General features: G+C 41.5%; 1 protein-coding gene across 4 annotated transcripts; it reads left to right on the top strand.

Moving 5' to 3' along the window:
• Positions 1–7,630: 7,630 nt before the first annotated feature.
• Positions 7,631–34,259, top strand: FBXW2 (F-box and WD repeat domain containing 2). Of its 4 annotated transcripts, none has more exons than XM_032251450.1 (8): positions 7,632–7,763; positions 7,865–7,973; positions 13,374–13,883; positions 22,877–23,071; positions 25,201–25,334; positions 28,776–28,862; positions 30,087–30,256; positions 33,565–34,259. In XM_032251450.1, the coding sequence occupies exons 3-8, from the start codon at positions 13,394–13,396 to the stop codon at positions 33,851–33,853; spliced, it is 1,365 nt and encodes a 454-aa protein (XP_032107341.1). In that variant the 5' UTR covers positions 7,632–7,763; positions 7,865–7,973; positions 13,374–13,393; the 3' UTR covers positions 33,854–34,259. The 4 variants fall into 4 exon arrangements, with proteins under 4 accessions (XP_032107342.1, XP_032107341.1, XP_032107343.1 ...); XM_032251452.1 differs by having other exon boundaries at positions 7,635–7,763; positions 13,466–13,883; XM_032251451.1 differs by lacking the exon at positions 22,877–23,071 and having other exon boundaries at positions 7,631–7,763.
• Positions 34,260–62,012: the final 27,753 nt, after the last annotated feature.

Below are 62,012 nucleotides of genomic sequence, written 5' to 3'. Positions count from 1 at the left end.
GATCTCTTGACCTCGTGATCCACCCGCCTCGGCCTCCCAAAGTGCTGGGATTACAGGCTTGAGCCACCGCGCCCGGCCGACCAACTTAAATTTCTTAAAATGAGATCTCAGTAATTGAGTACACCAGAGCACAGAAAAAATTTTGTACCTTTGCAAGTAAAATTAAAGATTCAGAGAACCTACATAAAACACGGAGAAGGAGGGATGCTTTCTAACAACAGGGTAGAAGGGAACTTTAAAATAATAGATTCACAAGGAAAATTAAATAAATCCTAATCACCAAAATACATGGCATTGTTTTTTATGGTCCCCACGTGAAAACGTTTAAAGCTGTCAAGGTATGTCAGAAGTTTACAGGAAATGAGCCCATAGTATGTCTCAAATAGTGTACATTCCTTTCCATCATTAATTTCCTTCCATGCTAGGGGCATTTCATCATTTGCAATTTCTGAGGATGTAAACATGAACTTATAGCAACATCTGTTGTATCTAACGTGTCTTTTCCCAGAAAACCTTGAGCTGTGGATGGGTATAAGGCCAATGGACTTAGCACAAATTCCTACAAACACATCAGCTGGCACCATCATGGGTACTTCTTTGAAAACCACATACATCATTCGAGCCACATCTTGGGACATTATAAAGGCCTCACCACTGCAGTAATCTGGGTAGTATTTTTCTGGGTACTCACTAAGAGAGACAAAGTCTCTGTTCTGAGGATCTCTATTGGGTGTAACCTGATGAATAACTCTTCCTACATAGATATCTTCTAAGTGTTCTTTCAGATTGAGAAGATAGTCTATCAAGCTTGGTAAATTGACAAACATCTCTTCATCCACCTTGAGAATGAACAGGGCATTAGGGCAAAAAGTCACAGCCCACTGTGTCATTACGATGATCTTCAGGGTTTGGTTCTCAGAACTGTCCAAGAAGATTCCTTCAATTATATCATTATTCTTATGGGACTCTTTGTCGATGTGTTTCTGGGTAGTTACCGAAACAGGCATTCCCAAAGCAAACAGTGTGAGAATAGGATGCCCTTGGACACTGGTCACATTGCCCCAAGTTTTCCTAATGAGGTCCCGTCTTGTTCCATTTCCTGGGCTACTGAAGATTAGAGACAGCAAAAAAATGTTCTTCCCTTTACACACTTCCGACTGGCTCAAGACATAATATTTGGAGAGATTACTTCTTAGGGGTTCTGTGTTCAATTTTCTTGCCTTATTCTTAATTTCAAGAGCTTTCATATCTATATAAGGCAAAGAATGCAGAAAGTATTCCTCCACAAAGTCAGCCCCAAAAAGCAAGGCATGAAACAGGATGACATTAAATAGAATGAAACACCACTGGTGAGTCCGAAGTCTGCAGAAAGTCACCTAAATAAGAAAAGGACATGTGTTCATTCAAGCTTCATCTCCATTCCTGTTTTTGCCCTCACTGAGCCCTATGTGGACCTCTCACAGCATTTAGCAGTACACTCTATTTTAAGTGTTCATTTTGGTATATTGTTATTATCTATTTCTTCCACTAGATTGTGGTCTCCTGGACAGCAGGCATATGTCTTCTCCAGTGCTGCTGACTCCAGTATTTGTCACAAAGTGAACACTGAGTAAAGTGTTAGTTAGCTGGTTGTTTTCTTGCTTGTTTGGATAAAAGTTTACTTACTATATACAAGGCACTGACTTGGACATTGGGATTACAAAGAAGAATTGGACACAGACAAATGGATATAACTTAACAAGTGGTATCACTGTGATAAAAACCTGTAGGAAAATACATGATGTTCTTTCTTGAATGGGAGCACTTGGATCCATTTCTTCTCCAATTACAAAAGTCAGGGGCTCTTTTTCCATGAAGTAGCTACTTTTGTTAGCCATGGCACCCTGGCTACCATCAAACATTTATATGCTTCTGGTATGACTTTCCAATTTAATCTAATACTGAATCATAGTTTGTTTTGACAATGTCTCCTAATCTATCTGACATTTCCAGCAACAGCTACAGATCACTGCTATCTACATAGCACCTCTTTAGGGATGTAAGATAGACCTAGATCAAGCTTAGTCTACCTCATCAATGCAGATGGAAACTTTCTGTCTGAAAGGGCATGTGCAGAATTGTAATATAACAGAGCCAGGGAACATTAAATGAGTTAAATCTCTATTTATTGGATCTTTGATCAATAAAGCCTCCCATAATAACCTATTACCTCCTTTTATGTGCTTGCCATGTGCCAGGCATTGTGATAAGCACTTTCTGTGTCTTAACTCATTTAGTCCTGGTAATATCCCTTTCAGATAGGTTATTCTCATAATTAAGCTGAACATCTGAGCAGCTTGGTAATTTGCCTAAGATCACACAGTGGGTAAGGGGTTGGATTAGGGCATGATTTAAACTCAAATCTGTCAGATTCCAAAGCTTGTCCAGGCTGCAGTACAGTAGCTCGATCTCAGCTCACTGCAACCTCCATGTCCCGGGTTCAAGCGATTCTCCTGCCTTAGCCTCCTGAGTAGCTGGGATTACAGGTGTCTGCCACTATGCAAAGCTAATTTTTGTATTTTTTTTTTTAATAGAGATGGAGTTTTGCAATGTTGGCCAGGCTGGTTTTGAACTCCTGACCTCAAGTGATCCTCCCACCTGGGCCTCCCAAAGTGCTGGGATTACGGACGTGAGCCACCACATCTGGCCCGAAAGCTGACTCTTATCCATTGGAGAATCACAACTCCTATCTTTACTTATCCATGTCCTTTATTTTATTTATTTATTTATTTTTGAGACAGAATCTCACTCTGTGGCCCAGGCTGGAGTGTAGTGGCACAATCTTGGCCCATGCAACCTCTGTCTCTTAGGTTCAAGTGATTCTCATGCCTCAACTTCCAAGTAGCTGGGATTACAGGCATGCCCAGCTAATTTTTGTATTTTTAGTAGAGATGGGGTTTCACCATGTTGGCCAGGCTGGTCCTGAACTCCTGACCTCAGGTGATCCACCCACCTCAGCCTCCCAAAGTGCTGGGATTACAGGTGTGAGCCACTGCACCCAGCCCCCATATCCTTTAAACAGTGAAAAAAACAATGAAACAGAAAACCCCAGCAATTATAATCTGAACTCCTTTCCATTTTCTCATTTACACATAGAAAAAATTTCAGCTTCCTCAAAGCCTATTTTACTAGGTATCAAATGCTTCAAAGATTATAAAAAACGTACCTGCATGTTGTCTGTGAGCCAATTTCAGGGTCTTAGAAATTATTGAGTCCAGATGCCAAGTTATGCCAAACACATCTCAGGATCACTCCAGTCTAACAGCAATTGCAGTAGAGTACTCTGTGACTCGACCTTTAAGGATAAGGTTTCTTTCCAGTCAACCTGAGCTTTTGTCCCAGAATACCTGCTGACTGCACAGGAGAGTGGATGCTGATCACGTTACAGCTAGAGTGAATCCAGAACAAAGAATAGAAAAAGCAAACCTCGGGCCGGGCGCGGTGGCTCAAGCCTGTAATCCCAGCACTTTGGGAGGCCGAGGCGGGTGGATCACGAGGTCAAGAGATCGAGACCATCCTGGTCAACATGGTGAAACCCCGTCTCTACTAAAAATACAAAAAATTAGCTGGGCATGGTGGTGCGTGCCTGTAATCCCAGCTACTCAGGAGGCTGAGGCAGGAGAATTGCCTGAACCCAGGAGGCGGAGGTTGCGGTGAGCCGAGATCGCGCCATGGCACTCCAGCCTGGGTAACAAGAGCGAAACTCCGTCTCAAAAAAAAAAAAGAAAAAGCAAACCTCTTCAAATGCTTCCAAACTGGTGTACTTCATAAAACTGACCCCAAGTCTTTATGCTGAGTTCCTGGTAAAGTATGTGTGCAAGTTCAAAGAACAGTTACCCATATCACCTCTCCACAGCATCACTGCTCAAGGAGATATATCCTATACTATTTTTTGGAGTGCATCTCAAGAAATGAAACAGTTGGAGTAATGCCTGCTAGTACAATTTTTGCATGTGTATGTACATGCATGTGTATGTACACCTACACATGCAAAAACTGTACTAGACATTAAGAAACATTTTCATCCCTAGCGGGTGCATTATTTTCTCCCAAAAAAACATCATATGGTGAGGTCTGGTGTCTGTCTCATTGGGAAGGATTCAGAGTCCTTAGTACCAGCTATGCAAGCACGTTACTAATCAATTTTATGTCATCTGAACTACCTCCCCCAGGCAAGTATAACTCAAAATGGAACACAAGGCCAGGTGTGGTGGCTTACCCCTGTAATCCCAGCACTTTGGGGGGCCGAGGTGGGCAGATCACCTGAGGTCAGGAGTTCAAGACCAGCCTGGCCAACATGGTGAAAAGCCTGTCTCTTCTAAAAATACAAAAAATTAGCTGGGAGTGGTCATGGGCACCTGTAATCCTAGCTACTCGGAAGGCTGAGGCAGGAGAATTGCTTGAACCCGGGAAGCGGAGGTTGCAGTGAGCTGAGATCACGCTATTGCACTCCAGCCCGGGCAACACAGCAAAACTCCATCACACAAGAAAAAAAAAAAAAAAAAAAGGAAGACAACATATAGTCCATTTTAGTTGAAATTGAAGAAACTAAAATTTGATGTTTTCTCTTTCCCTGGAGCATGCATGTGTGGGAATTATCCCAAACGTCATTTCTACCAGCAAGTTTATTTCAAGCAACGAAACAACATTCAGCATATTTTCATGTTCCTGTCACACAAGCAATTATACTGAGGATTCTGTTCTCATGCCAGGCTATATTTCATCCTTTACTTCAACATCCAACATGTTGATCTTCCTACCTGCCATTTACAACAGCTTTTGTTATTATTTGGCTAGGAATAACTTCTTATATTTAAAGTTGGCTATGTTTTCTCAACGATCATCACGCAATCTTGAAAACTTTACAAGTGGGAAAGATCTAACCTAAACATTTCAAATTATAACTGGATCTAATGTTGTACGGTTCACGGATGGCCCTGAGGAGGGCCTTTTCCATGCCCAGCTTGGGCTCCAGGCTCAGGTTCTTGGCTTCCCTTGCTCTAAGAATTGAGCAGAGCGCCTTACACCCATGGTGAGTGTTCCAGCTCCAAACAAGTGTTCACGGACTGGGAGAGTGAGCAGCAATGCAGTTTATTGAGCAAGTGAAAGTAAAAGGTTCCACAGCATGGAAAGGGGTAAGGGGACCTAAGAGGGTTGCCGTTGTTAGCCAAGGCTGCCTAGGCTTATATACCCAAGTAATTCTGAGTTGCTGAGTGTTTGCCCCCTAGTCCCGTATGGGGAGAGGGCTTGTGACCATGAGTCACCTAATTTCTCCTCTTGAGTTGCCGAGTGTTTGCCCCCTAGTCCTGTGTGGGAGGAGGGCTTGTGACCATGAATCACCTAATTTTCTCTTTCTGGTGGTTGTTTCCTAGTTTCTATTGATCTTACAAGCAGTATCGGAATGTGGCTGAACAGCTAACTGATACTTTGAACACAGCCTCCTGCTATAGCTGAAGTACCCGTGTTGATCTTTTCCCATGCTAGGTTTCTAGAAAGTTCCCCATTGACCCAAAAGGTTTTATTCCCTCAAAATGAAAGGGAATTTTTACATAGGCTGAATTTAACAATTGAATAGGTCTTGTATTTAATTAAATACTACTTCCATTTTGCAATTAAAAAAAATTTTTTGTAGTCATGAATTTTGCTCCTGGATCTCTTCTGGGCTTAAATTTGCAGTTTGGTTTCCTTGTCTATGAGAGATCCAAACAATATTATCTCTGGGGAAGCTCCATCTGGACTTTTCAATTTGATTCATCAAACTCTGTACTGGGGTTGAGAATGTTTGCTCCAAAGAGATATAGGTGCTTGATTTTCTTGATTACCCCGGTACTGCCTTCCCTGTCATAGGGAGTCTCCAATTTGTATATCCATGTCTTCCTAAAAGTCCTATAATGCTGTCTGTCATCAGTCACTCTCTGACTTAGTAGAGTGGCATCCTGTTGCTTGACAAATCAAATTTGCTCTCTTGAGACCTTACTTTTAGGACACCATAGTTGACTTCCACCCCACATAATCAATTTTTATTTCCCATGTTTCAGGTACCCTAGATGAAGTCAGGATGCTTGGAATCTTGGCCATGCACTACCGTCTACTGGATATGTGTCTCTATTATTGTCTATGTTATATCTATATTACTGGACTGCGCTATCAAGTATGGTAGCAATTAGCCACATGTGACTATTAAAATTAAAATTAAATAAAATTAAGAATGTAGTTCATTTACCTCAGGCACTTTTCAAGTGTTACTAGCCACAAGAGCGAGTGACTGCCTTATTGGACAACGCCAAGAGAACAATTCCATCATTGCTAAAAGGCTTACTGGACAGTGTTGGTATAAGATGCTTATGAATATGTGTGTATACATATATGGTTTAGGAACCCTTACAGAGAAACAAGGTAACTTGTGGACTGGACACCGTGGCTCACACCTGTTATCCCAGCACTTTTTTGGGAGATCCAGGCAGGTGGACTGTTTGAGCCTAGGACTTCAAGACCAGCCTGGGCAACATAGCGAAACCCTGCATCTACAAAAATACACACACACAGACAGCCGGGCATGGTGACACACGCCTGTGGTCCCATCTACTATGGACGCTGAAGTGGGAGGATCGCTGAAACCTGGAGAAGTCGAGGCTGCCGTGAGCCACGATCGTGCCACTGTACTTACTGTATATACTCCAGCCTGGGCGACAGAGTGATACCCTGCCTCAGGAAAAAAAAAAAAAAAAAAAAGGGGATAACTTGTGCTCTTCAGTCGGTTTGGGTTGAAATCCTATGACAGCCATTTACTACAACCTTAGCAAGATGCCTAAATCTCTTTTGATTTCAGTTTCCCCATCTCTAAAAATGGGCCTAATAATAGTAACTAGCTTGTGGGGTTGTTGTGGGAACTGAGATGGTACACAAAAAATGTTGAGAAAGTGCATGAGATTTAGCTCAGTTTTAGTTCCTGACGCTAAAAGGTTTGCATGCTTCATTTCCTTAAATCCTCAGAGCCTTCGGGTGGGTAGCTTACTATAATTGCTATGCAGATGAAGCAAAGTCTGAGCAGTTACAGCCAGAGTGTAAATGCTGTGACTCATTCAAATCTACGTCACCTGACTGTCTTTTTTCATTCACCAAGCTCCTTACCTTGCTTTATTTTTCTCCTTAGCACATCACAGATTCCTTACTTAATTTATCGGTCTTCCTCCTAATAGATGTAAGTCCCAGGCGGTCAGGAATGTTTGTGTTTTTTGTTCACTAACCTTACCCGTAAAACAGTGTTCCGGATAAAAGAGGTGCTCAACGGGTTGTAGGAATTTGGACACGTCTCTTAACTTCTCTGAGCCACAGCTCCCTCTCCGTAAAGTGAAGATAAGAAAAACTGCAGAGCTGGTGCAAGATTGGATTGGAGGAGGGACATAAAAGCGCTGTGCAAACCCGGATGTACGGTACGAAAGAAAGCTCTGCTCTAGGTTGCACCCGGTCTAAGCACTGTGGGGGCCGCGCAGCTCACCCCCAGCTTCCCGGGACGCTCTCCTCCTCACGCGGACTTTCAGCCTCCAGCCTCCCAAAACCCACCTCCGGGCGGGGGGGGGGGAAGGGGGGGGCGGGGAGGACCGGAAGTACAGCCGCTTTCGCCGGGCGCAGCGGAGCTGACGGACGCGCGGAGATGACGCAGGCAGCACCGGAAGCCGCTCCCCTGTGAGGCTGCGGACCGGGAGCGGCGGCTGCAGGTCCAGGTTTGTATCCGAGGCGGAGTCGGTCTGGGAGGGGAACTCTCAGGCGCCCGCGCCTCTGCTGACCTGCCGCGCCTTGGCTGTTTGTCTTTTTCTCCCTGCAGGCGCCATGGCTGCGGAGCGGACCCGGCCGCTGCGAGGCTCTGGCGGCCCGAGCGCGCCTAGTAGCTGTGAACCCGGCGCGAGGTCCCGGGCCCCGGGGCGCTCGCTCAGGTCAGTGCCGCGCGGAACACGATTCCGGGAGCAAGGGACCTGGGAGCGACGAATGTGTTGTTGGGATCTGGATTTTAGAGATGGGAGAATAGGGTTTCGGAGTTACTGCCTCCTAGTGCCTCCATTTCCTTAGCTGCGAAATGAGTTAGCTGTGATGTCCCAGGGCTACCAAGCGTTTGAAAGATGAAGTGTGGTGAGGTGGTTTATGAAGTACAAAGCACTGTACTGCGCGATAATTGTGGGTATGCCATGGAAACAGGTGTGTATGTGTGGTGCTGCTTGAAGTAAAGCAAAGATAATTATTAATGCTAAATAATATTGCTAACTGAGATTTACTGTAGACTTGCAGTGTGCCAGGTACTGTGCTAAACGCTCTACGTGTATTGTCCTGTTTAACCCTCATAAAAACCCTTGTAGGTAATGCTCTTCGTGGCTGTATTTTACAAGTGAGGAAACAGGGCGTGAAGCATGTGAAGTGATTTGCCCAAGGTCACCACCCAGCAACAAGTGGAGTTGCAGAACCCATATTTTATAAACATTACTTGTATTCTTTCAAAGCTTTAAAAAATTCACCTTAAAACTAAAGGCTGTTTTTTTATAGTATATTATACTTACGTGGTTTTCAGTTTTAAAAGATATACAATGAAAAGGGACCCCTCATTCCTGTTTTCCAGCTCCCCAGTTCTCTCTGGAGGCAACTAGAGTTATCAGTTTTTTGAATATTCAGATTACATTTTATGCAGATGTAAATTTATAGATGTGTATACATTTCTTTTTTTTTTTTTTTTTTTTTTTTTTTTTTGAGGTGGAGTTTCCATCTCGTTACCCAGGCTGGAGGGCAATGGCGCGATCTCGGCTCACCGCAACCTCCGCCTCCTGGGTTCAGGCAATTCTCCTGCCTCAGCCTCCTGAGTAGCTGAGATTACAGGCACGCGCCACCATGCCCAGCTGATATTTTGTATTTTTAGTAGAGACGGGGTTTCACCATGTTGACCAGGATGGTCTCGATCTCATGACCTCGTGATTCACCCGCCTCGGCCTCCCAAAGTGCTGGGAGTACAGGCGTGAGCCACCGCGCCTGGCCCCTGTGTATACATTTCTAAAGCCCCTGTACTCTTTGATAGGAAAAGAGGGGGAAAGGAAGCCTCCTTCCATATACCACTAACAATTATGTTGCTTGCACTCTTGACTAGGCCAGGTTTTGATGGAGTAGGAGGGGAAAACATATTTACACTTTTTTTTTTGAGATGGGGTTTAGGGTGGAGTTCAGTGGAGCAATCTCGGCTCACTGCAACCTCCGCCTCCGGGGTTCCGGCGATTCTCCTGTCTCAGCCTCCTGAGTAACTGGGATTACAGGTGTGTGCCACCACGCCCGGCTAATTTTTTTTTTTCTGTGTGTGTGTGTTTTTAGTAGAGACGGGGATTTTCCATGTTGGTCAGGCTGGTCTCGAATTCCTGACCTCGTGACTGCCAGCCTCGGCCTCCCAGAGTGTTGGAATTACAGGCGTGAGCCACCGTGCCCGGCCTACACTGTTTTATCCAGAAGGTTCTTTCTCTAATAACTCAGAGAGTAGGTTTTGTGGGGGCGGGTGCAAAATATTGAGCCTGCTACTTCTTATGCCATTCTGGGAAAGCCATTCCACTTCTTAAGCCATAAAGTTCCTCATTATGTTAGGTAAGGGTGGGATTATTGATACCTTCCATGAGGTTATGAAGATCAAATGAGATAATGTTTACCAGTGATACTTTTTCTTTAAATAAAAGCAATATAAATATGCGAGTTGCCTAAGGTAACATAATGGCAGAACCTGAGAGAGACTAACCCCAGGCTCTCATCTTCCAATTTAGGAGTCTTTTTGTTACATGACCCACTTCCTCAGAGGTGTGTGGTTATTGATACTGAAAGCAAGAGGGCAAGTTGAATGTGTTAACTCTCAGATAGGGGCGTGGGGCAAGGGAGCAAACAACAGAGAATGTGGATAGAATAAGGCACCTGCAGGGAAACTAGAGCCTCTAATAAACAAATGGGTGCTCTTCATTATAAAATTAAACCCCTAGTAAGTTTGAGCCCTTGAGTTTTTCTTCCAGGTGTTTTTAAGAGAAACTTTGTGATGATAGGGTTGAAGAAGAAGGTAGTGGTCATGTCTATTCCAGCCTCAGTGTCACAAAAATCTTGCCTGCCAGGTAATCAAAGTAATAAAACTAACAAAAAGTGTCATTTGAGTTTTAATCCTCTAGAGTGTACAGTGTGCTAAGCATGTCCCTGCTATGTTTCTGAGTTTCACCCTTCAAGTTAGGTGAAAGCTTCCATTTTACAGATGACAAAACTGAAGCTTAAAAGTTAGTTGGACATGCCCATAATCACATAGGAAGTGGCTGAATCAGTAAAGCATTTCTGACCTCCAAAGCATTTTTATTTATCACATTCTGCCTGTGTGTCCAGCTGTCCTTGACTGTTTGTGGTGATGGGAAACTCACTGCTCTGGAGGCAGCTGTTCTATTGTCGGAAAGCACTGAGATTTAAAAGCTGCTCATGTTGAATCGAAATCCCATTTCCTGACGTTTGTGCAACCAGTATATGGTATTTCTAGAGACTGTCTAAAAGGGTCCAGTTTAGACCTGTTACCTTAGAAAGTGCCCTCCAAAGTTAGTTGATCCTTTTAGAAAAGAAACAGTTGGTGTTTTTAAATAGTGCATTCTGCAGTTAGTGAGACCTTCTTTATTAAGAAAAAAAATGCTTTTTTCAGAATAATTAGAGGTGAACTGCTCAGTTTTACAAGAGATTGAATGTTTAAAAGGCAATCTAAGAGTTGGGAAAAATTTTTTTTATTAAGAGTTAGGAGAATATATAAATCTCAGACATGGCTGAGCTTTTTAAAGGTGCTCACTGAAAAAACTCTGTCCATAATCTTTAGTGGTGTCGTGGACACATTAATTTAGCATGTTGTAGTATGTCTCTTAGATATTTGTGAATGATGAGAACCTGATAATATTTTAATGGGTATTCTAAATTTGTCTTTTAGCTATTTATTTATTTGAGATAGAGTCTTGTTGCCCAGGCTGGAGTGCAGTGGCACGATCTCAAGTCAATGCAACTTCCACCTCCTGGGTTCGAGCGGTTTTCCTGCCTCAGCCTCCTGAGTAGCTGGGATTACAGGCACACTTCACCGCGCCTGGCTAATTTTTGTATTTTTAGTAGAGATGGGGTTTCACCATGTTGGTCAGGCTGGTCTCGAACTCCTGACCTCATAATCTGCCCTCCTTGGCCTCCCAAAGTGCTGGGATTACAGGTGTGAACCACTGCACCCGGCCACCTTGTAGCCACTTAAATAACAATTCAGTTCACATAAATACAACCATTTCTACAATAGATGTGTGTTAGTGTGTGTGTGTATGTGTGTATATATGTATGTACAGATGTGATGGAGGAAGCCTCCCACACCACACTTTTCACTGTTTAAAATGTTTCTGGAGCAGGTGTTTTTGTGTGTGGTTTTAATTGACCAGTATTTAACTAGCTATTGTGACATTGTGTAGATGCCCACAGAAGGTAATTGCTTTGTCTTGTTGTGAATTGTTATTTTTTAAAAGTAGATCTTTTCCAGAAATGTTATATAGATAAGAGGGTTGTTAGGATTTAGAGGAAGGAGGGGGCTTTTTATTGCATGATAAGTTGATAAAACTTTTAGTGATCTGATTTTTTGTCAGCTAAGTAAGTTTTTAATACAAATTAATAAATCCTCCCTAGTCCAAACTCTTTGGCTTCCAAAGTATTATCTTGAAGTATAGTCACAGTTCCAGAAATTAAAACAATTAGCAGATGATGTGATTGCAGAGTTTGGTTGCTTCTACTAATAAATCAGACTGCTTATTTGTCTAAGAATGTTTTTGCCAAATTTGATATTGGACACTTAGGATTTTATTCACTTTACATTAACAAAGTTGGAAGATGAGAACTTGCTTTTTGTGTAGACCTGATCCAGGTGATATGTCTGGAAAGCAATTAACTTTCCTTTTCCATGTTAATTTTGGACATACATTTTTAAAATTACTATGACAATCTTGTGAGAAACTGAGTATTCAGATTAGAAGGAAAGTTTTTATTAAATGATGGAACTATTTAAATATGTGGAAATAAAGAGAATAATAAATCCCTATGTGCCCATCATCCAGCATTAACTTCTATCAACACATAGTCTTGAGAAAGATAGTTTTTATTGGTTTATTTTTTATCTATCATTAACTTAATCATTATTGAGTGAGTTAACACCTGTTGACACTAATGCAGGATAACTTTTAAAAAATTACTTGTTAAAATTAGCCCTGGAGCAATTTGGCATTCTCCTAAGGGAGAAAATGGTCTATTGGGTAGACACATTACGCCCAGATCTTATCACTAGATCATGGCTCTCCTGGTTGTCACTCACTTTAGAGAGAGAGCTTGGTATCTTGATCTTGAGAGCACTGGCATCCAGTCTGTTCTGCAGCTATTTAATAGCTCTGTGAATGTAGACAAATCACATACCTTCTCTAACCTGTAGTTTCCTCATTTGCAAAGTGAAGATGATAATGCCTGTTTTCTGGTGTTTTATAAACATCAGGATTATTAATTTGCTTTATTTGTGTAGGCCTCCAGGACCCTCATGACTCTCTGGGGCCTGTGGTTAAGAGTTGTCACTAGCTTATACAAGGCTTTTAAAAACAGACTACAGCGAAATAAGGTCTTTGGTAATTCATTGTCTAAACAGGCAGTGCTATAAAGAAGTTGGAAGAGCCAGAATACCTGAGGCAGATAACTTACTACACCTGCTTACTTTTCTTCCCTAAACATTTTCAGCTGAACATCTGTTGCAAAAGCAGGTAGTCAGGTCTGTGATTTTGGTGACAGGTGGTGCCTGCCATGATAATCAGTGTCTCAGGTTACTGCTCAGGAGACTTGTTTCTGATTGTCACATCCTGGTGCTTGCTTTTGTGATTTTAGTACCCAAATAGAATGTATTAAGGAATTAATTAAAGAAATTGTTTTATAGTGGTTTGATGCAGGAGGGGTGTATTATAAAATATACTGTTTTATAATGAATTGTTGGTAAATCTATTACGATGAAGATGCATGTAGCATGTGCTAGACTTCAAAAATATTAAGTCACACATACCAGTCTGTTTCACTGACTTGTTTTGGAGATCATGATTTGATAAAGTATGTTTTCTCAAATGTGTTTTCTTTGGTGTGCATGGAAAGTGTTCAGATAAATATAGTGTATTAACTAATGTTGTAATGTAACTATGCATAAAGTTGTAATGGCAGATTTTTTACACTAATTTTTAATACCTCATTTGTTAGCAGTCTTGCTTGAACAGTCTTTTTGAGCAGAACTAATACAATATTTTGATGTGCCACAGGTAAATTTTTCCATAACCTTATGGAGAGAAAGGACTTTGAGACATGGCTTGATAACATTTCTGTTACATTTCTTTCTCTGACGGACTTGCAGAAAAATGAAACTCTGGATCACCTGATTAGTCTGAGTGGGGCAGTCCAGCTCAGGCATCTCTCCAATAACCTAGAGACTCTCCTCAAGCGGGACTTCCTCAAACTCCTTCCCCTGGAGCTCAGTTTTTATTTGTTAAAATGGCTCGATCCTCAGACTTTACTCACATGCTGCCTCGTCTCTAAACAGTGGAATAAGGTGATAAGTGCCTGTACAGAGGTGTGGCAGACTGCATGTAAAAATTTGGGCTGGCAGATAGATGATTCTGTTCAGGACGCTTTGCACTGGAAGAAGGTTTATTTGAAGGCTATTTTGAGAATGAAGCAACTGGAGGACCATGAAGCCTTTGAGACCTCATCATTAATTGGACACAGTGCCAGAGTGTATGCACTTTACTACAAAGATGGACTTCTCTGTACAGGTAAGAGATGCTGGAACTGTTTTTTGGCTTTGTTTTGTATTTCGTAAGGTATAATCTCAAACCAGTTCTCAGCTTTGAGAATGACAAGTGTCGATTATATGAGATATGTGCAGTGACATTTTTTTCTCTATCCCTGAGTGGATTTTCCACTCTTATCCTTTATCTTGTCTCTAGAGAACACAATCATTTTTATAAAATTTTATGAGAAAAACGCTTCAGACTGTCTTAAACATTATGTGAATTACAAAGCTGTTGATTACTTTTTCTCTCTGTTTCCTCCATGTATAGTCCTCCTTGTTGCTAAATTCTGTTTATTTTTCTGTTGGCACTGATATTTGAGGAAAAAAACAGTGGAAACATTGGTATCTAATCCTAGCAAGTAGTTAGATCATTTTGGCTGAATTGCTTATCCTCTCTGTAGCTTTAAAATATGGGAAAGGTGGCCAGGTGCTGTGGCTTATGCCTGTAATCTTAGCACTTTGGGAGGCCGAGGCTGGTGGATTGCCTGAGCTCAGGAGTTCGAGACCAGCCTGGACAACATGGTGAAATCCCGTCTCTAATAAAATATAAAAAAAATAGCCAGATGTGGCAGTGTGGAAAGGAGATATTTCTTCCTTGCTCTGAAATCCTGTGATTCTAAGTAGAAGAAGCAGAAGTTGGGAGTTTGGGCCGGGGAATAGAGAGTTGGATATTTTTAAACTAGGCAATTAAGTAACTTTATAAAACAATATAATTATTAAAAATCTAAAATTATACATTATTTTTCATTCATAATAGTCATGTGTTTCTGTATATAAGTAATGCCCCTGTGTTAGATAATACGTTTTGACAGGCAATGTAACTAATTCTTAGGCAGCATTTAGAATAGCTCCAGGCAGTTCTTACTAATAATCCCAATGCCTGTTTTCTTATATTGTATATAATATATAGAAATGCTTGGTGTTCTTTTTCATCCAAGAAAACTTGTAATAAACATTTGTCTATTACAGTATAAACTGTTCCTTTGTGTAAATACATCAATAGTCATCATTTAGCCATTTCCATATTAGTGCATGTATTAGTCCATTCTCAAAATGCTTAAAAAAAAAAAAAAGCTGCCTAAGACTAAGTAATTTGTGAAGAAAAGAGGTTTAACTGACTCATAGTTTCACATGGCTGTGGAGGCCTCAGGAAACTTACAATCATGGTGGAAGGTAAAGGGAAAGCAAACACCTTGTTCACAAGGCAGCAGGAGAGAGAGAGTGTGAGTGAAGTGGGAAGAGGCACTTATAAAACCATCAGATCTCAAGAGAACTCACTCACTATCATGGGAACAGCATGGGGGACCACCCGTATGATCCAGTCACCTCCCACCAGGTCTCTCCCTCAATACCTGGGGATTATAATGCAAGATGAGGTTTGGGTGGGAACACAAAGCTTAACCGAATTATCTCTTTTTTTCCGTTTGGGACAGAAGCCTAAAAGTAGAATCACCAGATACAGAAGTATGAATTAGTTTTTAGCTTTTTTTTTTTTTTTTTGAGACAGAGTCTCGCTTTGTCGCCCAGGCTGGAGTGCAGTGGCAGGTTCTCAGCTCACTGCAACCTCCACCTTCAGGGTTCAAGTGATTCTCCTGCCTCAGCCTCCAAAGTAGCTGGGATTACAGGTACATGACACCACACCTGACTAATTTTTGTGTGTGTGTGTGTGTTTTTAATAGAAGCAGGGTTTCACCGTGTTGGCCAGGCTGGTCTTGTACTCCTGACCTCAGGTGATCTGCCTGCCTCGGCCTCCCAAACTGCTGGGATTATAGGCCTGAGCCACCGCACCCGGCCTGATTTTGTAGCTCTTCTTAGTGTCTTTTTCAGAGAGATTGATTTGATACCATGCCAATATAGTCTTTTTTTTTTTTTTAATTTTTTTTTAATCGCCCATGAACCTGTAAAAGCCAATATAGTCTTAAGTAACTTGTGTCTCCCTCAAGAGTCTCACCAGACTCAATTTTAATATTTTTAATGTTGAGATGTATCATTTCTCAAGACTGTTTTACAATTGCATTTCTTTGTTCATTAAGGGTATACATTATGTGGTGATATGTTCTCTGAAATGCTAGACACTCTGCTAACTTTAGAAAATAAACATTTGATTTAAAGCATTTCATGGTTTGGTTTGTCATCCTGAAGGTATTTCACACTTTATTTTTCTTGTTGTTACAAGCCTGATTGCTAGAACAGCATCACCAGTTCTTCTAGGCTTTGATGTACTTCCTTTGTTGTGGTGATGGCTTTCCTATGTCTCTTTTGCCTCAGATTTTTAAGGATTAAGATTCAGTTGACCAGGTGAGGTGGCGCATGCCTGTAGTCCCAACACTTTGGGAGGCCAAAGCAGGCAGATTATGTGAGCACAGGAGTTTTAGACCAGCCTGAGCAACATAGCAAAACCCCGTCTCTACAAAAAATAGAAAACTTAGCTGGGTGTGCTGGCTCACTCCTGTAGTCCCTACTACTTGGAGGCTGAGGTGAGACAATCATTTGAGCCTAGGAGGTGGACGTTGCAGTGAGCTGAGATTGTGCCACTGCACTCTTGCCTGCTCAACAGAGTGAGACCCTGTTTCAAAAAAAAAAAAATTAAGATCCAGTATCACCTTGGAGCTTGGAGCTTCTACTGGCAGTTGACTCATTGTTTTCACAACCACTTCTAGCATTTTTTTCCTTTCTTCTTCTTTTTTCTTTTGAGACAGGGTCTCCTGCTGTCGCCCAGGCTAGAGTGTAGTGGCGCAGTTTTGGCTCACTGCAGCCTCTTCCACCTGGGTTCAAGCAATTCTCTTGCCTCAGCCTCCTGAGTAGCTGGCATTACAGGCACACACCACCACAGCCAGGCTAATTTTTGTATTTTTAGTAGATTCAGGGTTTCATCATATTGGTCAGGCTGGTCTCAAACTTCTGACCTGGTGATCTGCCTACCTCCTCCCAAAGTGCTGGGATTACAGGTGTGAGTCATCGCGCCTGGCCACTTTTTTTTTTTTTTTTTTTGGAGACAGTGTCTCACTGGGTAGCGTATGCTGGAGTGCAGTGGTGCCATCTTGGCTCACTGCAGCCTCTGCCTCCTGGGCTCAGGTGATCCTACCACCTCAGCCTCCTGAGTTTAGCTGGGACTACAAGTGAGCACCGCTACCGCCTGGCTGATTTTTGTATTTTTTATAGAGACAGGGTTTCAACATGTTTCCCAGGCTGGTCTCAGAGCTCCTGGACTCAAGCAGTTCACCCACCTCAGCCTCCCAGAATCCGGGGATTCCTGGTGTGAGCCACCACGCCTGGCTCCTCTTGCTTTAAAAAATTTTTTTTCTTCTCTCATCAAACTTTACTTTTGAAATGTAGTAAAAACTGCAGTTACTTGGAGTCAGAGTAAGTGGGAAATATTTACTGAATTCTCTAACTACCTGGAAAGTTAATACCTACGATTCTACATTTTAAGATTATTCTCTAGGTGGGTCTATATGTTAATATGATTTTTATTCTGATTAAATTAATCAGGTTTGCATATTGAAATTTATGCTGTGCTGTGGGTATTGAAAATGATCCAAAGCATTAGTCTAATTTTTCTAACAGTAGCAACCCTGAGGAAAGTATTTGTTACAGAATTACACGTGTTTGTGTCATCTAGTTACTTAAGAGGTTGAATTTTCACTGTGGTAGAACTAGGAAAACCCTGAATTTGGCAATAAACTTAGAGTGACTGTCACATTAGTGCCTTGAGTAGGCAATAGACAGTTTTATTAAAGCGACTGATGGCTAATGTTAAAAATTGACATAAAGTGAGGTACTTATCTTTCTCTTTTGCAATTTATTTCTGAAATGGTAAGAAAGGAACTTATTATGCTTGGTGCTGTTCAGTAGATACTTACGGGGTGCCTGCTGTTTGAAAAACAATGTGAGGGCATACATGGATAAATTAGAGCAGTTCTTTTCTTATAGAACATACACACCGCGGCCAGGAAGATCACCTGACTGAGGTAAAAGTCTCTGTGTGGACTATAGCAAATCAAGAACACTTGGCTTTCTAAAGAGTGCAGCTGCTGCTTCATTGTAATAAATTATTGGCATGTGGGTGGGATTCAGGGTCAGAGTTATTAGATCTGAATTTTCTTTTTTTTTTTTTTTTTTTTTTTTTGAGATGGAGTTTTGCTCTTTTTACCCAGGCTGGGGGGCAATGGCGTGATCTCGGCTCACCGCAACCTCCGCCTCCCGGGTTCAGGCAATTCTCCTGCCTCAGCCTCCTGAGTCGCTGGAATTACAGGCACGCGCCACCATGCCCAGCTAATTTTTTGTATTTTTAGTAGAGACGGGGTTTCACCATGTTGACCAGGATGGTCTCAATCTCTTGACCTCGTGATCCACCCGCCTCGGCCTCCCAAAGTGCTGGGATTACAGGCTTGAGCCACCGCGCCCGGCAGATCTGAATTTTCAAGAGAAGCTTGAAATCTAGAGTTTTGTGAAATAGTCTGTTTTTTCTTTTTTAAAAGTATTGTTCAGATTTTTAAGATACTGAATGGGAAGGCATTTTTTTTCTTTCATGTGATATAAGAGTCCACATTTATATAGTCCTCTTTCACCTCTATGCTGCATTACTGGTGACCTCTTTGAAAACATGTTGGGTTAGACAGTGCAGCAAATGGGAGTCCAGAGGGGAGGCTTGACATAAAGTCGGAAAGGAGCAGAGAACGGTGGCTCCTAAAGGATTCTCAGAAATAGACTTGCATCACTGTAAAATGGAAGTCGATTCAACCTGATTATTTTTTTATATTTCAGCACAATGTTTTCCTATATGAACTAGTTTAAATAATTAGTCTGGATAATCTGTTTTTTTCCCAAATTGTGCTAACATACGTAACATAAAATTTACCATTTTAACCGTTTTAAAGCATACAGTTGAGTGCCATCAAGTACATTCACATTGTTGTGCAATCACCACCACTATCCATTTCTAGAACTTTGCATCTTCCCAAACTAAAACGGTATCAGTTAAACACTGTTTACATAGTTAACAGTGTATATGATACACTATGTAGTTAAATCTGATCAATTTTTTTGGGTTTTTTTGCGGGGGGGTTATTTTGGGATGTAGTCTCACTCTGTAGCACAAGTTGGAGAGGTTGGGGTACAGTGGCAGTATCTTGGCTCACTTTCTACCTCCTGGGCTCAAGCGATTCTCCCACTTTGGCCTCCCAAGTAGCTGGGACTACAGGTGTGTGTCACCATGCCCAGCTAATTTTTGTATGCTTTGTAGAGATAGGGTCTCACCATGCTGCCTAGGATGGTCTTGAACTCCTGGGCTCAAGCGATCTTCTTGCTTCAGCCTCCCGAAGTGTTGGGATTGCAGGCATGAGCCACCATGCCCAGCCTAAACTCTTATCAGTTAAACATTTCCCATGCCCCTTCCCCCACAGCCTGTGGCAAAACCACCATTCTACTTTCTTTCTTTTTCTTTGAGACAGAGTCTGGCTCTGTCTCCCAGGCTGGAGTGCAATGGCACAATCTTGGCTCACTGCAACCTCTGCCTCCCAGGTTCAAGCAGTTCTCCTGCCTCAGCCTCCTGAGTAGCTGGGATGACAGGCACGTGACACTGCATCCAGCTAATTTTTGTATTTTTAGTAGAGTCGGTGTTTTACCATGTTGACCAGGCTGGTCTTAAACTCGATCTCAGGTGATCTGCCTGCCTCAGCCTCCCTAAGTGTTGGGATTATAGGCGTGAGCCACTGCTCCTGGCCTACCCTTCTACTTTCTATGAATTTGACTACTCCAGGAACCTAATATAAGTAGACCCATGCTTGTATGATTTGTTCTTTTGTGGCTGGCTTAGTTCATTTAGCATGATGTCTTCAAGCTTCCTCCATATCATAATGTGTCAGAATTTTATTCCTTTTTAAGGCTGAATAATATTCCATTACACGTATGTGTGTATATATGTATATTCCATGTATATATCACATTTTGTTTGTCCTCTCCCCTAATTTTCAGCTGCCTTCTTGCCTCTAGTTTTCCCCCTTTGAAACCATTTTGCATGATACAGCCACAGTAATCTTTCTGAAATGCAAATAACGTTATAGTTAAACATCTTCCTGACCCAGTTCTGCAGCCAAACTTTGCCACTATTTCCCAGTCAGACTGAGTTATTTTCATAATCAGTGTTGATGTTTTAGGCAGTGCTTTTTGGCAAGCATAAATAACTCCTAGACAGTTTTTTGAATGATTCCAAATAGTTCTTTATGAATTGATCCCAGTGCCATTTTACTTATTTTTGTGTTGTCTGTAGATATTTAATTGTTACTTTAATAGGTAAATACCAGGGATTGGCAAACTATGGACTGTGGGCCAAATCCAGCAGAAGAGAGTAATTGCAACTCAATAGGTCAAATTCTAAAATATTTACTCTCAGGTTTTTTACTGAAAAGGTTTTGGCATATACTCATCATTTAGTTTTGTTTTGGCTTGGCTAACATTCATCCTTTAGATTTCAATTAGTTAAAACTGAAAAGATTTTGGTTTTTTTTTTTTAAAGCCATGAAATTCTTGAAAAGTCCTATACCATAACCCAGCTTAAAAACAACAGAGGAGTGTAGTTGAAGAGCCAATCATGCCAGCTCCTCAGGCATGTCCACCTACATGTTGGAGCATGGTCATAAACTCAGTGGGGCCTCGTCTGAGATGTTTTCTCTTTTTGTCTGCTCCTTGTATTTGCTATGGGCTTTTTTAGTGCCTACCACCTACTATACTGAATTATTATTGCTTGTTTAGCCTTTTTGTCTTCCCAAGTAGACTGAGTGCCATGAGAGCAAGAGCCCTGCCTGACACAGAAGTTCTATAAATATGTGTTGAATGAATGAATGAGACCCTAGTTGAACACTGGTAATAAATCAGAACCACGCTCATAAAGGACCTAAGATGATTTGCTTCCTACTCTACTCCTTAGGAATACAGTCACAACATGCCTAAACTGAAGACCTTAAAGATTATCTAGACTTAATGCTCTCTAGTACAGTAGCCACTAGCCCCATGTGGCTTTTGAGTACTTGAGCTGCAGCTAGTTCAAATGGAGATGTGAAATACTGGGTTTCAAAGACTTGCAATCTAAAAGAACATAACATATCTCAGTATTTGTATTGATTATATGTTGAAATGATATTTTTAACATATTAAATTAAACCATTTAATTATTTTAACATGTTTCCTTTTTTTTTTTTCTCTCTGTCTCCCAGTTTGGAGTGCAATGTTGTGATCTTGGCTCACTACAACCTCTTCCCGGGTTCAAGTGATTCTCTTGCCTCAGCCTCCCAGGTAGCTGGGACTACAGGCATGCACCATCATGCACGGCTAATTTTTGTATTTTTTTAGTGGAGACATGTTGGCCAACATTTCTTTTCTTTTTTTTTTTTTTTTTTTGAAATGGAGATTCACTCTGTAGCCCAGGCTGGAGTACAGTGGTGTGATCTTGGCTCACTACAACCTCTGCCTCCCGAGCTCAAGTGATTCTCATGCCTCAGCCTTCCAAGTAGCTGGGACCACAGGTGTGTGTCACCACGCCCAGCTTATTTTTTGTATTTTAGTAGAGACGGGTTTCACCATGTTGCCCAGGGTGGTCTCTGCCCATCTGCCAAAGTGCTGGGATTACAGGTGTGAGCCACCACACCCAGCCCAACATTTCTTTTTTAATGTAACTATTAGGACATTTTAAATTACATACGCAATTTGCGTTATATTTTCTGTTGGATAGCACCATTCTAGACCATTGGCTCTCAAAATACTGCTGATGAGTTAGAATCACCTGGCAAATGTTTAAGATTATCGGACCCCACCTCAGATGTTTTCAAGTTAGACTCTCTGAAAATAGGGACCTGCCTCTGCGTTTTAATAAAGCTTCCCAGATGATTCTGTTGTCTCACATGGCCATTGAGAACCAACCAAGTGTCCTACCCCTCTTTTTATACAGAAGGAAACTGAGTTCTAAATAGCAAAGCAACGGTAAATATAGTCTTTTTTTCAGGATGCTGTCATAGTTTTCCCAGGTTAAAATTCAAACTCTAGCTCTTTCATAAGTGATGGCCATTTTTCCATTGTCTGAAACAGTGATTCTTGACTAAAGGTGGAATTGTGGCTGGCTTTATTTAGTCATTTCAGCTTTATAAAAACTGGTCATTTGGTGCTTTCCTAGGATATTGTGCCACTATAGTGGCTATATTTAGTGAGTTGTTGAAAATGTCTTTTTATTTGTTGAGGCTTATTAAAGGTGCATTGTGAGAATGAAATAATCATTATGATTTTAAACTTAATTACAGCAAAGTCCTGAATTGTCACCATGATTAGTATAGAATTTTCATCAGTGGCAGAAATAAAACTGACTTTTTCCTACATAATCTTAAGAGGCTTTACAAACTCTTCGTTGCGTTGTAAGTGTCTGGGGATAATTTATCCCAGGTTTTCCTTGAGGTTTCTTTCTTCACATATTTCAAGATGGCTAGAGCAATTAGCAGTTAGCTTTGGTAGACGTTAGCCCATGCTCCGAGGTTTATTTTTGATTCGCCTTAGAGTGGAATATGTTTCAGCAGGCACCTTTACTATTCAGCATTCCTTATTTGTTCAGAACTGTTGGGTAACGGACAAGCATGCAAATGTAAACATGTAGTCATGTGTAATACCCATCCATTTAATTCAAATCAGAGAGCTCATGATAGCCGAGGATTTATGAAATTTTTCAAGTGGAAGCATCAAGGGATGCTTTAGTCTAATGCCCTTCTATATCCTGGAAAGTGAAGGGAAAAGGTCTCACCCAAAAAAGTTGAATTCTGTCCTAGTGCTTTTGACTCCATTTTGGTGACTGAGGAAGTTGTGTTACTCTCTCCATGCTTTGGTTTCCTCAGCTGTAAAGTAGAGTGCTTGAAGAACACCGTGATTTTGGGATTGATTTTCCTTCTTTAGTGTGTCTGTTTTCTTATTAACCTCCCTCTTTTTCTCTTGAAGGGTCAGATGACTTGTCTGCAAAGCTGTGGGATGTGAGCACAGGGCAGTGCGTTTATGGCATCCAGACCCACACTTGTGCAGCGGTGAAGTTTGATGAACAGAAGCTTGTGACAGGCTCCTTTGACAACACTGTGGCTTGCTGGGAATGGAGTTCCGGAGCCAGGACCCAGCACTTTCGGGGGCACACGGGGGCGGGTGGGTTGCCCTTTTTCAAGGGTTTTTACAGTTACTAGCCTCATCCTTTTAAGCCACCAGCCAAGAATGTGAAATACTTTTTTATTTTTAATTTAACTTGCTTTTTTCAACCCTCTTTCTTAGTCACTGCAGTTATTTCCTTTAATCTAGTTACTCTTATTTAGAATATTTTACCCAGTTTTGCTTTTTCTTGCTTTCTCCTATGTACCCTTCTTGTGGGAGGGATAGTTCTCATTCTCTCTCTCTTTCTCTCTCTCTCATTCTCTCTCTCCCCACTCCTGTTTCATTTATATCCTATTGAACAGTCAGTTCCTTTGCCTTTATCAGATTCCATACCTCTAACTTAAGTAAATCCTACTTGTGTAAATTCCACTTTATTTGTAACATTAGGGCTGAAAATTATTTGGTGTGATGGTGGTTCCTAGATTGTGTGGTCTACACAGATTACATCCAGTTGGAGCTTGGTTGACAGTTGATTAAAACAAGCTACCACCCAGAGATAAGGTGAAAGGAACATACCTGAATGTTTCCTAATAAATGTATAGCAGCCTTATTTTTGCAAAAACTGGTCATTTGAATATAGCCTTGAGATTTGAGCTTCTCTCTGTGTTGCTTTTTTTTTTTTTTTTTTTTTTTTGGAGCTTTGTTTAGAAATTGAGCTATTTCCCAGCCTCTTATGCAGAAGCTCCCTTCTTCGTTTCCGCCGTTTACCCACTGTTTTAGCCTCTGAGATTCATAGTCTATAATATCAAACGTTACATTTATGAGCAGCCTTTCAGGACTCCCTTAACAGGTTGGGTCCCTCTGTTTCCCAGTAACTTGTATTGCTGTAGACAATATGAGTGCATGATATAAATATGATAAATAATCTTGCTTCCCCACCAGACTAAACTCCATAAGGACAGTGATCCTACCTGTCTTGTTCACCCATGTGACTTGAGTTCCTTGTACCATATCTGGTGCTTAGTGGTTCTTTGAAGTAAAACTAGCCATTATGCTAATAAAAACGCATATTTTTTGCTTCATTTTTTTTGTCCTATATACTCTTCTTCAGTCTTTGCTGCCTGCTACCACTTGTTTGTTGAGAAATTAATGTTTGAGAAATAATATTTGAAGGTGCATGTATGTATGGAAGTATATGTTAAACTTAATGTTATATTCCACAATGTTAATGACTTCCAGGTGATTTTATTCCTGATCAACTTTGAGAACCTCGCTCTAATACATTTTCTTAGTGTTGCCTAGACATTGCTGAGGTTTTTCTTAACTTTATGCCTTTACTATTCCTTCTGCCTGCAATATTCTTTTTTCTTTCCTTGATAAACTCTACTCATCCTTCAGGGCCCATCTCCAATATCGCCTCTTCCCTGAAGTCCTCCCTGATACCCCTGGGCAGAGTTAGTCATTCTCCTTGATGTTTCCCTAGCAAGAGGTAAACATTTATTTTTTCTGGGCTTCCTCCTCCACCCCCTACTTATACTGAGTTTCTTAAAGGAAGAATCAGTGTCTTCATCTCTGGGTCCCTAATGTTCCTTTAGAATTTGGCATACGTTTGAAAATAAATAATTGAGGACTCACTATACTGCACACACTGTTTTTGGCACTGGGGATATAGCTATGAAGAAATTCAGACACTGTTTTGAGTGAATGGCTTAATCTGACCTTTGAGATCCTTGTTTTTGTTTTATTTTTTCTGTCTTTACATTGGCTTTTCTTGAGTCTGGGTGCTGTTTTGCAGCTTCCATTCTTTACATTTGTCTTACTCTTATTGTGTATCAGAGTAGGACCATGTATGTTCTGTTTTTCTGCATAAATTAGATAAAGTATAGTGCAGCATCAGGCAGGCAGTCCTAAGAAGGAATGCCATTATCTCCAACACTTGTTTTGCGTCTCACTGTAGCTACCACATATAAAAGAGATTGTATTATTCCTGGGACTTTCCACCTTAGAATAATCTATAATAATAATTTTGAAATACTTCTATAAAATTGCTAGTTGAATAGCACCATTACAGTGTTTCTGGTTGGGAAATTATATAATTGGGCAGTGGGGAAAATAAACATTATTGAACTCTAAAAGAGCTCAGTGACAGAGACATGTTTTAACTTTGTGTATATTATATGCACTAGTGTTTAGTGTGGACTACAATGATGAACTGGATATCTTGGTGAGTGGCTCTGCAGACTTCACTGTGAAAGTATGGGCTTTATCTGCTGGGACGTGCCTGAACACACTCACCGGGCACACAGAATGGGTCACCAAGGTAGGAAGACTTAGAAGAAATCTCCTTCTCGTCGGGCTTTTTGAGGGAGAGGGTGAAGGATATTAGACGCTGCCTTTTAAGTGTTAGATGAGTCATAAGATGGAATTGATGTAACCACAAAGCATGATGGTATACGTCAGTGACCAGCAAGTAGAAGGCACTTCATAAATAGTTTAACAAATGCATGACTTATGGACATGGAAAGATGCCCACAATATAATTTAGGTGGATAAAGGGGGCAAATAAAACAGTTTACATAGGTTACATAATATGTAGAGTGTGATAATCGGTTTCTGGATGTGTTCATCAAAATGTTGAAGGTGGGTATTTCTCATGGGATTGTGGGTGCATTTTTACCTTTAGAATAAAAACATGTTTTTTAATCAGAAAAGCAATTTTCATTTTGAAAAAATAATGCTTACAAGAAGTAGGACAGAGAAAACTGCACAGGATCTTTAGCAAACTATTGTAACGTTTTCTAGTTTTTAAAACAAGATTGTTGTGAGGATCAAATGCAGTATTAATAATGGATATGCCATGCAGAAGCACTTTTCTTGAGTTTGCCATTCTATGAGGCGCTGAGGAAACAGGAGTAAGCAAAATAGACCCAAGCCCTACCCTGTGGATGATAGTCTAATAGGAGAAATAGTTTTATTAAACAATTTCACGGGCAAATATATCATTTCAAATTGTGTTAAATTTTATGAAGGAACAGTACAGTGTTCTATAAGAAAGTCTAAGGCCAGGCACAGCGGCTCATGTCTGTAATCCCAGCACTTTGGGAGGCTGAGGCAGGTGGATCACCTGAGGCCGGGAGTCCAAGACCAGCCTGGCCAACATGGTGAAACCCTGTCTCTACTATAAGTATAAAAATTAGTCAGGCATGATGGCAGGTAACTGTAATCCCAGCTACCCTGGAGGCTGAGGCAGGAAAATTACTTGAAACCTGGGAGGCAGAGGTTGCAGTGAGCCAAGATTGCACTACTGCACTCCACGTGAGATTCTGTTTCAAAAAAAAAAAAAAAAAAAAAAAAGCAGTCTAGGAAAGTAGTTCAGAGAAAGCTTTTTGAGAAGGGGGTTAAACATGAAGAATAAATAGGAGATAGCTGTGGAAAGAAAGATTGTTTCAGAGGGTACAGTATATGCACAAGCCCAGGAGTGGGAAAGAACTTGGAACATTTGATGACCTGGACTTAAGCCAGTGGAGCCATGCTGGGGAGATGGGCAGAGAGGTGGTCATCCTGTATCATCTGTAAGGCCACAGTAAGTGTGGTGGTTATCATCAGAAGTATTCTAGAAAGCAATCCACAAGTTCTGAGCAAGTGTCTGGTGCAATGTGTGTTTTAAGAAAATTAACTGCTGAATGAAGAATGGACTAGAGTTGGGCACAATCAGATACAGGGTGACCATTTGGCTTTGGCAGTAAATAGTCTAAGAAAGGATACCCACCCATAACTTAGATTTGGCTGGCAATAATGAAAAGAGCACCCATAAAGGATATATCTTTAAGGTAAAGCCACCTGGCCTTGCAGATTCATTGTGGGAAACTAACAAGAAGAAAGAATCAGAGGTGACTGGCGGGTTTTAGATTTGGTGGATGATTATATCTTTTTTTGAAATAGTTGGGGCTAAAGGGAGAGTAGTTTGTAAGACCATAATTATGTATTGGGCACATTATGTTTTTTTCTTTTTTTGTTGTTCATTTGTTGTTTTTATACAGACAGGGTCTCACTCTGTTGCCCAGGCTGGAGTGCAGTGGCATGATCATAGCTCTCTGCAACCTCGAATGCTGAGGTTTAAGTGATCCTCCCACCTCAGCCTCCTGAGTAGCTAGCACTACAGGCGTGTGCCACCACACCCAGCTAATTTTTTAAATTAAATTTTATTTTTTTGAGATGGTGTTTCATTCTTGTTCCCCAGGCTGGAGTATAATGGCACAATCTCGGCTCACTGCAATCTCCACCTCCCGGGTTCAAGTGATTCTCCTGCCTCAGCCTCCTGAGCAGCTGGGATTACAGGTGCCTGCCACCACTCCCAGTTAATTTTTTGCGTTTTTAGTAGAGACAGGGTTTACCGTGTTGGCCAGGCTGGTCTTGAATTTCTGACCTCAGGTGATCCACCTGCCTCAGCCCCCCAAAATGCTGGGATTAGAGGCGTGAGCCACCGCACCTGGCTGCTAATTGAAAAAAAAAAAAACTTAGGTTAACTTTTTACATAGAAAAGTTTTATAGTGTAAGGCAGTTTGGTGGTGTGGAAAACACAGTTGATTGGGGCTAGGACACAGATGGTGATGTCAGTCTATTCCAATTGAGTCTGCAATCCAGACTTCTGAACAAGTGAACCCTGCTTCCCTCTCACCTTATGCTGATTTATTACAAAAATAGTTAGAACCTAATGTTTACAGACTATCTCAAGTGCTAATGGAATGTTAGCTTTTACTATATATTACTACTCTAAATTTACATTGTTATAGTTTCTTTTCTGTAATTAAATGAGGGAAGGTAATAGGTGCTTGTCTCCTATTTTAAAAATCAGGAAACTGACAGAGTTTAATTGGTCTTGCCCAAGGTTGCAAAGTCAGCATATGGCAGATTCTGGTCCCAAGTCCAGTGCTTTCTCCTTTATGATGCACATGCTTCTGAAAGCATATCATCTGCATCTACTTCAGTGCCTGTGGGCTTTTTTATTTTCTGTTCCTTTTATTAAGTTACATTTTACAATTTTTTTTGAGACAGAGTCTTGCTGTGTCGCAGGCGCTAGGCTAGAGTGCAATGGCGCAATCTCAGCTCACTGCAATCTCTGCCTCCTGGGTTCAAGCAATTCTCCTGCCTCATCCTCCCGAGTAGCTGGGACTACAGGCGCGTGCCACCACGCCCAGCTAATTTTTGTATTTTTTAGTAGAGTTGGGGTTTCACCATGTTGGCCAGGATAGTCTCAATCTCTTGACCTCATGATCTGCCCGCCTCAGCCTCCCAAAATGCTGGGATTACAGGCGTGAGCCACCATGCCTGGCCGGTTTTTAAAAATCAGTCCTAATGTTTGCTTCTAGACGACTGCTAAAATTAAATGCTGCCAACATTTAGACACCTTTTTTTTTAATAGTCTTGCTCTGTTGCCCAGGCTGGAGTACAGTGGCTCAATCATAGCTCACTGCATCCTCCAACTCATGGGCTCAAGCAATCCTCCCACCTCAGCCTTATGAGTCACTAGGATTATTGGCATTGAGCCACCTTACTTGGCTAACATTAGACCCTTAGATACTACTACTAACAGAAAATATGGTAGTAAAACTTTTAGTAGAGGTTAATTTGGTAATGGAGTTACAGATTAGCTATTCTAGCATATATTAAGCTCATTTTCATGTTTTAATTTAAAGACTAAAATCATTATAGGAACAGCATTAAATGGATCTTTCTCTAATATGGATGTTTATATTTGCAGGTAGTTTTGCAGAAATGCAAAGTCAAATCTCTCTTGCACAGTCCTGGAGACTACATCCTCTTAAGTGCAGACAAATATGAGATTAAGGTGACGTTTTTTTCTCCATTAATTTGCTTCATCAAAGAAAAACTGGAAACATAAGAAAATTAAAGTGGTATGGTAAAGGGTGAACATTCTAGGAAGAAGAATGGGAATGTCTTAGTCCAAGCCATTTTAAACCCACTGGAAAAAGGATTCACTAGCTCTGTGTTCTATGCAGTTTCTTAACTTGGATTTGTAAATGAAAAAGAAGTTCACATAAATTTATGTTCAGCTCATTCTTAATATCTTTTTTTTTTTTTTTGAGATGGAGTCTTGCTCTGTCACCCAGGCTAGGGTGCAGTGGCGCGATCTTGACTCACTACAACCTCCGCCTCCCCGGTTCAAGCGATTCTCCTGCCTCAGCTTCCTGAGTAGCTGATGCTGCAAGTGTCTGCCACCACACCTGGTCAATTTTTGTATTTTAATAGAGACGGGGTTTCGCCATATTGGCCAGGTTGGTCTCGAACTCCTGACCTCATGATCCGTCTGCCTTGGCCTTGCAAAGTGCTGGAATTACAGGCATGAGCCACTGCACCTGGCCCAGTCTTAATACTTTCTTACATATCTCCTACCCTCCTTAATTCTTACATCTAAACTATGGAAACATAAATACTCATTTATTATAATGGTTTGCAAACTTTACAAAGCACTCTCACATTCTTGTTGCGTCTTTTTTTCTTTTTTTTTTTTTTTTTTTTGAGATTGTTGCTCTTGTCACCCAGGCTGGAGTAATGGCATGATACCAGCTCACTGCAACCTCTCTCTCCTCGGTTCAAGAGAGTCTCCTGCCTCAGCCTTTCAAGTAGCTGGGATTATAGGCATGTGCTACCACGCCTGGCTGATTTTTGTATTTTTGGTAGAGATGGGGTTTCACCATATGGTCAAGCTGGTCTCGAACTCCTGACCTCAGGTGACCCACCTGCCTCAGCCTCCCAAAAGTGCTGGGATTACAGGCGTGAGCCACCGCACCAGACCCATTATTGCATGTTTTAAACTGTCCCATGTGATAGGTATTATCTTTATTGCAAGAACTGGGGTTAAGAGAAATAATTTACCCAAGATTGCACAGGAGAATTAAGACTTGAACCTGTGATTCTTGGCTATAAAACCTGTGGTCTTCCCAATATACTTCGCTTTCTATCTGACTTCAGCATATGCAGACCATTGTAAGGACAAGCTTTTCTGTAGTAATGTGATCTCTCATCTTTCCTCATTTTCTTTTTTCTGTAGATTTGGCCAATTGGGAGAGAAATCAACTGCAAGTGCTTAAAGACATTGTCTGTCTCTGAGGATAGAAGTATTTGCTTGCAGCCAAGACTTCATTTTGATGGCAAATACATTGTCTGTAGTTCAGCACTCGGCCTCTACCAATGGGACTTTGCCAGTTACGATATTCTCAGGTAATGTGTCTTCGACCTCATTCTTTACCTTTGAAAGTCTGCTGCAGTTCAGTAGTAAAGACAAGACTAAATGTTTGGATGTACCAGCCTGTAGCTTGTTTTTAGCAAATGTTTACTACATCACTTGTAAACAGGGTTATATATACTGAACATCTCACACAGGAAAAATATTTTAGAGGAAGTAAGCAAATGAAAAAGAGTTACATACTGGAATGTCCCCTGCTTGGCTTGGATGAAAAGATCTTAAAGATCTCCTTCAGTTCTAATATTTTAAGTTCTACTTCATATTCAGTTGAAATTATGAATTGTTTTACAAACTTGATAAACTTCAGTGGTATCTAGGGATCAAATGACCTTATGTTGACTAGTAAAAAGAGATACTTAGAGAAAAATATAACTTGCAGGGTTTCTCTCCAAAGAAATAATAAGAAGCAGCAGTCCATAAAATTTTGGGATTCACTGTATACTATAGAATCCTCTTGGAGATTGACAGTATCTATTAGCATGTTTGAGGCTGATGGAAGCCAGTGTGCCATGTGGTAATTAAGAGAACTTTGGTGATAAACAAGCCTCGGTTTAAGACGTGGTGCCATCTCTTACGGGCTGTGTGATGTTGTGTAAGTTTTTAAACTAATCTATAGCTCAATGTCATCATCTATAAAGTGACTGTTAAATGCTGGAGTGCAGTGGCACAATCTGGCACCACCTGGCAGATCTTGATTAATAATAAGTCTGAGAGGCCCTGTATAAAGAAACCTGTTTGAATTTGTTTGACCCTGTCGTGCATACACCTATTATTAATAACAACTCACAAAGCTAGCATTCCATAGCATGGTTCAGGAAATGCTGACTTGGAGGAGTACAGAAAATTGAACATTCTCTTCATTGTTTTAATGCATGACTATTTGAGGTCAGCTTGTGTGGGGCCTGATTACAGTAACCACAAACTTTGGTGGGCCTCATCTGTCTGGTCACAAAGTTACAACCCCATTTTTGTCTTCCTGGAGTCAGACCAACATTTCTAACCATTTAGGTTTCAGAGCTGTCAGAATTAGTAATAGAAATGATTGATATTTATGCTTTGAGCAAAAAGACTGAAACCATTCCATTTCCCAAGCCTTTGCTCTTGTGGCTGGGGGAACTGAGCTGAGACAGGATAAGGGCCTTGCCCAGCATTCTACCTCTCACCCATCATATTCCAACATTTCTCCATCCATGCATGGCTGGATTATCCAATAGGCATATATACTTATGGTACTAGAAAGCTAGGGACACCGAAAACGGGAAAAGAAAGTTTTGAAAGAATGTGATATTTTGCAAAGCAAAATATTCAATTACTATGGGAAAATGACGTCTTTTATAGTTTAATATTGTTTTTATTTTGAATTAAAATTTTAGGAGGGAAGGTGCCAAGGCAAGGTGGGATGTCATAGTTATTTTAATGCTTAGTGTCTCTAAAGGTTTTAATTTGGTCCCACATCTGCTTTCTCGTGTATGCTTCTGACTCAGAGTAGCATATAGATATCCTAGAGTCCTAGATGAAAGTTCTGTTAGTTTTTAGTGTTTGAATAATAGCTTTAAGTAATAAACCTGTAAGATTGTTTGCTGGTGAGAATTGCCAGATTCAGATTTTTCTCTGAAAAGAGTCTGTCTTGTGTTTGCTCTTTTCCTTCCAAACACAAATAAACCAACCTCTTTTGAAACCAACTACAAATCCTCTGGCCTCAATTGCTAGGACCAGGCAGGGCTACTTAGCTTTGAAGCTAATTGAAAAGAAGCAAAGCAGATAACAGCATGTTACTCAATAAGTCCGAGATATGATGTGGCTCGCTTGAGTTAGGTTATTTCTACAACATGTAAGGTTACTTAGGTTCAAGGACCCAGACTCTGCACAGCAGGGATGTCTGTTTACAGTTCTAAAGTGATCAAAATGAAAGCCACAAACCTGTCAAGACTTTGTGCTCTATTCTGCAACATATTTGTGTTTCAGTCTTTGGAATCAGCTGATCTCCACAGATCTTAAGCCCTGTCCCTGTAGCCATCTTTTTTTTGTGTTTCTGTTTATACCCTGCTTTACATTGATGATGTGGGACCTACCAGACTTTCTAGCTGTTTTTCCTAGCCTCCTTTATTTTTATTTTTATTTTTATTTTTTTGAGATGGAGTTTCGCTCTTGTTACCCAGGCTGGAGTGCAATGGCGCGATCTCGGCTCACCGCAACCTCCGCCTCCTGGGTTCAGGCAATTCTCCTGCCTCAGCCTCCTGAGTAGCTGGGATTACAGGCACACGCCACCATGCCCAGCTAATTTTTTGTAATTTTAGTAGAGACGGGGTTTCACCATGTTGACCAGGATGGTCTCGATCTCTTGACCTCGTGATCCACCCACCTCGGCCTCCCAAAGTGCTGGGATTACAGGCTTGAGCCACCGCGCCCGGCCCACCTCCTTTATTTTAATTTAAATTAAATTTAATTTTTTTTGAGACAGAGTCTTACTCTGTCACCCAAGCTGGAGGGCAGTGGTGTGATATCAGTTCACTGTAACCTCCACCTCCTGGGTTCAAGCAATTCTGTCTCAGCCTCCCGAGCAGCTGGAATTACAGGTACCTGCCACAATGCCCAGCTAATTTTTTGTATTTTTAGTAGAGATGAGGTTTCATCCTGCTGGCCAGGCTGTTCTCAAACTCCTGACCTCAAGTGATCCGCCTGCCTTGGCCTCCCAAAATGCTGGGATTACTGGCATGAGCCACTGCGCTGGGCTTCCTAGCCTCCTTTAGATTTCCTTTCTAGGAATTTGCATTTGCCTCTGTTCATTTCACTACTACTTTATTCTTTAGATATTTATTGAGCACCTACCTTTGTGTCAGGCATTTTGGCATGCATTGGGAAGCAACAGAAGTACTTACCAAAGTACTGATTAGCAGGAGCTTCTGTAATCCCAATTACTTGGGAGGCTGAGGCAGGAGAATCATTTGAACCTGGGACCAGAGGTTGCAGTGAGCTGAGATCGCACCACTGCACTCTAGCTTGAGCGACAGAGTGAGACCCTGTCTCAAAACCAAAAAAAAAAGACTTTCATCAAATACCACCTTTCCCTTTTATGCCAATAATATATAATGACTGAAGCCCTCCACCCCAGCTTTTTTACAAGTGGGCTGACCTTTTTCTCATGTTTACTTTTTATCAAAAACATTTAACTAAAATTTGCTTAAATTTTATATTGGTTTTAAATGGGCCCAGGAAAGATTACAGTAGCATAAACAGAAGCACAGTTGCCTTCTTTCACAGTCCCTAACTCTCATCCTTGTAGGGTCATCAAGACTCCTGAGATAGCAAACTTGGCCTTGCTTGGCTTTGGAGATATCTTTGCCCTGCTGTTTGACAACCGCTACTTGTACATCATGGACTTGCGGACAGAGAGCCTGATTAGTCGCTGGCCTCTGCCAGAGTACAGGAAATCAAAGAGAGGCTCAAGCTTCCTGGCAGGCGAAGCATCCTGGCTGAATGGACTGGATGGGCACAATGACACGGGCTTGGTCTTTGCCACCAGCATGCCTGACCACAGTATTCACTTGGTGTTGTGGAAGGAGCACGGCTGACACCATGAGCCACCACCGCTGACTGACTTTGGGTGCCAGGGCTGCGGGTTTTGGGTGCAACCTCTGGGGCAGCCGACTGCATGAACCAAAGTTCTCACCTAATGGTATCATCACGCAGTGCACAATCATTTATCTCTGTTTGCCAGGGGCCAGGGCTGGGGTGGGGGAGGGCTTGTTTTATTGACATACAATGCAGCATGCTAATGGGGTACACCATTGACTTCATTTGTACTTAGTTATGTTGGTCAGTGTAAGAGGATGCATTTTGAGTTCATCTTTTTTGAGTGGAGTATTGGTTTTAAGGTTTTAAGTAAAGAAAGCTAAATGATTCATTAATCTGCTAATTGGTTGCCTGTGAAATCACATTGTCTGTTATTAAAGCTTTTTGCCTTTTTTTTCTTTTGAAGTTGAAGCAAAGGTGCTATGATGTTGTTACAGCAACTTTTCTCACATGGGGCTTAGCTTTTATAAGAGCCAGTGTTAAAACTTCCACCAAATACCAGTTCATAAACTTCCACCAAATACCAGTTCTAAAGTCTGTCTTCCAGTGCAAATCCAATTCTATAAATTGATTGTCAGCAACTCATTCTAAACCTTAGATCTTGGCAGAGTCAAGGTTGGCCATGTTTAAGATGTGAGAGAGTTCTGTAGTTTTTGTTTCCATGTCAGGGAAGCTAGTCCAACAGCCTGGATAACTGCACAATGGTGCCCTGGTATAGCAGAAAGAGCACTGAGCTGGAAGATTTAGAGACCCACCCTGTTACCCAGGAACTCTGTAACCTCTCTGGGTCCCAGCTTTCTTGTTTGTACAGCCAGATATTAAGCTCAGTGATTTGTAAGATTCTTTCTGGTCTTCCATCTACTGAAATGTGCAAAGGTTGATAATGCGTTTTTGTCTGATCTCTGATTCATGGTTTCCATTTAGGTTGGAGATAATATTTAAATGAAATTACTGATACCAAGTTTTCTATAAGAACATCAATGATATGAAAATGATGAGGAAGAGGGAAATGTACCTGATTCCACTTAGACAGTTAAGTAATTGGTTGAAGAAATGCTGATAGAAGTCATGGTTTAAGGAGAAACAGTGTGCTACATTAGAAGGATTCCTGAACCCAACTTAACTTCCTCCTTTACCTCTAACTTAATCTGCGGCCTTAGGCCGGTTAACTTTCTCTTCTAAGACCATCATTTTCTTCCTCTTTTAAATGAGGGAATTGTCCTAGATTAGGGTTCACAAATTCAGTTGTCTAAGGGAGCCACACAGGTAACATAAATGAGTAAAATGTTCTGGGAAGGATTGTGCTGTCCTCTGGAAAGTTTATCTAATAGGGCAGTTAGTTATTCAACTCTGTTTTATCGTTAAGAGAAACAAGCCAGGTATTGGCTGGTCTTCAGATTGTTTCAGGAGGAGCTAGAAAGCCAGATTTTTATTTGAAATCCTGGATATTTAAAATATAACAACTGATTAAAGATAATTTAACATAAGGTGGGCCAAATAAAACGTGTCCCTGGGCTGCCAGTGTGTGTCCTCCTCCCTCTCTACAGTTAGGTAATTTTGTGGTTCAGCAGTGGAAATGTTTGTTAGTGGTCACAATCAGGGAGAGAGTAGGGGAAGCAAGCAGTAGAAAAATCTCAGCCATTCTTTAGCTCTCCGCTTGTATTTCAGGGGTGCTGGGGAGGGACGTATTTCATTCACAGACCAACAGGAAGGTAGTTAGAAGATGAACATGCGAATTGGAACCTCAGTGAAAGCTTATGTCTGGGAACATGAGTTATTCCTTCTTGCTGACTCTAGTTTAAAGCATATCCATTTTACAGGTGGGAAAAAGGGTTGCCAGCAGAGCTGAGAATGATGTAAGCTCTAGAGTGGGGACCTATCTCTTCCAGAATCTGCATTAGCATAAAGCCAGACTGTGGACCTCTGGGTGCTGTGAAGTTAATAGAAATTAATGACGAATTTCAAGGAAAGGTATCATTAATATCCATGTTGACACTTTGTGGGGTTTAAGCAAAAGAAGAATATCTTTCTCTATCCCACGAAATCTGAGTTTAATCCATCTCGCATTGAGTTCTGTACATGAGCTCTGCTTAGTCCTTCTAGAAATAGAACTGGAATCACAACTGAATCTATTTTCAGAAGCCCCAGGACACTATGGGCAATAATGAGGGTAAATGACTTTTTACTTTGTAATCAAGCCTGAACAGGTAACTGAGATTACTGATACAATGCCTGTCTCCACCCCACCTCACTTTTTAAGATCTATCCAATAGCTTACTTGCGGGAAAAGTTTTATAAAACTAACTTGAAGCTTGTCTGATATGTTCTATTTCAGTTTTTAGTGGTGAATACAGAAGTCATCAAGGTGGTACTTGATGTCTCTGGAATTTTTTTTTCCCCCAGGCAGTCTTGCTCTGTCATCCAGGCTGGAGTGCAGTGGCATGATCATGCAGCTGGATTTTGACAGCAGTTCTTCAGGCAGTAATTGGAGTCCTAATGTCAAGTCTTCCCCACAGAGGCCTTTATTTGGCCTGAGATTTTATTTAAATGCTGTATACATGCTGGATTTATTCACACTATTGCCAGTTTTTATAAAAATGGTAAACTAACTCATCCTTTTTGCAAAAGAAAGCAAAATGGGAGGTCAGAGTAAGAAGTGGGTAGGGAATAACTAAAGCTATTCCTTACTCTCCTTTCATTGCGTTTGAGAGCTCTCTCATGCACACAGTGACCTTTGGCATCCTTAGTGCATAAGTGAGGGAATTGCCTTTCCCTCTTTTGTGAATATTCTCATTTCGGAAAAATTCTGTCATGAGAATGTAAGCCCCCTGGATACTTACAAGGATCGGATTTCTTGGGTGACACTGTGGTGTGGAAGCACAGGGCTTCTCTCAGGCTCATAAAGGCTACCATAACTTCAGGCCTCATGATGTGGACAGGGATCCAGGAGAGCTGAGTGGATGTGTGAAGTTTCTAGTAGATTTTGTCATCGTTCCAAAGGAATGGTTTCCTCCCGCTCCATTATTTGAAGTAATCCACATTGCCAAATCTGACTCTAACCTGACATTTTAGACCTGTTGGAGAAATAGGAAGAAAACCCTTCCAAGGACTGGACTTGGAAGAAGTTCTGCAGGAAGTGCATGCAGTTGGATAGCTGCTCATGAGTGAAACGTGGGGAACATTGCTATTAAATTGTAAGGTTTGCAATTTTTCATAGTTTAAAAATCACTCTGTTCTGGCTGCTGAAAGCACTTGGTGAAGTTTGAGGATTATATAATCATTCTAGTATTTGTTCATAGGAAAGTGATTACTGCCCTCCATTTGTAAAACAAAGGAAATACTTTTGGAAACTATTTATTTTAGACATGAAGAAATTGTTTCTATTAGGTTAGGCATTTTGATCTGACAGAATCAGCATAGGATAGTGGATCCTGGCTTTACACATTTCTTTGACCAAACACAGCTGGCAACTTGAGGTCGTTTCTGTGTGGCTTCCAGGTTGCCTGGAGGTCAATCCTACCAACATTGCTTTTCTTTTTTTGAGACGAGTCTTACTCTGTCGCCAGCCTGTAGTGCAGTGGCACAATCTCGGCTCACTGCAAACTCCGCCTCTAGAGTTCAAGCGATTCTCCTGCCTCAGGCTCCCAAGTAGTTGGGACTACAGGTGTGCGTCACCATGCCCAGCTAATTTTTGTATTTTTAGTAGAGACGGAGGTTCACCATGTTGGCCAGGATGGTCTTGATCTCTTGACCTCGTGATCTGCCTGCCTCGGCCTCCCAAAGTGCTGGGATTACAGGCGTGAGAAACCGCGCCTGGCCCCAACATCACTTTTATAGCTTCCTGTGCCTCCTCCTCTGTCTGGGCCTTGGTGTCTGAAGCCACTTGCCTTTCTCTGTAGGGAAGCAAGCAGAATCAGATTGCTACTCATGATGCAGTCTTGGCAGGGCATACTGTTACCTCTGCCTTTGGACACAGTTGTCAGGTTAGGGGAGAAGCCCTGTAGGTCTGTCTCCTTGACACAGCCTTCCTACCTGGTTATGCTGGTGCTTTTGCTTGGTTTAAGACAACTAAGGCACTCTTGAGAATTATGCAGTCTTCAGAGTGTCTGATGAAAAGAACACATTCGCTTTTTTTTGGCAAAATGCCCATTAGCCATCTTTGGCAGTGTCTCTTATCAAAGGTTCCCCCTGTGCCTCCTCTAGGAAAGTGAAAGTTTTTCAGAATAAATCCTCAAATGGATTCCTGAGTAGTGTTTGCACCATTCCCATCAGCCTAATCACACTGAATGGTCATGCTCAGTGCAGAAAGCTGTTTAGCTGTGAGGATGTGTCAGTGTTTCCAGTCTTTCCTAGAACAGTTCAGTTGTTTAAATTTAGTAATTCAATCCTGACCAGTGTAGACCCACTTAATGTAGCCTAAAGAATTCAGCTGCTTTTGCTCTTCATAAATATACCCAAGTAAATATGTGTTTTTAATATTCAGCCCTGGAAAATTACTAATTCAGATGATAAAAGCTCATAATGTTTTGGTGTCTTTGTACTCAGATTGTGAACAGGCATATTTTACTGATTTAGACTTAGTATACTTGATGAGAATGCTCAGGTTGAAAAGATAGTTCTGTCACCAATCCAACATCTGTAGCAATGTGGGAAAAGTAATCAACTCATGTTTCACTAATTTGATGTATGTTGTGATTTAGAGGAAGTGAGATAAAGTTTATATTTGAACTGTGTGGGGTAGGGGGAAGAAGGGATTGCTTAAGCAAATAGTAGAGTGATTGTGGAACAAGATGTCTCTAAGATGTGAAGTTATTTTCTTGCATCATAGAAGCACTCTTTTTACCAGTGAGTGATTGTGCTAACTATAAATCATTTACATCTGTACATTAAAGCAGATTCCCTCAATTAGGCGAATTTGGTTAGCCAAGCCCAAGTTGTTGTTTGTACTTGAAAGTAATAAAGCTGCATTTCCTTAAAAGTATATTCTGTAGTTAAGACTTTGTTTTGCTTTTCCCCCCGACCACTTCAGACATTTTACCCAACCAATTCAGGAACTTTTCAAAAGTCAGTGTGTTTTAGAAATGGAACAACCCTTGAGTGATCTAAGTGGCTCTGTTCTTTTACTGTTTCTGCATCTTCTAGAAAGTAAACTCAATATAACCATTTCTGAAGGTGATCCAAGAAGCAAATCAATAAACTTAAAATGCAAGGAAATAATTTTGTTGAATTTCATGAATACTTGCAAATGAGGGAGTGAGGTGGGTAAAAGTCCCATTTTGCAGATTCCAGACCTTGGAATTGTCTTCCTCTCTTTTGCCCAAAGATGTGTCTATTCAACACATCATTGCATGAGTTCCTTCTTCCTAACTTAAACTTACAGTGCTTCTTGTCATTTGTTTACCATGGCCCTGCACCTTTGATCCTCTGACAGCGTCACTAAGGGCAGATTGTCATTTCTGTTTTACAGATGAGAAAGCTGTGGCTTGGTAAAGTGATTCATTGCTTAGAGGAGTTATAGTAAGTGGTGAGGCTGAAGCCCTGATTTTCATCCCCCACAGACCTGGCTTTTTTCCGTTTTCCTGTTTCCTTGTCTATTCTTTGTGTATTTTGAGTCTCTTCTAACCCGGACTCTTGCCTTCTCCCTTCACCAGCTGTGTGCAGCATTTAACCTGTCTTATCCTCTGCTTCCAGGGAGTCTCCCAACCACTTCTTTGAGCACTTGCTCTTGTTCAACTTTGGTAACTCCCTGTTACCAACAGGGCACATCTAGATTCCTTAACTTAATGGAGCCCTAGATAATCTCTTCGAGCAAACAGTTCTTGCTTTTCTATTTATTCCCACCCTTGCACTTCGGGTGTTACTCTCCCATCCTCATGGAAACTTCTTCATGTTCCTTTCCACCAGTGCCAGGGCCAGGCTTTAGATCCCATTGACCTCCCACTATCTTTAAAGCCTCTGCTGACCACTATACCACACTCCAGCCTCACTGGGAATTTTGGCCTAAGGTTGGTGGTGCAGTTCATTTAGCAATAAATACCATTATACCTTTTGCAGTAGACAAACTATTAACTTTCATCCTTGATTCTCAATTTTCTTTCAGAATACAGTTGAATAACTTGTTTCCCCAGCAACATTGTAAGATTGAGAGTAGGAAGTCAGTGAGATTTTAATAAATTCCATGGATTGTCTTTACAGTGATCGAAACTTGGAAGAAAAATAACTTCCAGAGCATCTAAAATTGAAAATAAAAGAAGCAAAATGAAAGATCAATTCCACACAGCTCTTCCTCTCTTAGACTTCCTTCTTCTGCCGTATTCTATAAACATCCCAAGTGTTCTGAGTACATTTGGACAGAATATTTAATGATCACACTGTGATTAGACACGAGTATCCTTGCCAGTGGGATGTTCCTGTCCTTTGCATTTTAATCACATGTTCTGTGCTCTCTGTGGTAAAGATAATCTAAGAGTAATAAACATTTATGGAGAAAATTACCCAGAGCTCCTTTATGATTTTTAATACTACTCTCTTCTAATCCTTATGCATATATGTATAGGTTTATGTGCAAATCATTGTTTTGTAATATGCTATCAAAAATGTGCTCTAGGTCTTTACAACTACCATAATATTTTGTAATTTTCCTTTGTTACTGTAATTTGCTAAACCATTTCTGTTTTGTTAGATAATTTGGTAGTTTCCAGTTCTTCATTTTAGAAAATAATACAGAGAACTTCTTTGTGCATATTTCCTTAGAACAAGTTCCAGTTGAAGACTTAATTGCAAAAGCAATGGAAATGTTTCCCAATGTCTTCTGTTACAGGTACAGAAGTGTGCACAAAACACAGTTTTGTCAAATAGTTATGAAGTGAACACTTGTCTAACCCAAGTCAAGAAAGAACATTTCTAAATGTGTTTGCCAATTTAATAGCTATAAAGGAAGTATCTCAAGGTTGCTTTAACTGACATTTCTTTAACACATGACAACGTTTTTATGGGGGGGAACTAGAAAATGACATATTTTTATGTGTGCTTATTTGTATCTCTTGAATTCTGTCTGCACCTTTTCCCCATTTATTTTTCTTACACTTTCAAATACTTGTGAAAACATTGGTTGAGATGAATTATGGTTATAAATAAAATTTCACTAATCTAGTTATCACTGATTTAGAAATAATAGTTCAACCCAAGGCATGCGTTGAAGTGTTCTTTCATTACACAAAAAGAATTTGTGTCAAGTAAAATATACACAAAATATGTACATCTCTTTACATATTATTGGTTTATATGATACGTCACAAAAAGTAGGTCTAGCAAGACTCAGTACCAAAGATTAGAGCTAGTCAGCAATACTAGGACATGAGTCAAAAGGTTTTTCCCCCAAATTAACTATAATATGTATTGAAGTTTCAAATGAGGAATTCATTTTGGAAAGCAACTAAGCACCGATTCTAAGAACGTAATAATCCTGGTGTTTTCTTTTTACTCATTAATGCAGACGTGGGGGTGTCAGATGTGCTTTTATATCTCCAGCCTCTGTTAAGTTCAGAGAGGAAATTTTCCATCTGAAAGTTTTCATAGGATAGCAAACACATTCCTGAGATTGTTAGTTCAGCAGATTTAGCCATGTAAGGCAGCTCTTGTGCTAGTTGATCATTCAAGCTTTAAGGGCACAAGGCTTAAACTCTATTTGACAGAACAGAAACACAAATGAACACTTAGGAAGTCTGTGTGTTGGAAAAAATGGAGAAGTTGAAGTAATAGAGTTATTTTTTTCGTTTTCCTTTTTCTCCCTTACCCAACTCTGTCTTGAGAACAAGAATCATGTCTCATTCTTCTCTGTGCTCATATCACCTAGAACTACAAAGTAAACTGGAGGAAGGAAGGAAGGGAGAGATGGATGGATGGATGGGTGAATGGGCCTTGGGTTGGTCTACGTTGACTTTCTGTTTCAGAGTTCACAAAATGTACTTTCCTTCCAGCATAACAGCATCACCTGGGAACTTGTTAGAAATGCTAATTATCAGGCCACACCCAGACCTAATGAATCAAACTTTGGGGCTGGAGGCTCACAGGTGTTTGTGATGCCCATCAAGGTTGAGAACCCCGGCTTTTATCTAGCCTGTTCTGCCACCTAGTGAAAATTTTGGGAGTTGCATCTGGTAATGAGAGTCAGATTCTGTTGCATTGAAGACATTTAATTATACCAAGGACTTTCTTGTATTTAAGGTTACTGCACATTTTCAATGTGCTTTTTTTTTTTTTTTTTTTTTTTAATTTTCAGTCGGAATTTTGTTCTTGTCGCCCAGGTTGGAGTGCAGTGGCATGACCTCTGCCTCCCGGATTCAAGCAATTCTCCTGGCTTAGCCTCCCAGGTAGCTGGGATTATAGGCGTGCGCCACATGCCCAGCTAATTTTTGTTTTTAGTAGAGATGGGGTTTCACCATGTTGGCCAGGCTGGTCTCAAACTCCTGACCTCAGGTGATCCGCCCACCTCAGCCTCCCAAAGTGCTGGGATTATAGGAGTGAGCCACCACACCCAGCCTGAGTATGTTCTAATACTGTACTTGCCTTCTTCATTTCCAGTTATTCTAGGGCCTGCCATGTTAAGACATCAGCAGGCAGCAAAAGAAAATGTCCACAGAGTAGTAAATAATCCACAGAATGGGAGAAAATATTTGCAAACTATGTATTTGACAAAGGTCCAAAATCCAGCATCTATAAGGATCCTAAGCAAATTTACAAGTAAACACACACACACACACACACACACACACACACACACACACACACACATATTAAAAGGTGGGCAAAGGACATGAACAGACATTTTTCAAAAGATGACAAAACTGTGGCCAAAAAAAGCATATTTTTAAAAAGCTCAATATCACTAGAGAAATGCAAATCAAAACCACAGTAAGATACCATCTTATACCAGTCAGAATAGCTATTACTAAAAAGCCAAAAAATAACATGGCCATGTGCAGTGACTCAGGCCTGTAATCTCAGCACTTTAGGAGCCTGAAGCTGGTGAATTGTTTGAGCCCATGAGTTTGAGACCAGCCTGGGTAACATGGTGAGACCCTGTCTCAACAGAAAATACAAAAATTAGCCGGGTGTGGTGGCATGCATCCATAGTCCCAGCCATTTGGGAGGTTAAGATGGGAGAATTGCTTGAGCCAGGAAGGCAGAGCTGAGCTGCGATTATGCCACTGCACTGCAGCCTGGGTGACAGAGCAAGACTCTGTATAAAAAAAAAAAAAAAGTTGGAGAGGTGGAGAAAAGGGAATGCATATATACTGTTGGTGGGAGTGTAAATTAGTTCAATCATTGTGGAAAGCAGTGTTGTGATTCCTCAAAGAGCTTAAATACCAGAACCGCCATTCAACTCAGCAGTCCCACTACTGGGTGTATGCCCAAAGGAATATAAATCGTTCTACCATAAAGATACATCCATGTCTGCTGGGCATAGTGGCTCATGCTTGTATTGCCAGCATTTTGGGAGGCTGAGGCAGATGGATCACCTGAAGTCAGGAGTTCGAGACCAGCCTGGCCAATATGGGGAACCCCATCTCTACTAAAAATACAAAAATTAGCTGAGTATGGTAGCTCGCACCTGTAGCCCCAGCTACTCGGGAGGCTGAGACAGGAAAGTCGCTTGAACCTGGGAGGCAGAGGTTGCAGTAAGCCGAGATCAGGCCACTGCAGAGACAGAGCAAGACTCTTTTTTTTTTTTTTTTTTTTTTTTGAGACAGAGTCTCAACTGTTGCCTGGGCTGGTGTGCAATGGTGAGATCTCGGCTCACTGCAACCTCTGCCTCCTGGGTTCACACGATTCTCCTGCCTCAGCCTGCTGAGTAGCTAGGATTACAGGCACACACCATCACACCCAGCTAATTTTTTATATATTTAATTGAGACAGGGTTTCACTATATTGGCCAGACTGGTCTTGAACTCCTGACCTCATGATCCGCCCATCTCAGCCTCCCAAAGTGCTGGGATTACAGGCGTGAGCCACTGTGCCCAGCCAAGATAAATAAATATTAAATATTTTCTATTTGCTTTTTTGTGTGTGTGTTTTCTAAGTTTCCTACAATGAGCATGAGTCATTTTTAAGATAATTAAGTTTTTTAGTTACACAATACAGCTGCAGGCATCTTTTAGCTCAAACTCCCTCTTTTAGGAAACATTTAAGTGCCTACTCTGTATCAGGTGTTGTGCTGGGGGCTAACACAAATTGTGTATGGTCACTGTTTCTGGGAGCTCAGGTTCTCTGAGATAGCACACACACAAAACCCAAGAGGTGTAATGAAGAAAGCACAAACAAGAGAGAGAGTCTATTAGAAGTGATAACCAAGGTTCCATAGAGGAAGTAACTCTCCAGGAGTTTTGTAAGCTAGTAGTAGGATTCTAGATACAGATTTTCCGTAAAATGCTAGTCTTTGTCTGCTGGCTTTAGGTTGCTCACAAACCTAGATGTATGGTTAGTGGAACTGTATCACTTATTGGGTCTTTATCGGATATAGGAACATATGAGACACTGCTAGAACTTGAAGGCAACAATCATTAAACAACTGAAATTCAACACAAAATTTGAATTTTGAGCAGGTTGGTGGTGGTGCCAGCCTGGGTTTTTAATCTCTCCAAATTCCCCTAAAAAACAGTCACTAAATAGCAAAACCAAAGGCCCAGACAGTACTTTAACAAAGCTAGGTACAAGGTAACTTCATGAGCCCCAAAATAACAGTGGATGAGGCAAACTACTGCCACAAGAACGTTTTTGTAAGAGGGAAGGAAGAAAGAGAGATAGTACATGATGAGGCCTGAGAACAGAAGAATCCAAAATAGGCAACAGGTGATCACTGGAGAGTTGGGCTGCCCATCCGAAAATGTCAGCTGAAGCTGGGAGAGGCTCTGTCCTCTCCAACAGTGGATAAGAGCAGGGACCTAAGGTAAGAACACCTAAAAGGGCTGGAGCACTGTAGCCCTTATAAACAATTGAGGCTGATCGGCTCTCTCTTTTTTTTTCCCCCATTTATTTATTTTATTGCATTTTAGGTTTTGGGGTACATGTGAAGAACATGCAAGATTGTTGCATAGGTACACACATGGCAGTGTGATTTGCTGCCTTCCTCCCCATCACCTACATCTGGCATCTCTCCCCTTGCTATCTCTCCCCAGCTCCCTACCCCCCACCGTCCCTCCCCTATTTCCCCCCAACTGACCCCAGTGTGTAGTGCTCCCCATCCTGTGTCCATGTTTTCTCATTGTTCAACACCCACCTATGAATGAGAACATGCGGTGCTTGATCTTCTGCTCTTCTGTCAGTTTGCTGAGAATGATGGTTTCCAGGTTCATCCATGTCCCTACAAAGGACCCAAACTCATCGTTTTTGATGGCTGCATAATATTCCATGGTGTATATGTGCCACATTTTCCCTGTCCAGTCTATCGTCGATGGGCATCTGTGTTGGTTCCAGGTCTTTGCTATTGTAAACAGTGCTGCAATGAACATTCGTGTGCACGTGTCCTTATAGTAGAACGATTTATAATCCTTTGGATATATACCCAGTAATGGGATTGCTGGGTCAAATGTAATTTCTATTTCTAGGTCCTTGAGGAATCGCCACACTGTCTTTCACAATGGTTGAACTAATTTACACTCCCACCAACAGTGTAAAAGTGTTCCTATTTCTCCACATCCTCTCCAGCATCTGTTGTCTCCAGATTTTTTAATGATCGCTATTCTAACTGGCGTGAGATGGTATCTCAATGTTGTTTTGGTTTGCATTTCTCTGATGACCAGTGATGATGAGCATTTTTTCATATGTTTGTTGGCCTCATGTATGTCTTCTTTTGTAAAGTATCTGTTCATATCCTTTGCCCACTTTTGAATGGGCTTGTTAGTTTTTTTCTTGTAAATCTGTTTTAGTTCTTTGTAAATTCTGGATATCAGCCCTTTGTCAGATGGGTACACTGCAAAAATTTTTTCCCATTCTGTTGGTTGCCGATTCACTTGATCGGCTCTCTTTTAGGGCAAGGCCCAATACTAGGGAAAACTCCTGGGGCTAAAGTACTAAAAATACAAAACTTAGCCAGGCACAGTGGCACATGCCTGTAGTCCCAACTAGTCAGGTGGCTGAGGCAGGAAAGTCTTTTGAACCTGGGAGGTGAAGGTTGCAGTGAACCAAGTTCATGCCACTGCACTCCAGACTGGGTGACAGAGGGAGACTCTGTCGCAAAATAAATAAAAATGAAATGAAATAAAATTTATATGGATATGCAAATTAGGATAACCAAAACACTTTTTTAAAGAATGAATAAAGTTGGAAGACTTAACCTACCTGACTTTAAAACATACTATAAAGCCACTGTAAAAACAGTTTGGTACTAGCAAAAAGATGGTACAAAGATTGATAGTCTAAATAGTCCCGAAGTAGACCCACATATAAATGATCAATTGATTTTTTTTAATTGACGTGAAATTCATTTAACACAAGGTTAACCATTTTAAAGTGTATGATGTAGTGACATTTGGTACATTCTCAGTGTTGTGCAGCCACTGCCCCTATCTAGTTTCAAAACATCACCTCCAAAGGAGACCCTGAACCAATTAAGCAGTCATTGCCTAATCTCCCCTCTCTCATATCAATTGATTTTTGACAAAGTTACCAAATCATAGGGAAAGAAACGTCTTTTTTAACAAATGGTGCTGGAACCAGTGAGTATCCAGTTGGGAAAAAATGAACATCAATTCTTACCTCACACCATACACAAAAATTAACTGAAATGGATTATAGACCTAAATGTAAAATCTAAAACTAGAAAGCTACTAGAAGAAATATTGGAGCAAATTTTTGCAACCTCAGGGTAGGCAAATCATTTAAAACTAGAACACAAAAAGCACAAACCATAAAAGAAAATATGGTTGAATTAGACTGAATCAAAATTTTAAAACTTTGCCCTTCAAAAGACATGATTAAGAAAATAAAGAGGCAGTTCACAGACTGAGAGAAAATATTTACAGCACATATGACAGGTAAAAGAGTTATATTCAGAATATATCAAGAATTTTGTTTGTTTGTTTTTAAAGAAAGAGAGAAAGAAAAAAAGAATGAAGGAGAGGAAGAAAGAGGAAGAGGAAGAGGGAGAGAGAACAGAAGTGTTGCTTTATTTCCCAGGCTAGAATGCAGTCTAAAAATGGGTATTGAAAACCTCTTTTATGCTTAATAATGGAAACAGGAAAAAAAAATGAGGGAAGAAAATAACAAACAAGCAGCCAACCAATATTTCATTTAAACCTATGAGTAGGTGTGATGTGGTACTGATAAGAGTGTATATTTTGTGTATTTAAAGTGGAGAGTTCTATAAATGTTTATTAAGTTTACTTGTTTTGGATCTGAGTTCAAGTCCTGGTTATCCTTGTTAATTTTCTGTCTCATTGATTTGTCTAATATTGATGTTGAAGTCTCCCACTATTATTGTGCGGGAGTCTAAGTCTTTTTATAAGTCTTATGTATCTGGGTGTTCCTGAATTGGGTGTGTATATATTTAGGATCGTTAGCTCTTCTTGTTGCATTGATCCTTTTACCATTATGTAATGTCCTTCTTTGCCTCTTGATCTTTGTTGCTTTAAAGTCTATTTTATCAGAGGCGAGAATTACAACTCCTGCTTTTTATTTATTTATTTATTTTTGCTCTCCAATTGGTTGGTAAATCTTTCTCCATCCCTTTGTTTTGAGTCTTTGTGTATCCTTGCATGTGAGATGGGTCTGGATGCAGCATACCGATGGGTTTTGGCTGTGTCTTTTGATTGGGGGATTTAGTCGATTTAAATTTAGGATTAATAATAATATATGTGAGTTTAATACTGCCATTTGATGCTAGCTGGCTGTTTTGCCCATTAGTTGATGTAAATTCTTAATTATGTTGATGCTCTTTACTTTTTGGTATATTTTTGGAAAGGCTGATACTGGTTGTTCCTTTCTATGTGTAGTGCTTCTTTCAGAAGCTCTCGTAAAGCAGGCCTGGTGGTGATGAAATCTGAGTACTTGCTTGTTCACAAAAGATTTTATTTTTCCTTTGCTTGTGAAGCGTAGTTTGGCTGGATATGAAATTCTGGGTTGAAAGTTCTTTTCTTTAAGGATGTTGAATATTGGCCCCCACTCTCTTCTGCCTTGTAGGGTTTCTGCTGAGAGATCTGCTGTGAGTCTGATAGGCTTCCCTTTATGGGTAACCTGACCTTTCTCTCTGGCTGCCCTTAATATTTTCTCCTTAATTTCAACCCTGATGAATCTGACAATTATGTGCCTTGAGGTTGGTCTTCTTGAGGAATATCTTTGTGGTGTTCTCTGTATTACCTGGAGTTGAATATTATCCTGCCTTGCTAGGTTGGGAAAGTTTTCCTGAATAATATACTGAAGAGTATTTTCCAGTGTGGATTAATTCTCTTTGTCACATTCAGGTACACCTATCAAACATAGATTAGGTCTTTTCACATAGTCCCATATTTCTTGGAGACTTTGCTCATTCCTTTTTAATCTTTTTTCTCTAATCTTGTCTTCTTGTTTTATTTCATTAAGTTGGTCTTCAACCTCTGGTATTTCTTCTGCTTGATCAATTCGGCTGTTAAAACTTGTGCATACTTGTGGTGCTTCCATGCCCCAAGGGCCCTCTCCCAGTTCTGGGAGGATGACTCCAGTCCCTGCACGCCCTGGCACACCCTTCACAGTTGCCACCCAGGCAGCCAAGCTCCAGGCCATGCCAGGCCCACGTGCCCCAGTGCCTTTGTCTATATTCTGCTCCCAGCCTGCCAGGCCCAGGAGGAAATAAATGCACCCCAGTTGCTGCTCTCTAAAAAAAACTTGTGCATAGTTCGCGACGTTCTCGTATTGTGTTTTTCAGCTCCATTAATTCATTTATATTCCTCTCTAAATTGTCTTTTCTCGTTAGCATTTCATCAAACCTTTTTTCAAAGTTCTTAGTTTCTTTGCATTGGGTTAGAACAAATTCTTTTAACTCACAGAAGCTTCTTATCATCTGCTTTTTGAAGCCTACTTCTGTTAATGGAATGCACTCATTCTCCATCAGGCCTTGTTCCGTTGCTGATGAGGAACTGTGATCCCCTGTAGAGGGAGAGGCGTTCTGATTTTGGGTATTCTCAGCCTTTTTAGGCTGGTTTCTTCCCTTCGTTATAAATTTATCCATCTGTGGTCATTATAATTACCGACTTTCTAATTAGGTTTCTGAGTGGACATCCAACTTGTTGATTCCCAGCGCCGGAATCTGAGCAACCCGCTGTGCTGGCCAAAATAGTGGCGTTAAGATTCGTGGTGCTTTTCTGCCTGGGAATCTCCGGTCTGGCTTCCTTCTTGAGTCCGTCCTTCAATCAGCTGAATAGGCGACTCCGCCTTCCCAGAGCTCCAAACGTCAGCCAAAAGGGGACCCAGTCCCGTTTACTCTGCACCAAGAACCGCCACGCCGAGGTGCCGGCAAAACTGCCGCGCCAGCCACAAGAGTCGCACTGGCTCCCCGTGGGGCCCCTCCACTGGGAATCTCCTGCTCCATGGGCAACAAAAATTCGTCTGAAAGTGTGGCGTCCTCTCGTTCTCTGTGCTTTCACTGGGAGGTACAATCCTGAGCTGCTAGTGATCAGCCATCTTGGATCTCTCTCTAACATGTTAACCCTCAAGGAAATGGCATTAGGAAGTGGGTCTGCAGGAGGGGATTAGGTGGTAAGGGCAGAGCCTCCATGAATGGGATTAGTGTCCTCATAAAAGAGACTCAGTGAGAAGAGTCTCTTTCCCTCTTCTGCCTGGGAGGTTACAGAGAGAAGACAGGTGTCTGTGAAGAAGCTGGCCCTTACCAGATTTCTTGATCAAGGTCTTACAGCCTCCAGAGTGGTGAGAAACAAATTTCTGTTGTTGGCTGGGTGTGGTGGCTCACACCTGTAATCTCAGCACTTTGGGAGGCCGAGGTGGGTGGGTCACCTGAGGTCAAGAGTTCGAGACCAGCCTGGCCAACATGGCAAAACCCAATCTGTACTGAAAACAAAAAACAAGTTAGCCAAGAATGGTGGTGGGCACCTGTACTCCCAACTGCTTAGGAGGCTGAGACACAAGAATTGCTTGAACCCAGGAAGCAGAGGTTGCAACGACCCGAGATCGCACCACTGTACTCCAGCCTGAGCAACAGAATGATGCTCCATCTCAAAAAGTAAAATTAAATACATAAATTTCTGCTGTTTATAAACCACCCAGTCTATAGTATTCTGTTATAACACCCTGAACAGACTAAGGCAGAGGGGTACAAGGAAGCTTTAGGGGTGGTGGAGATGTTGATTATCTTGATTATAGTGATGGTTTGGTAGGTATATACTTATGTCAAAGCTCATCAAATTGAATATTTTAAGTAGGTGTAGTTTGTTGTATGTTAATTATACTTCATGAATGTGGTACAACATGATTTCTTGTTCTTGCTTTAGCTTTATTTTCCTGTTTATTTATCATGCATGTTCTTGATTGGTCTATTCCAGTAATTTTGCTTCAGGTGGTAGATGTTTGTTGTCCTCCTTTTACTGTGTTTGTACTTCTCAGGTGGCCAATTAGTTTGGTCAATGAGCTCCTGTTCCCCTAGGATATCAGCCACTCTGCATGGCAACCTTTGGGGGAAGGGCTGAGCACCAGGCTCTAGTTTATATCTCTCCCACTGCGTTTAAGGAGGGAGGAGGAGTTAAACTCCAGGCCACAGAGTGCCCCCTAACCTTTTTTTAAGAGATAGAGTCTCTGTTGCCCAGGCCAGAATGCAGTGGCGTGATCATAATACACTGCCACCTTGAACTTCTGGGCTCAAGCAATCTTCCCACTTCAGCCACCTAAGTAGCTGGGAACACAGATGTGTGCCACCACACCAGGCTAAGTGTTTTATTTTATTTTGCAGAGATGGGGTCTCACTGTGTTGCCTAGGCTGGTCTCGAGTCCTAGCCTCAAATGATCCTCCCACCTCAGCTCCCAAAATGCTGGGATTACAGACATGAGCCACCACACCTGACCGGAACGCCTCTTGATCCCTCTGGTCTAATCACATCTTTCTAGGGGAGAGTCATCCTGTGGTCAGGGATTTGCCCTTAAATTCATGCTAAACAAGCAGCACTGACAGGAGGCATCTCTCTGGGAATAATTTCTAACTCCACTTGATTTTCTCCTTATTAGGGCGTTTTGTTTTCCTGGAGGGCTGATCCATGTGGCCTGGCTATGCTGATGGTTTCTAAAGGAAAGAAGTAGGAAGTAGGTAGTGACTGTCCCAAGACAACACCTGGGTGAGCAATAGCTGATCTTCCTGGCCTGTAGTCTCTCTAGGCCGCCTCCATCAGCCCTATACCCAGGCTGCAGGCACTTCCCTCCTTGCTCCTAAGTATAGACATCATTCCAGACAGACTTCTGTCACCCCAGAGGCTTCTTTTCTCCTCCTCTTCTTCTTTTCCTTCTTCTTCTCCTTCTCTCCTTCTCCTCCTTCTTCTTCTTTTCTTCTTTTTTTTCTTCTTTTGGAGGAGTCTCACTCTGTCACCCAGGCTGCAGTGCACTGGTGTGATCTTGGCTCACTGGAAAACAAACATTCACATTGACAGAAACAGGATATGAATGCTTCATTCATTCATTCATTCAGAAAATATTTGTTCCACACTCATCACCTGCTGTTTTCAACACACTAGATCCGGTAATTAATGGTAAACAGACATGACTCTTCACTCTTCTGGTGCTTACAGTATTTAAATTTTGCTAATGTTTTTTGGACATCTACTATACCGTATAGATTTTTTTTTAAGTTTTTTCCATATAGAGACGGGGTCTCACTATGTTGGCCAAGCTACTCTCAAACTCCTGACCTCAGATGATCCGCCTGCCTGGGCCTCCCAAAGTGCTGGGATTACAGATGTGAACCACCGTGCCTGGCCCTAAAGCAGCTTAGTTAGTCTGTAAATAGCATTACAGAAATTATCCACCTTTGCTCAGCCCAGTGCCTGGCAGCTAAAAAGCCCTCACTGTTCGTCCAGTGAATGAATGAATATCATCAGTGATTCCAGCCTCTAGCAATGTGCCACTTGTCTAGACATATTGGCCTATACTGTCCCCTAGTGGAATTTGAGGATTGGTACAATCCGCCTAAGACCTGGCGATACGTTCTCTTAAGGGGAAATGGAATTGTAGGATTCCAGGTTATAGATTAGGGCAGTTGCCCCTGAACTTTAGCACAGATACAAGTTATATACTATCTTATTAAGAATGACAGATTCCCAGGCTCTATCCCAATAAGTTCAATAAGTCTGAAAAGGTCTAAATTCATTAAGTCCTAGGCCTTTATTCAACCTCTGTAATGAGTGGGTGCTGGAGGTTGAGGCTGCAGTAGTGAGAACAGGACCCTACGTTTAAGGGCAGTGAGATAAGCATTAGAAAACATATCTGTCACTTAATCTGTGTAAGCTTGGGAAATCCACTTAATATCTCTGATTCCAGTTCTCTCATCTGTAAAATAGAGTTAATGATACCTATCACATAGGGCTGTTGTAAGATTAGAAATAGCGCCTAGTTTCGATGCTTAGTAGTTAAATTGTAACTCATCAAGTGGGGGTTAATATTATTGGTGTAGCACAATGACAAAGGTTTGTAAAAAAGTATAGTGTTGGCCGGGGTGTGGTGGCTCACGCTTGTAATCATGGCACTTTGGGAGGCCAAGGTGGGAGGATGACTTAAGCCCAGGAGCTTGAGTGACTTAAGCGGGAGGATGACTTAAGCCCAATCACTGATGATATTCATTCATTCACTGGACCAACAGTGAGGGCTTTTTAGCTGCCAGGCACTGGGCTGAGCAAAGGTGGATAATTTCTGTAATGCTATTTACAGACTAAGAAAGCTGCTTTGGGGCCAGGCACGGTGGTTCAAATCTGTAATCCCCGCACTTTGGGAGGCCCAGGCAGACAGATCATCTGAGGCCAGGAGTTTGAGAGTAGCTTGGCCAACATAGTGAGACCCCATCTCTATATGGAAAAAACTTTAAAAAAGTCTATAGGGTATAGTAGATGTCCAGCCTAGGAAACATAGTGAGACCCTGTCTCTATATTGGGAAAACATAAAAAAAGGTATATTGTATAGTAGATGTCCAACAAACATTAGCAGAATTTAAATACTGTGACCACCAGAAGAGTGAGAGTCATGTCTGTTTACCATTGATTACCAGGATCTAGTGTGTTGTAAACAGTATGTAGTATATGTGCAACAAATATTTTTTGAATGAATGAATGAAGCACTCATATCCTGTTTCTATCAATGTGAATATTTGTTTTCCCAATGTATATTTCCTTATAAGCACTGGATGTACCAGAAATTTGGAGTGTGTGTGTGTGAGCGTGCGCGCACGTGTGTGTGTGTGTGTGTGTGGGTGTGGGTGTGTGTGTGGGGTATGTGTGTGTGTGTGTGTGTGTGTGTGTGGTGTGTTAAGTTGTTTTGTTTTAAGTTCTCCAAGGTCTTGCAGACACTTTCTTTTCTGTGTACCTCAAAACTGACTAAGCTGCCGGGAGTCAAGCTGTTTTTAGAAAAGTTCTTTAAATTCAGCAGAACATTGACTACAAGAAGAAAAAGAAAAAAAATAAGTTTTTTTTTTTATTTGTATAGTGATAAGAACACCAGCCTTGAAGACAGACTACTCCAGTTCAAATCTCAGTTCTAACTAGTTGTGTTACTTTAGCAAGTCACTTACCCTCTCTGGACCTCAGTTTCTCCATTTGGAACATGAGGGAGTTTGACTGAGGATCATTTCTGCTCTAATGTGTTAGGATTCTGTATGTCTAATTCAGTGTTTTAAATAACCCCTTTATTATAAAACTAATATATGTCTATTGCCAAATATTTGAGAAATACCAAAAGGAGTAAATAAGGAAGTAAAAACTGCTAGTAATAGCACTCACCCAGAAGAACCACTGTTGACATTTGGGTGAACATTCTTCTAGTCCTCTTTATAGCTATGGATAATTCTTACCCAAAATTATCAGAACATATATTCCATTTTGTAATGTGCTTTCTCATTTGATATGTTATCAGAATTTTTACATCATCAGTGTTCTTCAAGAGCATGATTCTAATTTCTGGATGGTTGAATCAGAATTCACTTAAACAATCCCTGCTGGATATTTAGGTTAGTTCCATTTTTTAGCATAAGTAAGGCTTGAACAACTAGCCTTTTATGCATATCTGTACCCACATCGCTACTCTAAATTTTCCCCCTTAGGTTAAATTGTAAAACTTTTTTTTTTTTTTTTTTTTTTTTTTTTTTTGAGACAGCATCTCCCTCCGTCACCCAGGCTAGAGTGCAGGGATGCAGTCATTGCTCACTGCAGCCTCCAAATCCTGGGTTCAAACCATCCTCCAGCTTTAGCCTCCCTGCGTAGCTGGGAATACAGGTGCACGCCACCACACCCAGCCCACACTGTGGAAATGTATCACCAAATTGCCCTCCAAGCAAAGTTACATGTATGTACACTCTCATTAGTAGCATTTGAGTGGCTGTTTTCCCATGATCTCTCTAACGTCGGTTATTGTGGTTTAAAAAAAAAAAAAGACCTTGCCAATGTCATAGGTAAAAAAAAAAAATAGCCTATCATTGTTTGAATCTAATGTTATTTTCAATATACTGTTTTATTTCTGGTAGAATGTAAAATTGCATACACACTATTTTTACAACTTTGTAAAAATACATGGAACACGTGTGGAAAGAAAAATAGAAAAATGTCAGTAGTTGTATGATGGGATTGTGATATAATTCCTTTATGTTGTACATTTTTTAAATGAGAAAGAATCTCTGTAGCAGATGGCTACTTGTTCCTCCAAATTCTTCCCCTCTTCCTGGGCACAGTTGCCCAGCTAGAGACTACATTTCCCAGCCTCCTGTGCACGTGGATGTGACCATGTGTTTAAGTGTGGACTAACTGAATATTGAAAGGAAGTGATATGAATATTTTCTGGGTCATCTCCAGATTTAAGCTCCTTATCCTGAATGTTGGTTCTTCCTCCTTTCCCAGAGTTAGCAACCCAGCTTTGATTAAGCAAATGATGATATCTTAGGGGATGGCTGAGCAATAGGGAAACAGTATCTGGTTGTTTTTTTTTTTGTTTGTTTGTTTTGATGGCGTCTCACTCTGTGGTCCAGTGGTACCATCTTGATTCACTGCAACCTCCGCCTCCTGTGTTCAAGCAATTCTCCTTGCCTTAGCCTCCTGGGTAGCTGGGATTACAGGTGTCTGCCACCATGCCTGGCTAATTTTTGTATTTTTTAGTAGAGATGGAGGGTCGCCATGTTGGCCAGGCTGGTCTTGAACTCTTGGCCTCATGTGATCCACCCCCTTGGGCTCCCAAAGTGCTGAGATTATAGGCAGGAAGCATACTTTTGAAAAAGTTTCAGGCTGGGCGCAGTGGCTTACACCTGTAATCCTAGCACTTTGGGAGGCCTAGGCAGGCAGATCACTTGAAGTCAGGAGTTGGAGACCAGCCTGGCTAACATGGTGAAACTCTGTCTCTAGTAAAAATACAAAAATTAGCTAAGTGTCGTGGCAGGCGCCTGTAATCCCAACTACTTGGGAGGCTGAGGCAAGATATTCGGGTTTCAGTGAGTCACTATGGCGCCACTGCACTCCAGCCTGGGCAACAGAATGAGACTCCATATTATGAATAAATAAATAAATAACAATTTCTCATTATTGGTTCAATTAAATGTGTTCACAATGACAGCTGTTGAATGTATTTGCCATCACTACTCTGGAAAGTACAGTGCCAGGTGGCACTCTGAGAAGTCAGCGTTTGTTCCAGATACTAGATGTTGGCAAGAGACTCCAGCACCACACACAGGAAGTTTGGAAGGTACCCATCACAACAGTTCACCCACTGTCTTCATGAACAGCGGGTTCCACGGCCACCAGGATGAGCTGGGTCCATGATTCTCATCACCATTATACAGCCCAGCTATGACCCACCCCCTGGGGACCTAGGGAGTCAGGACCTTCAAAATCTAGGGAAGGCAGCAGCGACTTCAGCTTCCCCTCAACACTTGCGGGGGAGCCTTCCTTTCTCCTGAGGGGCCCTCTCCTAGAACCCTCAGTAGATGTAGGATGGCAGTGATCTCCAGTCCGCTCCTTAGTGAGGAAGCCTGGCTTCTGTTCCTCATTGTGACATGACAGAGACAGGACTTTCAAGGCCAGAGGGCATGGATGTGCCTCCTAGCCCCACTTCTTACTGTCACAAGAACCAGTGTGGGCAAAGAATATCATTTTGTATTTTGCCATTTTTCCTCCACTTAAAATCACCATTTGCAATTCATTTGTTGCTATATTGCCTTCATAATTATCAGCTCAGTAATTGTACATTATTTAATTGAACAATAGAATTTACCTAAAGAGCTCCTTATTGTGGATTCTTGAAGTAGTTCCCAATTTTGTGTTACTACAAAGATTGCTGCAATTAATATCTTTCACAATGCAACTCTTTGCTTCTGTTGGATAATTCTCTCAGGAAATGGGGTAAGTTTTGACTCTCTCTTACACCATCCTGTTTTGCTTAGCAAAAATTAAGAAGACCAAAATGATCCTTCAGTAGGAAGTGCTTAACTAAACTATGCTACCTCTAATTAATGGAATACTATGCAACTATTTAAAGAAATTAGGGTTATTTTATAATAGCCAAAAATGGAAATAATTCAGATGCTCATCAACTAATAAATAAACAAAATATGGCATTATATCCACACAGTGGCATTTCCTTAGCCATAAAAAGGAATAAAGTTCTGGTACATGCTACAATAGGGATGAAACTTGAAACCATTACACTACATAAAACAAATTAGACACAGAAGGCCACATAGGATTCCACTTATATAAAATGTCTAGAATAGGCAAATCCATAGAGACAGAAAATAAGATAAGCAGTCCCTGAGAGCCAGGGGAAGGGGGCGATGTGGCATGATTGCTAAGGGATACAGGTTTCTTTTTGGGATGATGAAATTCTTCTGAATTAGTTAATAGTGATGATTGCAAGAAAGACCTTGTGAATATGCTAAAAAAACACTGATTTGTACATTTTAAAAGGGTGAGCTTTGTACTATGTGAATAATACTATAAAGTTCTTAATTAAAAAAATTGAGAAAGGCCAGGCGGGGTGGCTCATGCCTGTAATCCCAGGACTTTGGGAGGCCAAGGTGGGTGAATTACAAGGTCAGGAGTTCAAGACCAGGCTGACCAACATGCTGAAACACTGTCTCTACTAAAAATACAAAAATTAGCCAGGCTTGGTGGAAGGCACCTGTAATCCCAGCTACTCGGGAAGCTGAGGCTGGAGAATCACTTGAACCCGGGAGGCGGAGTTTGCAGTGAGCCGAGATTGCACCATTGTACTCCAGCCTGGGCAACAAGAGCAAAACTCTATCTCAAAACAAAACAAAACAACAACAACAAAAAATGAGAAAGACCTAAATGTATTCACATGATGTATTATTTGTTGAAAAAAGCAAAGTACACAGTAATATCTATCCTATGCCATTTTTGTGAAAGTCTTTTTTCAATATTTCAGGTTGAGAATGTGGGTGTTGAGAGTGTCCTGGAATCTGTCAGTCTTGCCTTCTCTCTGCCATAAGTTCAGGCAAGAGAGTAGCTCCTTTCTCTAAAGAGTAGAGAGCACCTGCCATGCACCAGGTATTGTGATAATGTATAACAATCTCTGTGTAATGTATTATTTCCAGTTTTCAGATGACAAAGCTGAAAGGTAAGAGAGATGAGTGACTTGCCGAGGTTACCTGGCAAGGACAGGAATGAAAACTCAAGCCTGTCTAACTCCAGAGAAGTGAGTCAGAGGCTTGGGCTCTTGGAATCTAATTCTCAGCTTCTTTTGTTCCTTGCGGATTGTCAGGACAAGGGCTTGGAGGCTGCTCCACTTCAGGAAGTGTAGCTTACAAGAATGCTGTTTTATGAATTTACACTGAGAGGTTGTTCACGGTCCTTTATTTGAGAATAGTAGCAAGTGGACTTCAGAGAGACATCTTCCCCCAGGGGTACGCCCCTATATTTTGAGGGGAATATTTCAGTAGCTCCTAACGGGCCTATTCATGTTGCCTGGATGTTCCATGCTCCTTCACAAAGCTGTCCTTGCTAAGTCACAAACTAGAAAACCCTTCCTGCCTACCAGCTAGTCAACAAACTCCTACTTACCCAACAAAACCCAGCTAATATGTACCTTCTGTTGTTTTCTTTTTAACAACACCATGTATAGATCCTCCAACTAGAGCCTTTTTTTTTTTTTTTTTGGAGACGGAGTTTCGCTCTTGTTACCCAGGCTGGAGTGCAATGGCGCAATCTCGGCTCACCGCAACCTCCGCCTCCTGGGTTCAGGCAACTCTCCTGCCTCAGCCTCCTGAGTAGCTGGGATTACAGGCACGCACCACCATGCCCAGCTAATTTTTTGTAGTTTCAGTAGAGACGGGGTTTCACCATGTTGACCAGGATGGTCTCGATCTCTTGACCTTGTGATCCACCCGCCTCGGCCTCCCAAAGTGCTGGGATTACAGGCGTGAGCCACCGCGCCCGGCTAGAGCCTTTTTAATAACACTAGTAATATCAATACTAGTAGTTATCATTTAGTGAGCTCCCATTGTGTGCTAGGCAATTTTAAGTATCGATATACTTGTTCCTTTTAATGTTTGTGGTAATTATGCAATACAAGTATAACTGTTTACATTTCTTCCAGATGAGGAAACAACCTTGAAACGTTAGGAAATTCGCCCAAAGCCTCACAACCAGGACATGAAGAAACAGATCTTTCTGACTCCAAAGTTCATGCTTTCCCCCTTACACCACATCCCCTTTCCCTGCACCATTCACTTTGAATTGCAAATACTGCTGGTCACTTGTCGCCATCTTCACCATTGCCCACAAACTCTACCAGGCAGGTGGTGGCTCTGATTTCAGGACTGCCACCCCATTGTCCAGTACAAGGCCTGCTCTCAAGTGGCTGATCTTACAAGTTGCATAGCAGTGAATTGTTCCATCTGCGGGAACACCGCTTGGAAAGGAAAAGAAATACGTTCTTTCCCTGCAGTTGGGATAGGCCCACTATCTCCCCTGAAAAGGTGATAGGGGACAGGTCTTGTCTCCTTGAGGACTTGCAGATGTTTCCTGAGGCCCTGAGAGCATTTCTTTGTCTGAGCTGCCTTGGCTGCAACTGCCAGCTCATGTGAGCTACTGGGAAAGCCAGTTTCATGTCTCTGCTGAGGGTAGATGTCAACCACTGACTCCAGCCAGCTCTCTGGAAATTGCCCTGAAATATTAAGGCCAGTAGAGGCCCACCAAGGAAGGAGCCTGCATCACCAGCGTGCTGGATTCTCACTGAAGCCCAGCAGGATTTTCACTATCGAAAGTAAGCGTGTTAAGACCTCGAGTTTGGCAGTCAGCTCTAGCTACGAAAACCTCCTCTACCACTTACTAAATCTGTGGACTCTGGGCAAGTTTCTCAACCTTTCTTAGCCTCAATTCCTTCATCCATAACAGGAAGTAATTGCCTCCTTTTCTAGGTTGTGGATAAAAAGAGATAATGCACATAAAACCCTTAGCACCGAGCCTAGCATCGTGCCTGCATACAACAACCCCACCACAAATGATGGTAATAGTGGTGATAATTGTATTCAACTGTCCACGGCAAATGTTTCTTTTTTTGCAGCTGAGAATCTTGATATGGCTAATATTATTAGTTGGGGAAGCAGAATAGTTTCTTTGGAAGGACAGGCAGGTCGTTTGGGCTAGATGAGTGGTTTCCCCCTAGTCCAGGACCAGTCCTGCCTGAGAAAGTGATCTTTCCACCTTTGGGTGTGAATATATGCTCTTCTGAATCCCAAGGCAGAGGCCCGGTCAAAACAAGACCCCTACTTTCCAGAATGCCAGAAAGCAATCACTTCTGTATCCCAACCACGTAACCCTAGAAGGAGAAATTAGCAATTATGAAAATAATGTATTATTTTTTGAAGAAAATGAGTAATAATTTTATATGGAACAATATTTAAAGGTTAGAAAGTATTTTCATAGGGATTATTATATTTACATTATCAAGCACACAGATACCCATGAAAAAGAGCATAGGCTTTATTTAAATTTTATATAACTATTTCTTGAACTCTTCAGTTTTCATCAACAGGCCTCCAGGGAGAAACTGATTGACTTGCTCAGTTTGAGTTTCCGATATTTTCCCTGGACATTCTTTCATATATACTTTTATATATTTTGACAAATTTCATTTTGTCATTTTTAAGCTTGTCACAGTATTCCTTCAAATGGGGGCCAAAGTTTGCTCATCTTCCTGTTGTTTGGCACCTGGGTAGGCCCCACTTTATGCAATCATGCATAGTACAAGCGACTTTTATTTTTAAAAAGATTTATTTATTTATTTATTTACTGAGGCAGAGTCTCTCTCTGTTGCCCAGGCTGGAGTGCAATGGCACGATCTTGGCTCACTGCAACCTCTGCCTCCTGGGTTCAAGTAATTCTCCTGCCTCAGCCTCCCGAGTAGCTGGGATTAGAGGCATGCGCTACCACGCCTGGATAATTTTCATATTTTTAGTAGAGACAGGGTTTCACCGTGTTGGCCAGGCTGACCCCTGACCTCAGGTGACTCATCTGCCTTGGCCTCCCAAAGTGCAGGGATTACAGGCGTGAGCCACCCACTGCACCTGGCCTAAAAGAAGATTTAAAAACAATTTTGGAAATATATTTTTTAGGACAAGTTGTTTAGGTGTGGAGCCAAAGGAAAGGGATAGGTTTTTCTGCTTTTGTTACTAAAAGTTGGATTATCCTGAAGACAGAGAAAACCAGCTCACAGAGATCCTCCATGCATTCACTTCTGGTCTGAAATAGGAAAGAAATACAGAAGCAGTGCCAGTGAGATGACAAGGCACTCTTTGCAGAGCCCGACAGCATTTGCTGGAAGGGGCTGGACTTTTCTTTTCCATGGGAACATTCTCAGCTGATAGCCCAGTCTCCTGGCTGGCAGTTTATTCACTGCTACTCCACCCCCGCCTCAACTGCTTTTGCAGGAATTGTACAGTGGCAGTTGACACAGAGCCAAACGTGCTCTAGAACCTCCCATGAATTCCGGAGAGTCAAATGCCTGTGGTGGGCAGGAATAAGTGTTCTACTTGAACAAGGTGGCATGGCTAGGAGGAGGGACCAGGCAGGTCCCCGCCGTCAACCTGGTGACTCAACAGATACCCCCTCCCCACCTGGATGGCAAATTTCTTAAATTACACAACTTGAGGTGTATTTCTTTGGCTTAAGACTTTAATTTTTTTATATATATACAGTCTCGTTCTGTTGCCCAGGCTGGAGTTCTGTGGTGCCATCTCGGCTCACTGCAACCTCCGCCTCCCAGGCTCAAGCAATTCTAGTGCCTCAGTCTCCCGAGTAGCTGGGATACAGGTGCACACCACCACATCCAGCTAATTTTTGTATTTTTAGTAGAGACAGGGTTTCACCATATTGGCTAGGCTGGTCTTGAACCCCTGACCTCAGGTGATCTACTGGCCTTGGGCTCCCAAACTGCTGGGATTTATAGGTGTGAGCCACTACAACTAGCCAGGACTTTGACTCTTGATAAAATATAGGACTCCTGAGAGAGGGTCCAGTGCCATTTATATCCCAGAGTGAACTATTTTACCAAAGCTGACTCTGAGAACAGGCCTGGTTGGGGAAGGAGGTGAAGAGCCCCCATGAAGATCCTGACAGCAAGGCCAGACGTGGTGGCTCACCCTTGTAATCCCAGCACTTTGGGAGGCCAAGGCAGGCAGATCACTTGAGGTCAGGAGTTCAAGACCAGCCTGGCCAACATGGTGAAACCCTGTCTCTACTTAAAATACAAAAATTAGCCGGGTGTGGTGGCACACACCTGTAGTCCCAGGTTCTCAGAAGCTGAGACAGGAGAATCACTTGAATCTGGGAGGCAGAGGTTCCAGTGAGCCAAGATCATGCCACTGCACTCCAGTCTGGGACAGAGTGAGACTCTGACAGAGAAGAAAAAAAAGAGAAGGAAAAAAAGAAGGAAAGAAGGAAGGAAGGAAGGAAGGAAGGAAGGAAGGAAGGAAGGAAGGAA

The sequence above is a fragment of the Sapajus apella genome, unplaced genomic scaffold (genome assembly GCF_009761245.1).
Source record: "Sapajus apella isolate SASKATOON/1434 unplaced genomic scaffold, GSC_monkey_1.0 scaffold76, whole genome shotgun sequence".
NCBI lineage: Eukaryota > Metazoa > Chordata > Mammalia > Primates > Cebidae > Sapajus > Sapajus apella.
This window is presented reverse-complemented; position numbering and strand designations above follow the sequence as displayed.

Bases quoted from the DNA above. Each gene is read 5' to 3' on its own strand.
- FBXW2 (XM_032251454.1), top strand. From the start codon at position 8,157: ATGAAGTGTGGTGAGGTGGTTTATGAAGTACAAAGCACTGTACTGCGC. The intron at 28,863-30,086 runs GTGACGTTTTTT...TTTTTTCTGTAG, and splicing joins CAGACAAATATGAGATTAAG to ATTTGGCCAATTGGGAGAGA. The intron at 30,257-33,564 runs GTAATGTGTCTT...TCATCCTTGTAG, and splicing joins GCCAGTTACGATATTCTCAG to GGTCATCAAGACTCCTGAGA.